Genomic DNA, 72,089 nt, shown 5'->3' on the forward strand with positions numbered 1-72,089 from the left:
GAAAGCCTTTTCCACCTGCTTCTCATTGTAGTTAGTCTCATTTACTTTGCAGCATTTGTCATCTATCTTGGTCCAGAGGATGGGCACTTTTGAAATTTTTTTGGACTAATGTACACTGGTCACTCCTGTTCAGAATCCTTTCATTTATACTTTTAGAAACAAAGATGTTAAAGTAGTTCTTTGGAAACTGTCTGTAGTACATATGGGATTCTGAAGAAATATAAGATAAAGTAACTTTTAGCCTTTGGAAATTGTAATTGACTCCTAACTTTGATTTTAATCCAATTTGTGGATACCGACTAACCATAGCCTTACCTTACCGCATTTAATTCTCTGATTCTCATTTTACTACATGGCACTGAGGGATTTGTGGTTTTATAGGGAAGATTAGCTCTCCTTCTGAGATAGAAAGGTAGCTTTGAGACCACAGTACCCAGCATCCTACCTTCTCCCCGTGTGGGGTCCCAGGGCCTAGAAAAATTAATCAGGCAGCAGTTTCTTGGGACATCTCCAACTTTCTTAATTTTCCTACTTTTAATTCTTAAATGCCAGTTTTGGTCTCTTTTTTATGAATTTAATGAATTTATTTTCTAACACTTAGGGGCCGATCCGATTCACTAACTTCAAGTGAAGGATTCGAAGTAAAAAAACTTCGAATTTCAAAGTGTTTTTTGGGCTACTTCGTCCATCGAATGGGCTACTACGACCTTCGACTACGACTTCGAATCGAACTATTCGAACTAAAAATCGTTCGACCATTCGATAGTCGAAGTACTGTCTCTTTAAGGAAAAACTTCGACCCCCTAGTTCGCCATCAAAAAGCTACCAAACTCAATGTTAGCCTATGGGGAAGGTCCCCATAGGCTTGGCTAACTTTTTTCGATCAAAGGATATTCCTTCGATCATTTGATTAAAATCCTTCGAATCGTTTGTTTCGAAGGATTTTATCGTTTGATCGAAGGAATAATACTTTGATCGTTCGATCACACTATTTACGCTAAAATCCTTCTACTTCGATATTCGAAGTCGAAGGATTTTAATTCCCAGTCGAATATCGAGGGTTAATTAACCCTCGATATTCGACCCTTTGTGAATCAGCCCCTTAACATTAGCTTTTTTAACCAACTTGATCACTGGCAATCTGAGATTGCAATTAGTATTAGCAATTGTGCTTAATTTAATTACATTTAAAGGTGTATGTTTCAAGGTTTAGATCACTTTAATTTTAATTAATGAATTAAAACTTAATTTATGTAATTAATTGGCACATAGCACTTTCAAGTATTAAGAATACGCATAAAAAAGCACTTGAGTTAATTCATTCTTTATGTAATTTATTGTGTCATCAATTAATTATCAATGAATTACACCTATAATCACATATTAATTTTTAATAATTGCATATAGTACTTTGTCAGTGGGTAGAGACTATTAATTGGTCAGGTGGTGGAGAGAGGGGGGGTTTACTATCCTTCTTTTTATAAAGTGAATTGTACGTACTATTCACAATATTAATAGACATATAGTAAATTATACAATTTATTCTGTAGACTTATCTTTCAAGGCTATCTTTTCTTTTGCAGGTTTGATTATCAAATAATTAAACTAGATTCATGTGTGCATCACAACGCTATTGAAGAATTCAGTAAACATGCTCCCATTTATTTTTAGAGCTTTTGATATAAAGGTACTCATACTTCAACATACTAGTACTTGATAATATCTTTGTTTTAAAAGCACCAAATGTTGTTGCCTGTAAAGAAATGTAGCAATTAACAAATGAGGCCTGGAAAACAGCTATGTGGGTGTCTAATTTCCGATACAGTAAGTTTGAGGCATCCTTTTATCATAGCTGCTCCCATGTACTGCAAATAGAAGACCCATTGTGTTTAACTGAAACAGTCGCATTTAAATAGAGTAACCTTTTGCAGATTTTATAGTATCTAAAATCGTAATATAGTGACATTTCAGATTCCAACAAGCTCAAAATTTTATGTTGTAAAAAAAATGTTGAATGGGGTCAATAGAGTTAAAATTTTCCAAACTTGCTGTAAAACAGCTTAAATTAGAAGAGTCGTGTGAAGAGTATCATATAAGAAAATGGCCCTTGGAGGTACAGTATAATAAATCCAGGGTAAATAAAAACAAAGAATGAAGACAAAGTTTAAATTATTTGTATACCAAAGGCCTTTTTTTAGAACATGCCTGCATAGTGCTTAAAGGTAAGTGACTCACTACTCAACATATACACAAAGATTAGTGATGGGCGAATAAATTCACCAGGCACGAATTTGCTTTGAATTCTCGCTTTTTGCCGCCGGCGAATAAATTCGCGAATCTCTCGCGAAAATTCGCCTGCGGCAATTTCCGATTTTCAAGATTTTTCTGTGAAAACGTTCTAAAAGCTCGATTTTTTTGTGAAAAGGTTCGAATTGCTCTATTTTGCGTGAAAACAACTGAATTTCATGAATGTTTCGTGAAAACGGCCGAATTTCACACATTTTTTGTGAGCTTTTAGTTTTCACGATTTTTCACCGTTTCATGAATTTTGCGGGAAATTTGTGAATTTTTCAGTGAAACGGAAAGGGGAGAGATTGCCCATCACTAAAAAAGATCTCACAAATGTATATTTTATAGGGCAATGAACTAAGAAGGGCATCTAAGTATCTATGTTAGTCCCTAGGAAAAATAAGATGTTGCACTTTTAAATTATTTATACTGTTGCACACTAACCATGTACATGTAAAAAGTTAATAACAAATAACTAATGATATAATGAATTATTGATAAATTAACAATCAACACCAGCCTCTGGGGTAAATATATATGAGATAAGGTTCACTTGAGATCAAATTGAATTTAAAACATAATAAAATATATATATTCACTACAACAATACTAATGTTAATGATATCTATTTTAAAAAGTGCCTTAACTGCAACAATGATATATAACAGTGGAAATCTGATGATAGAGGTGTCTTTCACCCAAAATAATATACGTTTCTTATAGCCACACGATAAAGGACTTGTTGTGTTGTTGTGTCCAATGGTGGTCACTTAAATCTTAAAACTTAGTTAAAAAAAAGGATGTACTTATCAATTCAAATGTCATATAAATGCGTGCACACATGCATCTAATTCAGCTAAACAAGAACCATCAATTTTGTTGAATGTAAAACTGCACTCAGCTACAATGATACTGGGATTGTGGGGGAAAAAAGCTGCGTAGTGGGTAAAAAAAATGGCAATTTGAATCTGAAATTGTAATTTGCACACCACACTTGTGGTAGTATATAACTCTTTACATGGTACTATATGATTTATGTTTTCACATAAGTGGTATAAGTATTCATCACTAAAATACATGCACAATATGGCTTTTGTAGTATTTTGTGCCTATAAACAACATAAGCTTCTATTGTTTGATTTGAAATTGTGGCATAATATGTATTACTTCAAAGAATGTTGGCAAAATGATTTTGACCCATTCAGAACAGTCTTCTTGGAACCAGCAAATGTATCTTTAAAGGGATACTGTCATGGGAAAAAATGTTTTATTCAATATGAATCAATTACTAGTGCTGATCCAGCAGAATTCTGCACTGAAATCCATTTCTCAAAAGAGCAAACAGATTTTTTTATATTCAATTTTGAAATCTGACATGGGGCTAGACATTTTGTCAATTTCCCAGCTGCTCCAAGTCATGTGACTTGTGCTCTGATAAACTTCACTGCTGTACTGTAAGTTGGAGTGATATCACCCCCTCCCTTTCCCCCCCAGCAGCCAAACAAAAGAACAATGGGAAGGTAACCAGATAACAGCTCCCTAACACAAGATAACAGCTGCCTGGTAGATCTAAGAACAACACTCAATAGTAAAAACCCATGTCTCACTGAGACACATTCAGTTACATTGAGAAGGAAAAACAGCAGCCTGCCAGAAAGCATTTCTCTCCTAAAGTGCAGGCACAAGTCACATGACCAGGGGCAGCTGGGAAATTGACAAAATGTCCAGATTTCAAAATTGAACATAAAAAAATCTGTTTGTTCTTTTGAGAAATGGATTTCAGTGCAGAATTCTGCTGAAGCAGCACTATTAACTGATTCATTTTTAAAAAATTTTTTTTTCCCATGGCAGTATCCCTTTAACACCTCACGGACACGTCTTTCATTTGCCAAGCTTCCAATAATCCAGCCTTGCAGTCAACAGAATAAGTAAAAAGGGCCCAGCTCAAATGGTTCTGCTGTAAAAATAGCAGTTTCACTAGTTAATATGGGCTTGTCAAGAGGCTAATTAAACAGAAGTAATGTCTTTTAAAGAATCCTAGCGAACAACTTTGAGTTTAATCATTTCAGAACTTGTATCTTTGCTTTAATTTAACCTCAATAAAAAAAAACTTTCTGTACTTCCATCTACTGGCCAGCACTGCAGAATATGTTAGCACTTTATAAACATGTTGTAAATAATAATAATGAAAAAAACATATTTGTAATAGTTTTTTTCCCAACATATTTCACCCAAAATACGCATTACATCTCCAGAAAAGTAGCAAAATTCCACATTTCAATTTGTAATGAAAAAAAAAACGATATACAATTTCCCTAGTTTCATGGAGGTTTCAAATGATGTTCAAAAATATCAGGCACTAGGTGCAAATGAAAAAAATTTGGCATTATTAGACACTGCTGTATATTACATGAATGACCTGTGTGTAAAGAAGCCTTCCAATGCAAAATCAGCAGTTCAAAAAACTTGACCATTTTCATTATGAGTTTACATTTTCTACTCCTCTTACCAGCGACTAAAAAGCTTTCTCAATTCCTTCTACAGTATATGAGTCTAGCCTCATAATTTAAATCATCCACCTGTTTATTAGTTGCATGCCTCTGTACTCTTTCCAGCTCATATATGCCCTTCTGCATAACTTTGCACTTATGAACATTGAACCTCTCCTTGTCAAAATTGAACCTCATTCCCTCTCGTTTCCTGGATTGCCTAGTCTGGTACTTTCATTCTTATCTTGGTTGTTTGGGGATCTTGACTTTGATGCTGCTTTTTTTTCTATCCAATAAGATCTTTGGCCTTTTCTTCGATTGCGCTATACTTACTTAATCAATCTCTCTGGTTTCCTGATCTTAGTTTCATACTTAACATAACAATTATTTCTCACTTCAGGTGTCAAGTGACTTCTTCTTTCAAGATGATTTTTGTTGTGGCCTAATTGGTGGAGGCTAGAACTCCACGACATGTCTGTAGCTGACACGTCGCTATGCGACAAAACGCATGTGACGTGAACAGGAAGTGAAGGAGAAATCGCAGGTAAGAACTACATTTATCCGAATGACGCGTCGGCTCCAGACGTGGCGTCGTGGAGTTCTAGCCTTACTTTGTAACATCAATGCTATTGGATGGAACTTTATATGTTGTTATTGACCACATATGGTTGATGGATTACATGCAACATAGTTACTGTACGTAAACCTGTGCACACTGGGTATCAGCTCTTCAGTGGACCCCTGGCCTTTATATTTAAGGAGCTGTATGTTGGTACAGTATATTGATAGTGGCAGATACAATTCTGTAAACTGGAAGCTTTTAGATGATTTTTCAAAAAATGTGTAATTTTAATAAAAACTGATAAAGCAAAGCATTGGCATTTTGGAGTAGAAAGAAGTATTTATTTATTGATGATGTCAGAAGAAATTGTTCTTTTTAAATATATGATATATACATAAACCTAATTGGTTGAAATTTGCACTGCGTGGAGTTTTTGACCTATTGGAGCCAGATATATCCATAAACGTTTTTGGTGTGGAGCATTTATTAAACATTATACTCTCCAAATCAGTTGTACTTTAGTGCAAAAATAACATTAGATTTTTTATTTTTTATACATATGGAGGCCAATTTATTAAAGGTTGAATTTTAGTGGTTTAAAATGTTTTTGAAATGACTATTAAATATACTTTCTCTAAAACCATGAATGTCATGACATTTATTAAAAGAATAAAAAGGTAAGAATGAAAAATAATGCTGAATGGCATGCTAAAAAAAACCCCGAATACCTCTAAAAATTTTAGTTTTTCGAACAATTCCTAGGAGAAAAAAAATGCAAAAACCTAAAAGTCCAACTTGATTAAAAATGGTCAACCAGGTTCAGTGCAGCTCCCATTGACGTTTATAGGACCTTGACAACTTTTAGCAGGCAAAGTTTTGCATTAAAGGTTTTTGTGGTTTTTACAATCAACTAATCTCAAATTTTTGAGCTTTTTTTTTTAAAAAAATGGAAAACCACAAATTTTTAGAGGTTCGTGGAAAAAATTTAATTTGATTGTTAGTAAATCAGCCCCTTAGAACCCAATACAGTATCTTTTAATATAAATTACACAACTATTTCAGTGTATTTTGATGCCAGTCACATACAACAGGCATGTAGGCCCCTCTGTTTGGTTCAACAATTGGCCCCCCAGGCCATTGATTGGATCAGCCTGATTTGGCCCAGCATGTGGGTGGCGAATTAGGGCCTATATTTGCCAAACTTCCAGAACTCAACGAGCAGGCCTGGCAGTGAGAGCAGATGAAGATAAGACCCATTGTGGCTGTCATTCTAAAGGTCAAAAACACATTTTCTGAAGATCCTTATTTCTTTCTCTCAAGCTTTATCACCCAATTAATTCAATGTCAAAGGACATGTTTTCCCCGTGGTGTCATAATTCCAGTGGGTGTTATAGCAATAGTATGATGAGACTGAGCCTTTAAAAACACAGGAAATTTTACTCTGTGACAAATCTTTGCAAAACACATATCCATGCTGAAGGATATGCTGCTTGAGGTATGAGAAATCTTTGGAACTTTGTATTAAGGTATTGTAGGATTTGTGACCACAATATGACTATGTCTTACACCTACAATTTAATAGACGTGATGACTGAACTAAGGGTTGTGCCATATTTACTACAAGGTAATCTTTAATTGTTGCTCCATTTTTATTAATGTCCCCATATCACTTTGTTTAGGATCTTCTATACAAAGATCTCCTTTTTTCAGTTTTTTTATCAGACATCATCAACACTGGGTTTTCTTTTATAGTCAAGGTCCTTCTTAATTTTTGCATGTGGCTATTCCTCCTAACGTACATGAAAAGTAAGTAAGTAGTTTTGAGGTGAAATTTCAACAATATCAACAAATTTTGGAAAGGTTGCTGCCTGGTAATTTGGAGCAGGAAGAGAGATTCATGGAATTCATATTTAGTACAGTATGTTTTATCTTGGTATCAATTCATATAGTGAAGATTAAATGCTGCAAAAAAAGAAATTAGAAACTTTGAGATTTTTAGATACTTCATCTAAACCAAAACAAAGCATTACTGTATTGTAGTTTGGAGTAGAAAAATATATCTACCAATTTTGGACTTGGGAAAATATGAAACAGTTATGATAGCTCTAATATTCATTTGGAGAGCCTCTACATGCCACATATTTAGGTAAACCTTTGCACCAGGGGAATCAAACTGTTCAGTAGACATCTAGAATTCATATTTGCAATTCTTTATCTTGGTATCTAATGCCATATGGGAAATAAAATGCTTCACAGTGAAGCTTTGAGGTGATTTTCAGATGGGTATTACCGTAATGCATTATAAGAATGTTTTTTTTTTCCTCTGGATTTTCTTGAATAGTAAGAGGGCAGTGTTTTTTTGTTTTTTTTTTTAAAGCTGAGCATAGATGAACAAAGCAGATTTAAAATTGATGCTGACAATTTAAGAACAGACAACACAGAAGGACAACAAAGCATGTGGAAAAATAGCAAGTTTTATTAGGTACTGTATAGTATAAGATGTAATACATATTGTCTAGGAGTGCACTGGAGCAGATTTCTCTCCTGTTGGTAATTAAGCCCCATTGTCTCAGTCAGTCAAAGTATTAAACAAACATTTTCAGGAAATTCTTATTTCTCTCTCTATCTTTGTTGTTTTTACTCTGTGACAAGCCGATATCAGACACCTATTCATGCTGATTGTAAGGTAATATAAGTGAAATCTTTTTGAATTTTGGATTGAGTTATTATAGGATTTCAAGACAATATCTACAATCTACATTTTGTCTATCAGCACTCCCTACTTGCACCTTTGCAATGTTGCATTCATAGTAAGTTGATCACTGCACTCAATTGTAGGAGCACAAAGACCTGCACTTGTGTGCAATGTGTGGGTCAAGGTGCAAAGTGCTAACATATGGAAACTTTTTTACATGCTATACATTGCCAGAGTCTTTGTAAATTAGGCCACTGATGTCCAGAAATTCATTACATGCAAAGCAAAACTATTCACCTATACTAAATACAGAAAATGAGATAAGAACTTATTAGGTTCATGTTCAAAAGCTTTATCAATGTGATTATCTTGTAGATTTCCACTGAACATAGAATGAATCAGACCAATGAAACTACAGTGGAGGAATTTGTTTTCTTGGCCTTTTCCAGCTTCCACAAACTCCAGATTGTTCTCTTTTTTGTCATCCAACTGGCTTACATTGGCTGCATCATTGGAAATATTTTGGTCATTATCTTGGTGAGAGTAAAACCTTCACTTCATAGTCCAATGTATTTTTTTATCAGTACACTTTCTGCATTAGAAATTTGTTTTGCCTCTGCAGTCGTTCCAAAGCTGCTAGCTAATCTTGTTGGTGCTGACAATACCATCTCTTTTGTTGGCTGCTTTACACAATTGCTTGTCTCCGATAGCTTGGGGGCTACAGAATGTTTTCTTTTAGCAGTTATGGCCTTTGATCGAGACTTAGCTATCAACAATCCTTTACATTACAAAGTCATAATGACTCAGAACATCTGTTTTGGACTTGCTGCACTCCCATGGGTTCTTGGCTTCATTACTGTGTTAATTCCTACAATATACATGGCAAAATCAAAATTTTGTGGATCCAATGTAATCAACCATTTTTATTGTTATTTAGCACCAATCAAGAATTTGATTTGTTCCAATCAGTTAACCACCATACTTATAACAAATGCAGCTGCAGTTTTTACAACTATTTTCCCATTCATCCTAATCTTGGGATTCTACACCCATATAGTTTTTGCCATTTCAAAAATTAAGGGTACAAAAAGTAAGCAGAAAGTCTTTTCCACCTGTTCCTCACATCTCATTGTAGTTAGTCTCATTTACTTTGCAGGAATTTTTGGATATCTTGCCCCAAAAGATGGCCCTTATGGGTCATTTTTTGGACTCCTGTACACTGTGGTCACTCCAATTCTGAATCCTTTCATATACACTTTTAGAAACAAGGAGGTCAAAGCTGCTGTTTGGAAAACATCTGCATTACATATGTGATTTTGAAGTAACATGAAAAAGCAATGCATTGTAAGTACTGTACCAACCACAGTATTAATACATTTATAATAAATAATCTTGTGGAAACAATTTTCATGGCATTGCACAAGTTAAGTTGTCAAAGAAAAGTTACTGGAGGACTCCGAAGGCATGGAAAGAGTTGCAGTTATAATTGTAAAATAGGGATTTTAAAGTATAAATATCTTACCATTTATGCTTCCTGTTACTTGTAGGGTGTAATAATAATTACATCAAAGGGTTAATCAAACAAGAATCTTCCAAACTCTCTTTGAGCAAAGTTAAATTGACAAATACAAGAGTCCTCTGCACTCTACCCATTATCAATATATTTAAGACACACATGTGCATACTGCTACTGAAAAATGCCTTAACTTTAAACAAAACAGGGATTGTTTGTCCATATAGTGCAATATATTTAAGCTGGCCAACTACGTCAAAGTCATCCCATATCTGGCCAGTCCTACCCACGTCTAGGTTGAAAACTTTATCAATTTCAACCTTTTAGTGTACTTGCCAATATTGCTGTCCTACATTAGGGAGCAGATTTATCAAAGTGTGAAACTAGAGTGCTCCAAAGAAATATTCACCCACTTTCTATTCCATCCTATGGGATTTTTAGAAAGTATTTAGCAAATGGTAAACGCTAAATTTCAACCACTAATAAATATACTTTTCACACATTAATAAATCTGCCGCTTAGTAAATTATACAGTCATTTTTGCTGTCCACTGTACATCACAATGACAGATGTCTTGTGGAAGAGCACAGTGTTGTTGGGTACAAGGCAACCCTGTCCCTACTTCCATAGGGCAGGTGGTAAGTATAGGGCACCATTAAGGTCTGTGCCCACTAGTGCTCCCTAATTTCAGATCTGAATGACGTATAAGTTTGGGTATGGGCATAGGTCAGGGAGGTAGACTCCTAATAAGAGTTGAGATTGTATCAGTTCTGGCACTATGCAACTACATTTGCAATTTGCTAGGCCCTTCTACTGCGCCTATTGATGCTAGATGCCATGAGTTACCTTCAGCTTGAAGAATGACGGTAGATCCAGGGTTCCATCTAGTCAATTTGTACACTTGCACGTGATTCAAATCAATGGGCAGGACTTACAGTATGTTACCAAAGGTAGTAGCCTAATTTAGTTTTTTAATATTTTTTTCAGAGTAATTATAGATTTTTTTAACTCTTCTCAGCAATAACCTGCTTGCTTGCATATTTACGAACAGTTTGCAAACCCAGGCTCAAATTATTACCTGCCTTGGTGGATGCTCTGTATGTTGCAGTTAATCTTAGACAATGTATGCACATACAGTAGATCCTGGGTTAGCAGCACATCTCTAGGTGCAAGTCAGTCGCCCCCTCCCCCATCCAACTGGAAGGAACACTTCCTCAAAGTTTCATTTTGTTTGTTTGCTCTGTACTTTGCACCCTGCACATAACTGATGACATCTCAAGTGAGCTGAACCAGCACAATGGTGCTCAGAGTAAATACCTTTGTAAAAAGTGTTTAAGCTCATAATGTTTTGCTTTGCACAAGATAATGTAATGCAAGCCTAAGAGCATTTATAACTATGAAAAGATTGTCTATTACAAGTTAGGGTTGTAATTACAGGGGAAACAGACCATGTGGCTGTGTGGGGGGGAGGCAGGAGGTATAGGGACCAAATGAGGCCTTAATTAATTTACAATTTCAATAAATATTTGTAAAACAGGTCAACCTCTAGACATTTTGGGGACCTGAAAAATAATTTGCTGTGGGGCCCAGAAATATCTTGGTATGCTACTGGTCCAGTTTAAAGTATATATAATTCTGCTAAACCCTAAATTAGGGTCACTCTTTGAATAGTTCTCTCTGTAACATTATTATTATTACAAGGATACAATGTTATGACCGCTATTCTCTAAATGCTCAGCTCATCTACACAGGTTTTAGTCAAAAATGTAATGGTATTAGTGAATAGGAGATCCTTTCTAAGTTAGAATTCTCCTAGATGTGACACAAAACTGTCATTAAGTACTTTTGTTAGACTTAGTTACTGCATTACTCCTCTTGATAATTGAAATGACCCATATTTGAAAGCTGACCAATTTGTGTGTGTTTTTATCTTTTGCAACTGTAGCTTGACTTCACTCTCTTGACTTAGGAGGTTTGTAGCATATTCCAAATAAAACTTTCTTGGTTTTCTTCTGTCTAGATTTCCACCCATAAATCAGCCATACTGTTCCTACTTCTAGTCTAGATGACATCTTTAGTGCATAACTTAGCAGTGGAATAATGCACAAAATTTGCACAACACGTCCCAAACACAATCATGGTTGTGGGAGAGCAAACCCATTCTCCATACATGAACTAAATGTTATTCACTGTTAGTGATGGGTGAATAAATTCACCAGGCATGTATTTGCTGTGAATTTCCCCCGCCCATGAATGCTTTCAAAAAATAAATTCACAGGCAAAAAATCTGCTGCAACAAAGTAATTGCCATGTGCATAATGGTGGCAAAACGTTCCTTTTAGGTTTAATATTTAAATGATTATCAGCAGCTTTAAGGTATAGAGATCCCAATTACAGAAAGATCCCTAATCGGGAAAACCTCAGGTCCCAAACATTCTAGATCAGTGATCCCCAACCAGTAGCTCGTGAGCAACATGTTGCTCTCCGACCCCTTGTATGTTGCTCTCAGGGTCCTCAAAGAAGGGGCTTATTTTTGAATTTCAAGCTTGAAATGAAGTTTTAATTGCATAAAAACTAATTACAGTCCCAAGTAGAGCTTCTTGTAGGCTGCCAGTCCACATAGGGGCTACCAAATAGCCAATCACAGCCCTTATTTGGCACCCCAAGGGACATTTTTCACGCTCTTGTTGCTCCCCAACTATTTTTACATTTGAATGAGGCTCACGGGTTAAAAAGGTTGGGGACCACTGTTCTAGATAATACATACTATATCAGTGACAAAAAAAACCCAAAAAAAGTGTTGTATATATTAAATACAATATTGAAATAATATATATATATATATATATATATATATATATATATATATAAAATGTGATCAAATATCTATGCACTCTGGTTAGAATTTTCAAGATGTTACCTCACAATATTTACAAATTACAAAAATTAAAACTAATTATATTGAAATTAATTGGTCCCCTGCTCCAGCCACACACAGGTAGACATCTGAAACATTCAAAACTACAGATATTTGTTTCATGTAGGAAATGGACCATACTCTTTTCTTCTATAGGGTGCAAAAGAGATTCATTGTTTTTAATGAAGGAAATATTCTGTGGAATGTGGGTCTTCTTAATATCCTGCTGAAATCTGTATGCTAAATTTAAAAAGGCCTATACATCATTAAGCAATGTACAGAAGCTAGTCAGTTTAATTAACTAATTCCCTTGGTTCCATCTGAACAACAAATTATGTCAATTGATATTTTAACACATCACTGGCAGTGTTAAACATAGAATCACTAAGGACCTTATTAGTTATCTAGGTTTTAGAATATGTCTACAAAGAATAGGCAGCAAAGGGCTCAAGTTGCCTTTGGAGTCATGGAGAACACTCCCTGGAAACAACGAAAAGATATATGGGCTTATCTCTTACATATGTGTGAATGTAAGAGATATAGGGGTAGATTGCGACAACCTCCTCCCCTTCACATGCATGTATGCGCAAACTTCCCTTATAGGGTATGGAGCGCTGGGGATTTGCAGGTGGTAGAATTCAAAAACAAACAAAATCTCCTGCCTAAAATCCCAAGTGCTTCAGATCCAATTTAGATGCAGATTAATGTCATGCTGCCCCTAAAATCCTGCTGCCCTAGGCCAGGCCTTTTTTTTACCTTTCCCTTAATCAGCCCTTGTAGTCATTATGACAAGGGATTTTGTTACATGGATTAGTAGGTCTGCAATAGTGTGTCTGCTAACCCATCCCAACCTTCCGAGTTAGAGGGACAGACAGAATACTGCACTTTTGTACAAGATATTTGTGTCTGATGGGGCACTTACTCATAGGGGCAGATTAAAATATGGTTGAATATCGAGGGCTTATTAACCCTCGATATTCGACTGCCGAATGTAAATCCTTTGACTTCAAATATATAAGTCGAAGGATTTACCGCAAATAGTTAAACGATTAAATCCTTCGAATCGTTCGATTCGAAGGATTTTAATCCATCGATCGAATGATTTTTCTTTGACCCAAAAATTGTTAGAAAGCCTATGGGGACCTTCCTTACCTCGGTAGGTTTTAGGTGGCGAAGTAGGGGGTCGAAGTTTTTTTTAAAGAGACATTACTTTGACTGTCGAATGGTCGAATATTCAAACGATTTTTAGTTTGAATCGTTCGATTCGAAGTCGAAGGTCGAAGTAGCCAATTCAATGGTCGAATGAGCCAAAAAAACATTTGAAATTCGAAGTTTTTTTTATTCTATTCCTTCACTCCAGCAAAGTAATTGTGCCCCATAGGTCTACAATTAAGTGCTCCATCAGGCACGAAATGTGTTAGACTCATGTTCGATGTCCTAATTATTTTTTTTTTATATAATTACTTATTTTTTGAGGTTTAATTTTGTATGAAAAAGAGAATCAGGAACCCAGAAGTGCAACATTTACAGTACATGGCAATTGGTTTTTTTTACTATAAGTTAAGTGCTAAGCCACGAGGTATCAGCACAGTGTAACATTTGTAGTATTTTATATTTATTTTTTAACACTGTTCTACTTCCTGAAGTCCCAGAGTTTAAGTCTCAAAGTTGCTTGATGTGATGGCCCAGCTTGTGCCATAAAAAGCTTTAGTATCCAGTTCCCAACTTTATGTCTTTAATAAAGTGTAAATACTCAATTGTTTAAGCCACCCTTATTCTCCAGTGGGTGCATCCTGTTCAACTAGGAGATGTTCTATCAGTGGGTTATGCACCTGTTTTGGCATGTTGAAGACAGACTATCTCCTTACATCAATAGTTTTGTCACTGATATTAACTGATTCTCCCTCTAAATAGATAGATATCTTGATGTGATGCATTGCAATATGTCTTAAGCATACTATGTTCCAGCAAGGAAGACTTCATTTTGCAAGAATTAGCACAAAGTCATCTAAAAAATAAATATCAGTTTATTGGATGTCTACCTATTACACAAGGGTGCTATGGTTTCTGATCTATCAATCCTAGGTTTCATGCATCTTTTCAAAATATATGTACAAGATCATAATCATATCTCCTGGTTTCTAGTATTTCTTCTTGTGATATACTCTTTGCTGTTCATTCCCGGGTGCAGTAATATTATATAACATTTTGGCAAAAAAATGCAAACAAGAAAACCAGCACTTGATGATTGAATGGCAAAGATTTCTACTGCCACTGTCTGTTTACCCTTAGTACTGAGGTAAGCGGGTATAAATGTCACCCAAACACTGGCAAATACCAACATACTGAATGTAATGAACTTGGTCTCATTAAATGTGTCAGGGAGCTTCCTCGCCAGAAAAGCAACTAGAAGACTAATAGCAGCTAACAAACCCATATACCCCAGGACACATGAAAATAACACCTTGGAGCCTTCATTGCACTCAATCACTATTTTCCCTATTTCTGCTGCCATATTGAATTCTGCAAATGGAGCTGCTGTTGTCAACCAAACAATGCACAACATTATCTGAATCATTGTGCACCCAGGGACAATATAGACAGGAATTCTAAACCCTACTAATTTTATAATTTTACTGTCTGGATTTGTAGCATTAAATATCATTATGACAGTGATAGTCTTTGCTAATATGGCAGAAATGCAAAGTGAAAAAATGACAGCAAACATGACCTGGCGTATCATACATGTGATCTGGTTGGGTCTACCAATGAATGTCAGGGGACACAGGAAGGCAAACATAAGGGAGATGAGAAGTAGGTAACTGAGTTCTCTGTTATTTGCCTTTACTATGGGAGTCTTCCATTTTATTATGAACAGGAAGAACACAGAAAATGTAAGGAGACAAAAGAAGATTGAAATACAAGCTAAAGTGGAACCCAATGTCTCTTCATAGGAAAGAAATTGAATGGGTTTCAGTAGGCACTCTTCATTTCTGCTGTCAGGCCATTTATCTTCTGGGCACCTGAAGCATTCACTGTTATCTAGAACAGAAACAATATTTTATGTTAGACAGATGCTATCATGCAGCAGTACTTTTGACTATGGCAACCAATCAACAATTAGTTTAATGTAATCAGATTACTGGTAGACTGCTCTGTGCAACTGCACTAGTACAAGTTAGCACCTGTTTTGTAAATCAAACACAGACAGTATGAGTCTAAAATCATGGAACTGGATACTGAAACACTAGAGGCAAATGACTTGCTACAAAAGTACATTCGGAGACTAGAGATCCCTTTTGTTTCATGCTACAGCAACAAGAGTAAAAAGATTAGGCACTTCATAAAGTGTTATTAACTGTTATTGAAGATAAATATTTTAAACTATTTACACAATTAAATTTGTTCTTCTGTAAAATAATCAGGACCCTTAAGGTGGCCATAGACGTACCAATGATATTGTACATAACTAGTTTTTGTATGATATTGGTGTATGTATGTTAGGAACCGAAGTGACCGATATTATCAGAAGAGTCGGATATCGGTCAGCTCGTCGATCAGGCCAACTGGAAAATTTTGATCAAGCGCCTTTGAAGGCACCCATAGTCAGCCATTGTTAGTGCTGAATCATTAGATTCAGGTAGAATTCTATTGTTTCTACCTGTATATCTGATGATTCAGCTCTACAAATGTGTATTGAAATGAACAATCTTTCTTGGAAAGGATCTTTTCCAGGAAAGATCATAATTGTGATATCTATATCCATCTTTAGAAACACATTGCTTCTCAGATATTGAACCTGGGTTCAATACTCAAAATTTAAGTGATCCCAAAAACCTCTTTATGCTGCAATTACCGACAATTTGTTATTAAAAATATTTTTAGACATTACCCCACATGAGTTAATAAGATTCAGTTTATAATTTTACGACCAGAACATCTACCCATGGCCGCCATCAGGGGGGCACAGGGGGTACTACTGTACCGGGCCCGGACCTGAAGGGGGGGCCCGCAGAGACGTCCACCGAAAAATATTCAGGGGGGAGAACAGACGCTCCAGCTGCGTGCGCTCTCTCTCCTAAGGAAGAAATGCAGACTCGCCTCTACTCACTGATTTACGAGGCTGCAGTGACAGCTCTGTCCGTGCTTCAAATACTTGTTGAGTTGCAAACTCCCTCCTCGCTCGATCCTCCCTCCTCAGCTCAGCCCCTCCCCTCTTAGCCCTCCTCCGTGCTCAAGGCTGACACGAAAACCCTAGCTCACAAGCTGAACACAGAGCACGGAGGAGGGTTAAGAGGGGAGTGGCTGAGCTGAGGAGGGAGCGGCTGAGGGCTAAGGAGGAAGGATCGAGCGAGGGGGTTGTTTGCAACTAAACAAGTTTTTGCAGCATGGACGGAGCTGTCATTGCAGCCTCTTAAATCAGTGAGAAGAGGCGAGTCTGTATTTCTTCCTTAGGAGAGAGTGCAGCAGCCGGGGCGTCTGTTCTCCCAATGTCCCAGAATGGATCCCAGGGTCTCCCCCACTCATCCCTCCTCCTTCCTCTCTCTGCCTCGCACACTCAAGGCGCATCCAGGGGGAGAAAGTGCCCCCCCTTTTGCCCCTATGTACAGGGCCGGACTGGGGGGACCACCGGGACTGCCATCCAGGGCCCCCCCTGCTGGCCATCCAGGCCCCCCCTCGCCACCCTTCCTCCCCATCTCACCTATTGCAGTGCCCAGGGTTGGACTGCTGGGCCTGGGGCCCAACAGCACTGCCGTCCAGGGGCTCCAGGGCCCCCCCACCCAGGGCCCCCCCACCCCTCCTCACCTATTGCAGGGCCATCGGGCACACAAACGCTGACATCGCTGCCCAGCACACCGCGCATCACTGTGCATGCGCGCACGTTGCCGCACGTCAGGAAATTTTTATTTTCAAACTGGGATTGGGAGAAGGGTTGGGGCCCACCAGGTTTTTTTCATGGTGTCCCGCCGGGCCAGTCTGACCCTGCCTATGTGTGGATGCCCACTGGAGCCCAGCTGTGCTGGGCTTTTTGAAATAGCAGGGCCCTCCTTGACCACAGTGAAGCCGCGCCACCTCTTCCATCTGAAAAGCTGAATAGCTGAAGTCCTGAAATTGGCGAAAAGACCCAAAGTCCTGAAGCGGCGAAAAGACCCGAAGTCACGAAAGAAGGTGTAGTTGAAGTCCTGAAGCCACGAGTTCAATACTGAACACCAATTTTTTTTTAAATCCCCTGCCCGCCAATGTATTATTGTAATACTCTATAGGCCCCTGCCACCATTGTTTTTTTTAAAAAATATTCTCTGGAGCACCAATTTTTTTTTTTTACTTTTAAGGGGGCCCAATGTTTTTTTTAAAAAAAAACTTTTATGGGGGCCCTGGTGCCACAGTTTTTTTAACTTATAAAAAGGGGCCCTGACCATCAATAGATTTTTATAACTTGTGTGTGGGGGGGTCACCTTTTTTAGTGCTGATGTCTGGGTGGTGAAGTGGGCGGGATCTGGGGTGGGTGGGATCTGGGGTGGGCGGGGTCCAGGGGGCCCCGAAAATTTTGTTGTACGGGGCCCCGTGATTTCTAATGGCGGCCCTGCATCTACCCATATTGTTTACCTACTATGGGCACCATGTGTCCATGGCTACATAGGACAACCAACTAGAACTTCTAGAAATTTTCATAAAAACTTTGCCCCACGGCTCATTTCACTTTGCACCACAACAAAAAAGATGCTCAACCAATGCTTATGTCAATTTATCCTTCCCCTCTCCTACCGCATCAACCATAAATATATAGTTTATTAATTTTAATGTGGGGTACAAAGCACCCAGATATTATCTGTTGGTGGACAGGTTTATTATTAGTTGTGCCTGTTTGTAAGCAACATAGTATATTAGTAGATACATTTACCAGTTCTCCAGAGGTAATGTCAAAAATCACAGACATGTTTTAAGAAATTAGCAACATGGGAGCATGAATTTTTTAGTGAAGCAAAATGGGACAGATTCGCTCATCACTATTCACAACTTTAAACCATAGATACAAACAGACACCTTAGTTTCTAGGCCTTTCCCCATAATATGCCTCACAATGCCAATGGTTTGTATTTGTCAATATTACATGCCATAATGGTGGTGATAGCAATACTTGTTAACTATAAAATGAAGGCAAATTTATTAAGGAATTAAATCTTTTGCACTGTTTGGGCATAGTAACTCATGAAGCCTAAAGCCTTATTTGAAATGTAGGATACTATACTAAGCTAATGTACAGATGGAGCCAGAATGGATTATACATTTGAGATAAGCGCAGCTAATGCGAAATCCTACGTTGTCTCATCTCATGCGTTGCGTTTACCTGCATGTAATACAGAGTTGTGGCCACTAGATGTCACCAAATGCTAGTTATAACAAACCACATTACATATGGTGGCTTAGTGGGTAAAGTCCCTGCCTTTGACCAGTGTGTTTAGTGTTCAATCCCCAAAGTCAAACCAAGTTAAATTCTGTTGTCACTTTCAGTGCAATGAACCATGTCCCAACATTAAAAAAAAATATTTTTTTGGTGGGGCGTGGGAGACAAATAAATGGAAAAATAATCAATGGGCTTTTGTGACCATAATTCTAGGCATTAGTAATTTGCATAGTACTGTATTAATACTTGGTTGAGTACTTTACCCCCCTATAAAAACAAATAATAATTATAAAAACAAATACATACATCAATGTTTTATAGAACCTTAAATACAGCAATATTTATTATTATTTTTTTTTAACTTTTTAATAGCTGTATGTATTAGCCTAAAAGAAACGTTTTCAGCACATGCACTCGATCAGAGGCTTTATAGCCTTGTGGTTAAGTGACTGAACTTTGAAACTGAAGGTCATGGGTTCAAATCCTAGATTTTCTTTTCCCCCTTCACAATCATGATTTTTTTTTTTTGGTGTGTGGGACACTGCTAAATCAATTGAAATAAATGAATGGGAGTTGTGATAATAATTATCTTATAAAATAATAAGCCTAAATATGACAATGATTTTTTTTTAATTTTATTATGCTATTAGCCTTGAAAAAATGTTTTCGTCAGCCATAACCGCCAAAAGGCTTCATAGCATTGGGGTTAGCTCACTGAGCTTTGACACACAAGGTCATATGTTCTAGTCTTGCTTTTTTTTTTTAATTTGTACTGTTAAATGTTCCACAGTATATGTATTAGAGATTCTACCAGTTGATTTATTCATGTTAAAAATAATATTTATATTTCTGACAGCACAAAAAAAATATTCTCCTGTTATAGATTGGATTTGTGATATACACAGCAACAGAATAAACATTGCTTTATAAAATGCACCCCATGTCCTGCCAGAGAGAGAGAGAGAGACAACATTTCCAACTTAATTGGCTTTTGGCAGAGAGGCCAGTACAGCTAACAGGTGCAACTAAGATACTTTGTAACAATTTTGAATTAAGAAAATAAGTAATTGTAACAGTTTAGATAAGGCCAAATTTTGTAAAATTAACATGGTAATTAGGGGGGTGTGGCCACAAAATGGGTGTGGTCAAAAAAAATTTGCCATGCTACATGCGAAAAAAATTTTGTCCCTCTTTTTACTTATAAAATGTTGGGAGGTGTGCTGAAAGCACTCTGACCAAAGCTGCTGGGGCCACCTGTTGTTGGACCCAGTACACCCTGGACGATAAATATCCTGACATCTGGGTATGTGTTGGGGGGGTTCTCTGCAGCTCCACATGAGCCCCTGACTGCTGGTTTATGTTTTTGATATTTTCACTGCCTTTGCCAATCACCATTATCGGCTTCATTCATTAAACTCGGCTGGACAGCCTTCCCGCAGCTCCCCTGGCTGTTCCCGTCACATCACACAGCCTATAGGAAGGAAGTCACGCTACAATGCCAGTAGCTGCCCAGCTGCACACCTACAGGACCCAGAGCGGCCGATCATGGCTAAATGGCTGAATAAGTACTTCAACATGGGTAACAATAACAGCAAGAGCCCCCCGCAACCCCCCAGATCGGATTCCAAGAAGAATGGGGGGCCGAGAGCTCTTTCCACCTGCAGTACTGCAGGTAAGCTGGTGCTTGGGGGACACCATGCTCTTGTGCTCCGACCCCTCTGTCAGTTGTTGCCTGGCCGATCTCCTCTCGCTGTTGCTGCGGTACAGGTGTGGAAAAAGCATAAATGGAAAAAAAAATCAATGGGCTTTTGTGACCATAATTCTAGGCATTAGTAATTTGCATGGTACTGTATTAATACTTGGTTGAGTACTTTACCCCCCCCATAAAAACAAATAATAATTATAAAAACAAATACATACATCAATGTTTTATAGAACCTTAAATACAGCAATATTTATTTTATTTTATTTTTTTACTTTTTAATAGCTGTGTGTATTAGCCTAAAAGAAACGTTTTCAGCATACATAATAGATCAGAGGCTTCATAGCCTTGTGGTTAAGTGACTGTACTTAGAAGCTGAAGGTCATGGGTTCAATTCCTCTATTTTCTTTTCCCCCTTCACAATCATGATTTTTTTTTTTTTTTTGGTTTGTGGGACACTGCTAAATGAATGGAAATAAATGAATGGGAGTTGTGATAATAATTATCTTATAAAATGATAAGCCTAAATATGACAATGATTTTTTTTTTATGTTATTTTACTATTAGCCTTGAAAAAATGTTTTCAGCCATAACAGCCAAAAGGCTTCATAGCATTGGGGTTAGCTCACTGAGCTTTGACACACAAGGTCATAGGTTCTAGTCTTGCATTTTTTTAAAAAAAAATTTGTACTGTTAAATGTTCCACAGACAGCTGCAGCAACCTGCGCTACTAAAGACACAAGAGAGCAGGGCTGGACTGAGAGTCCAAATAGGCCCTGGCATTTCAGGTAAAACAGGCCCAACCAGCCTACACAGAGGCCCAAACAGACCCCACCAGCCACTAAATACTGACTTTCTATGGGACCTTATAGCAGCCCCTCTGGAATTTGCCAGAACCCACAGATTGCCAGTCCGGGCCTGCAAGAGAGGGGCCCCGGTCATAACTAACTAGGATTGCAGACACCTGTAGCGCAAAGTAATTAGGGACCCGGCTTACCGGGAACTAGTGTTGCCACCTGCCCGGTATTTTACTGGCCTGGCCGGTACATTTCATGGCTGATCCCAATGTTATTAATAGGGAAAAAAATTAAATATATAAGGGGGAGGCGGCCGACATTGATCCTCTGCTCCCCCCACCACCTTCACTACCAGGGCTTCCTCCAGAAATCACTGACAAGGGAGAGAGATTTCAAATCAGCGGCCTCGTTCTTCACAGACTCGCAAGACTCTTCTTCACGGACTTAGACCCACTAGAACGATCTCCGGAGTCGCTGGAGTCACATTTCCACTGTGCCAGTGCTACGTGCTTCTTACCAAGGACCACAGCTCCTTCACACACTGTCACGATATATGGGATAGAGCCAGGGAGGAGAAATCCAGCGCCAAACGATTGATCGTCGCCCTTTCTGAAGAGGACAGGAAGTGGAGTTTCAAGTTATTTATTAATAAAGGATTTGCGATTTTAAACTTTAATTTGTGTTTGTGGGTTTTTTTGCCGTATACTAACAAATTTTTTTTAAAAAATTTTGATGTTACTTGTCCTTTAACACAGGGGTCCCTGAACTTTTTTGGACCGGGGCCAGATGCAAAATTTTTTTTCGAGGACCAGGGGGTGGGGTGGGATTGGGGTCAGCGGGGTCAGGTTGTGGGGGTCAGCAACATAGTTGGATGCGCTGGCGTCCAATTCGGGGCGCGTCGGCATCCAATTCGACGCACTGGGTTCAGTGTCCACAGGCTGCTTCTGGGCTGCAGCCCGACAATTGGGGAACCCTGCTTTAACAGACCTTCCCCCCAACAAAAGTCCTACATATGTGAACACTGTAATATAAACAAACCCTGGTGCTTTTTAAATGCAAATGAGATGAGGGCATGTAATTAGTACAAAGCTCCTAGACTCAGTAACTGGAATGCACAATTAAACAATGAGGCAGGAGTGGGGGTTGGGTGTGCTGTACTATACAATGTGCTAAGTAGGGAATTGTCAGACCATTCAAATTAATTTACAATGCCTTCAATTCTTTGAGCAGAGATTCACCTGAGATCACTAAGGGCTCATACAGAGAAGCAGGTTTAAACTGTATAACAGAGCATTCTGTCCCAGTGGCTGCACAGATCCTATCTGATCCCCATTGTAAGCAGCAGTCCTGTCCTGCTTTATGGCAGCTGAGATTCTAGCTATCTGTATAACAGAACATTCTGTCCCAGTGGCTGCACAGATCCTATCTGATCCCCATTGTAAGCAGCAGTCCTGTCCTGCTTTATGGCAGCTGAGATTCTATCAATCTGTATAACAGAGCATTCTGTTCCAGTGGGGTGGGGGGCATTACTATGCACATATGCTCATGTTATTGGTGGGGGATGGGGTGCCTATATATTATTTACCTACCAGCTGACATATTTGCAGGCCCCCACTAGACTGAAAAAAGCAGGCTAATGAGGGATGTCACCGAGTAGGCCGGGACTGGCAATCTGTAGGTTCTGACAAATGCCAGAGTCCTGACCAGATACTACAAAAAAGCAAAGCATTGCGTCTGCATGCGACAGTCGCGTCGCGTCGGAACAACGCTGCGACACGATGCGATGCGACAATTCTATCTATAACCTTATTTTTGACGCATGCATCAAATTGCATGCGTTTTGACGCAGCGCGTATTATTGATGTTACAATGGAGTTCAAAAAGTAAACCCTCATCTATATTTAAGGTTTGATTTTTTGTAGTATCTGGTCAGGACTGGGAGTCAAAATAGGCCCAAACATTACCCAACCAGCCCACTAAAGAGTGACTTTCTATAGCTTGTTAGAGAAGCCCCTCCTCTGGCATTTGTCAGAACCTACAGATTGCCAGTCCCGGCCTACTCGGTGACATCCCTCATTAGCCTGCTTTTTTCAGTCTAGTGGGGGCCTGCAAATATGTCAGCTGGTAGGTAAATAATATATAGGCACCCCATCCCCCACCAATAACATGAGCATATGTGCATAGTAATGCCCCCCACCCCACTGGAACAGAATGCTCTGTTATACAGATTGATAGAATCTCAGCTGCCATAAAGCAGGACAGGACTGCTGCTTACAATGGGGATCAGATAGGATCTGTGCAGCCACTGGGACAGAATGCTCTGTTATACAGATAGCTAGAATCTCAGCTGCCATAAAGCAGGACAGGACTGCTGCTTACAATGGGGATCAGATAGGATCTGTGCAGCCACTGGGACAGAATGCTCTGTTATACAGATAGCTAGAATCTCAGCTGCCATAAAGCAGGACAGGACTGCTGCTTACAATGGGGATCAGATAGGATCTGTGCAGCCACTGGGACAGAATGCTCTGTTATACAGATAGCTAGAATCTCAGCTGCCATAAAGCAGGACAGGACTGCTGCTTACAATGGGGATCAGATAGGATCTGTGCAGCCACTGGGACAGAATGCTCTGTTATACAGCTTAAACCTGCTTCTCTGTATGAGCCCTTAGTGATCTCAGGTGAATCTCTGCTCAAAGAATTGAAGGCATTGTAAATTAATTTGAATGGTCTGACAATTCCCTACTTAGCACATTGTATAGTACAGCACACCCAACCCCCACTCCTGCCTCATTGTTTAATTGTGCATTCCAGTTACTGAGTCTAGGAGCTTTGTACTAATTACATGCCCTCATCTCATTTGCATTTAAAAAGCACCAGGGTTTGTTTATATTACAGTGTTCACATATGTAGGACTTTTGTTGGGGGAAGGTCTGTTAAAGCAGGGTTCCCCAATTGTCGGGCTGCAGCCCAGAAGCAGCCTGTGGACACTGAACCCAGTGCGTCGAATTGGATGCCGACGCGCCCCGAATTGGACGCCAGCGCATCCAACTATGTTGCTGACCCCCACAACCTGACCCCGCTGACCCCAATCCCACCCCACCCCCTGGTCCTCGAAAAAAAATTTTGCATCCGGCCCCGGTCCAAAAAAGTTCAGGGACCCCTGTGTTAAAGGACAAGTAACATCAAAATTTTTTAAAAAAAATTTGTTAGTATACGGCAAAAAAACCCACAAACACAAATTAAAGTTTAAAATCGCAAATCCTTTATTAATAAATAACTTGAAACTCCACTTCCTGTCCTCTTCAGAAAGGGCGACGATCAATCGTTTGGCGCTGGATTTCTCCTCCCTGGCTCTATCCCATATATCGTGACAGTGTGTGAAGGAGCTGTGGTCCTTGGTAAGAAGCACGTAGCACTGGCACAGTGGAAATGTGACTCCAGCGACTCCGGAGATCGTTCTAGTGGGTCTAAGTCCGTGAAGAAGAGTCTTGCGAGTCTGTGAAGAACGAGGCCGCTGATTTGAAATCTCTCTCCCTTGTCAGTGATTTCTGGAGGAAGCCCTGGTAGTGAAGGTGGTGGGGGGAGCAGAGGATCAATGTCGGCCGCCTCCCCTTTATATATTTAATTTTTTTCCCTATTAATAACATTGGGATCAGCCATGAAATGTACCGGCCAGGCCAGTAAAATACCGGGCAGGTGGCAACACTAGTTCCCGGTAAGCCGGGTCCCTAATTACTTTGCGCTACAGGTGTCTGCAATCCTAGTTAGTTATGACCGGGGCCCCTCTCTGAGTCTCTTGTGTCTTTAGTAGCGCAGGTTGCTGCAGCTGTCTGTGGAACATTTAACAGTACAAATTTTTTTTTAAAAAATGCAAGACTAGAACCTAAGACCTTGTGTGTCAAAGCTCAGTGAGCTAACCCCAATGCTATGAAGCCTTTTGGCTGTTATGGCTGAAAACATTTTTTCAAGGCTAATAGTAAAATAACATAAAAAAAAAAATCATTGTCATATTTAGGCTTATCATTTTATAAGATAATTATTATCACAACTCCCATTCATTTATTTCCATTCATTTAGCAGTGTCCCACACACCAAAAAAAAAAAAAAATCATGATTGTGAAGGGGGAAAAGAAAATAGAGGAATTGAACCCATGACCTTCAGCTTCAAAGTCCAGTCACTTAACCACAGGGCTATGAAGCCTCTGATCTATTGCATGTGCTGAAAACGTTTCTTTTAGGCTAATACACACAGCTATTAAAAAGTAAAATAAATAAATAAATAAATAAATAAATAAATATTGCTATAAAACATTGATGTATGTATTTGTTTTTATAATTATTATTTGTTTTTATAGGGGGGTAAAGTACTCAACCAAGTATTAATACAGTACTATGCAAATTACTAATGCCTAGAATTATTGGCACAAAAGCCCATTGATTTTTGTTTCCATTTATTTGGCTGTGTCCCCCCAAAAACTGAATACATCAATGTAGTAAAATATTATTAATAGAAGTTGCTGACCGTTTTTACCCACTCCATATCACAGTTAGGGCTCTTACAGACGAGCGTTTCTTCATGCGCTCCCCTGCGCTCCGTTTGGCTGCGTTCAGCCGCAGGGGAGTGCAGGTCTAGACGCTGCTAATATCTTTCTATGTGCCTGTACTGACACAGGCGCATGTAAGCGCTGAACGCAGGAAAAATGCAGCATGCTGCATTTTTCTGCGTTTTTCAATGGTTCAGCGCTTACATGCGCCTGTGTGAGTACAGGCACATAGAAAAATATTAACAGCGTCTAGACCTGCGCTCCCCTGCGGCTGAACGCAGCCAAACGGAGCGCAGGGGAGCGCATGAAGAAACGCTCGTGAGTAAGAGCCCTTAAAAGACTCAAAACTGCCACTACAATTGAAAAAAAAAAAAAAAATCTAATGACTATAAAACTGCTAAAATGGGAATCGATCCACCAACCTTTTGTATCATAAAGCAGAGCATTAGCCAACTGAGCCATTTCTTAGATCAAGAGTAAAGCTGGATCACTTTATATAAGACACTGGTCAGGCTGCTACGGAACCCAAAAAAAAAACAAAAAACAAATGCACACAAGGGAAAGGGGGACTGTGGTCACTACTTAATTTAGCTCTTCTACCTTATAAGAAACTGCTACCCATTTAGCTAAGAATGTCAAGCTTAAGCCTAAAACTTCAATCACTAAAAAGGGTGATTGCAAATCACTCTGCTGTCTACAGTCAAATATTTCAGCTCAGGAAGAGGAGAGTAAAGGTACTTTCCCCGCAGAAGCCCTGTTTCTTCCCCTCAAGAGATCCTTTCTGAAATGATCTCTGCCTTTTTGTAGCAAAAACAAATAATATAACGCTTATTAAAAAAAAAAAAATAATGGTGGGCAGATTCAAACTAATAACCCTCTATTTCCCTCTATTTCCTAGACCTACACCTTAACCACTACACTATAGGTGCTGCTTATGGGGCTTCTAATAGCTCAGGGGCCACCTGGTGTCCATTGCTTGAACTGCACCTATTTAAAATTTAAGAGCAATCCTTTCTATACGCTGGGACTGTGCGTTTCCCTGCGCTTAGTGCGAACAGCGCATTTATCTTGATCCGTTACAGCGCGTCAAACGTACAATCTATTCTGGCTCCATCTGTAGGCAGTTTATTTCAGTCTGTTATATCTTACTGCATCAGGGTAATAAGGCTATAATAATTATTATTGCACCTGCTGCAAATGCTCCCTGTCTGCCAATCATGCTGACAATTGCACAATGTATTCAGTGTGGGGATCAAGCAGTTCTGAAATTCAACATAGTAAAGACCTGTAGCCTGTAGCCTTGAGCTAGAAATCTTGCAATACTGCCCTGGGAAGTGACCTGTTATGTGTCTTGGTGTAAATCCTGTAACTATGGAGAGATGAATGAAAGGAAATCTACCATTTCCAAGGACTTAAATAAATTGCTTATTTTTTTAAACTTACACACCATTTGGGTTGAGAATCTCCCCTTGAGAACATGGTAGGCAATCAAAGCAGCAGTCCTTCTGCCCTAGAATTACAGCTCTTCTGTAGCCTTTTGGACATGGATCACTGCAGACTGAAACAGGGACCTGCGGAGATATAGTGGCAAAATGTACAGTTTGGTGCATCCTGAGAAAGAAAGAAATCACTGGTAATCTCAGCAGCACAAAAAGACCTGGATGTCCATGGAAGACAACAGTGGTGGATCATCTCAAAACCATTTCCATGGAGAAGAGAAACCTCTTCACAACAAAAGAAGCAAAGAAGTGGAATATTCTTGAATGGCCAAGTCAGCCACCTGATCTGGCAGAGCATTAAAAAGGAGGAAACCCAGAATCTGGTGATGTCCATGAGTTCAAGACTTCAGGCTGTCATTGCCAGCAAAGGGTTTTCAACCAAGTATTGGAACATCTAATTAGAGCACCTAACATCTAATCAACACTCGCAAAATGCTGGCTGCCAAGTTATTTAAGAGATCAGGTTCTGTTTATGAATTCAGTGTGGTTAACACTTCCACCACCAGTACAGTGAGGGCCCACCTGAGAAGAAATTTTTGGATGTAACCTGTGCCAGGACTTGCTTGGCTTTGCAACTAGCTGAAGTGAGTAAAATGCACCTTTTAAAAAGGTGTTACAAATGGATTAAAACTGTCTGTTGCCAGCAGTGACAGGTTTCAGCCAGAAAGGCATAGCTGAGATTTTTTGGGCCAAAGTCTGTCTACCCCTTGTGCCATGAGCCTTAGTTAGCATTCCAGTGAAAAGAGTGATCATAATTGAAATACAAATGAAATGATGAAAGGGCAATTTGATCAGAAACCTGCGCATTTGTTACTTTAAACAGATACTGTCATGGGAAAACATGTTTTTTTCAAAACACATCAGTTAATAGTGCTGCTCCAGCAGTATCCTGTACCGAAATCCATTTTTCAGAAGAGCAAACAGATTTTTTATATATTTCATTTTGAAATCTGACATGGGGCTAGACATATTGTCAGTTTCCCAGCTGCCCCCAGTCATGTGACTTGTGCTCTGATAAACTCCAGTCACTCTTCACTGCTGCACTGCAAGTTGGAGTGATATCACCCCCCTCAGCATCTTAACAAAAAAAAAGTGGAAAGTTAACCAGATAGCAGCTCCCTAACACAAGATAACAGCTGCCTGGTAGATCTAAGAACCACACTCAATAGTAAAATCCAGGTCCCACTGTGTAAACAGTGTAATTTAGAAATACAAACTACATCATAAAAAATCATGACAGAATCCATTTAATTACTTAAATGCCTCCCTGGAATGAATTTTAAGCAGGGGACTTTTAAGGAACATTTATTGGATAGCAATGATTAGCACTGCTGCCTTGGCATGCTGGTGTTTGATTCCAGTCAGGACATTATCTGCAAGGAGTTTGCACGTTTTCTCTTTGTGTGAACCTTATATTGTAAGCTCTACTGATGCTGGGAATAATGTATATATTCTGTAAAGCACTGGCGAATATTTTGATGTCGTATAAATATACAGTAGCATACTACTTAAATGTGTCTCCCATGGCAGCACTGTTGCTCACCTTTCCAAAACATATACTGCGGGTTAATAGGGTAAATCATTTGATATTATGTATTAACAGTATTTGCCACTACATGGGATTACAAAATAAATAGCAGTTCTTTAGGAAGTCCTTTATAACAGCTGAATATAATGCAGAATTGAATGGTTCCCACTATGTGTTCTTAATATGTGGAAGACCTGTGGGTACAATAAGGAATTTGAACTTGTGAGTAATTCTAGTTTAATAATACTTACTTCATTGTTTCCTGCATTCCATAGAATCTTGTTTAGCTGAATATTGAATTGCTGACCCTTTGGAGCTCCAGCGTCAATGCTGCCAATATAGACATACTGATTACTTCCATTAGGGAACAGCTGCCAATTCAGTATATCCACATAGATAGGGACATCCCCATTCTCATCAAAAAATATTCGTTCCCCTGCAGTGTTTTTGAAGTCCACTCTCTTGATGTAATGAAGCAGCTACAGGGGAAACATTTATAATTTATAAGGCCTGTATTTGATCGAATAATTCACCAAGAATGTGTACACATTTCATGAAATGAATCAACTGAACTAAATGAATAGTGTGCGATGTCAAATTATATAGTTAATTGTCAGAGATAGAGAATTCTTACTAGAAATTATTTAGTTGTACTGCCCTATTCAATATAGAAAAGGACAGACAAATGAATTTACTTATGAATAAATATAACATAACATAATAATAATAATAAACATGCAGAAGAGCAAAACAACAGCACTAGAGATGATAAGATTATCCTCCAAGATATTATAGAAGAGGAGCCACAAGGACCAAAATACAGATACCCCCTAATACCCATTCTGATCCTGGTGAGACTGGAAGTGTTTAAGTTGGAACTGTTATCACTGAGATATTCGGGGAGGCACGTTTATCAAAGGTCTCATTTCAAATTTATGTGAGTTTTTAAAAACTCCCCCAAACTTCCATAAATTCAAAATTCTAATTAATGTCTGACGAAGTTGCGCTAAGTATGGCGAAGCCTTTCAGAGAAGAAAATTCGTCCTGTAAGAAATTTGCCCATATAGGTTTTGTCTTTTTTTATGACTTTTTAGGCATTCAGGATATGCTGTCATTGACATAATAATGAGGATTTAGCTTTATCTTATCAATTTGTCTGGTATAAGAGGTAAACAGATCCTGGCGAAAAGGGTAACAGATTAGAAAGTTTGCATTTTCATAAATTTGTGGAGTAACTGAGTGAAAAGTTACGTCATTTTGCCACTTCACCAATTTATTAACGGATGCTGCCGTAAATTCGCTAGTGAAGTAGACCTACTCTAGCACTACTTTGCACCCTTACGCCAGGCGAAGTTGCGCTCTGGCGAAGGAATGTAACTTAAGCTAATTCAATAAGTTTCAGATGTTCGTGAACTTTACCTCTTGCGCCAGACTTTATGGTGTCTTTTACTTTTTTAAGGGTGATAGGCTGAAAACGATCATAAATTTTTTTGGGGGTACCCTCCTCCCCCTCTACATTTCCTAACATAGGGCACACAAAATATACAGTTTACACATGTATAGGGCAAAATAACAACTCTATTTTATGAAGTTTACCCAGGCTTGTGTAGTGTTATGTATTTGCTGCTACATATACGTCCATTGTACTTTCGCTAATGTCCATTGTACTTTTTGCTAACTTCGCAAACAATAGGTAACTTGTGCGCAACTTCGGATCTTCGTGAATTTGCGTAGCCCTGCCGAATCTATGCCTGGTGAAGTATGGCAAAGCCAATGCTGGCTGAACTTTAAAGGTAAGTAAAAATGCGGTGGTGTCTAGGCGCCGGCGAATTTTTGCGGCAATTTCGCAAATGAATTCGCACCTGGTGAATAAATTCGCCCATCACTAACCAAGTGACATATCATACAGTCCATGTTGCCCAAGTCTTCAAAGGCTTCTATTACACTCTATATAACATGCTCAGAAAACAGAATGGACTTACCATGTAGAATATCAGAATACTGATATTAAATTTTACAGAACTCCCAAAGCTAATTGCTTATGACTCTTTAATCTTAGAACAGGGTATTAAATTAGAGAAACTACTCACTGCCCTGGTTAATTCCCACTAGGCAAGTGTCCTGGCCAAATGGCTTTGCAGTCTTCTGAAAAACTTTAAAAAACTACTCTCGCCTCTCCTTTATTGCATTAAAAATTTTCAGCCCACAGTCACTACAGTGATCCCCAACCAGTAGCTCGTTAGCAACATGTTGCTCTCCAACCCCTTGGATGTTGCTCTTGGTGTCCTCAAAGCAGGGGCTTATTTTTGAATTCCTGGCTTGGAGGCAAGTTTTAATGCATAGAAACTAAGTATAGCCTCCTGTAGGCTGCAAGTCCACATAGGGGCTACCAAATAGTCTACCTGCTGTGGGTTAACCAGGTACATAGCCACATTAGATACACAGACCTGTGTCCCGTGTGGGACAAAATAAAAAAAATAAAGACAACTTGACTCGTCATCCTTCCCCTTTTTTACAAATAATTAATTACCCTGCATTCACCCCAGGCATGGATCCACTCCAATTTACCAACCATATAATATATGATAATTTGCAAAAGATCCACTTCATAGATAAAGGCAAATTCATTGACAAAAACAGTTTATGAAACGCAAACCCTTCTCACCAGCTGACCATCATAAATTCCTTCAAATTCAAAATTTTTTCCTCAGTTTAGGGAAAAACTAACCCTTAATTGTCCCCTATCTACATTCAAACATCTATGTTCCCCTCCTAGGCGTCTCTTCCTAGCCCCACTAGACCATCTCCTATCCCCTTCCATGTTTATGAATTGCCATGAATATTATAGGATTAGTGATGAGGGAATTTCTCCGATTTCACTTTGCCGAAAAATTTGCGAATTCCCCATAAAATTCGCATAACTGCAAAAAATTTGCGAAAAATCGTGAAATCGGAAAGTCCACGAAAAAATCATGAAAAACTTGAAATTCAAGTGTTTCACAAAAAAAACATGAAATTCAAACGTTTTCTCCAAAAAATCGTGAAATTTGAATATTTTAATGAAAATACTGTGAAAATCTGAAATTGACGCCGGCAAATTTTCAGGGGAGATCAGAGAATTTATTCACTGGTGGCGAAACGTGGAAATTTGCCACAAATTCATGCCAGGCAAATTTATTCGCCCATCACTACATAGGATTTAAGGTGAATATGCTAGTATGCATTTATGTGCTCTGTATGCAACCCGCATTCCAATAGCCTTTGGCTGCAATACCTAGTGAGTGGAGGGTAGCTGCTAAAGGCAGTAGTTAAGGATTTTTGATTCAGAGATACAGATATAAGTATATATTTCTTCACAACTATATGGATTGTTTGGCACAATATAGAACCCTCATACGCATATGTCTGTCAGGATATGGTACCTGCCAAGGCTGATGGTTATAAATATCAGCACAAGATCCATTCTTGAAAGGACCTTTCCCTGGAACACAGTTCTTCATCTCATGCAAAGCATGAGCTACTGCAAAGACTGCATTATGTGTTCTGTGTGTATATTTAAAGTTATAGACATCATATATATTGGGATCAATACTGTCCAGCCTCTCCTTTCCTGTGCAACTAACAGTGCCATCTCTAAGCAGTGCTGGGGCTGTATTATTGTAGGCATCATTTCCTGGCCAAACACAGTGAAAAGCATTCTCCCAAAATGTTTTCATGAAAGGATCACTTGCATATATGGAAGGATGGATGCTATGAAGAAATTCCTTAAATCCTGGTATTTTCCCATTTTGAGTTGCTAATCCAAGGCTGCCATTTAAGGTTGTTAAAATGTCTCTTCTAGGGAAATCCGAAGTAATGGACCAGCCAGGGGTTCCCAGCCACACTTTGTCAGTGATATTGTGAAAAGAAGTTTGTTCCATTAAAGAGACAAGGTTTTCTGTGGTGCAAAATAAAACTATCACTGTTGCTCTGGAAGTTTTAACAACATCAACAATGCGGTGAACAGACTCCGTGGAGGGAAATATAGGAAGTATCTCTTGAAAAGCAATGCATCCACCATTTTTTTCATGCTCTCTTGTTACTATTTGAAGACCTGTTCTCCCCAAGTCATTATCTGAAACTATTATCCCCACCCACGTCCAGTTAAAATACTTCAACAAGTCAGCAATGATAAAACCTTCATAGTAACTGTTATGTATTGTCCTGAGGAAGGATGGGAACTGTGTTTTATCACTCAGTAAAGGTGTAGCTGAAGCATAGCTAACCTGTTAAAATATAATTTAAAATCATAAAATAACAAAATCCAATTGTTTTATTCTGCACTTACACAGTCACATGCATTAACAAAAATATAACAGTAATTTCACTTTTCATTGTGTAGGCTGGTACATTATTCCAGAAAAGGTGGCAACCCTACTTTTAGAAGTTCATATTTGTGTCAAAACAATCTTATTTCCTCTATTTAATATTTACATGTAGAATCAAGGCATGCTGATCCAAATTATAGAAAAAAAACACTTTATGCTTCATATCTATCTATTCTAATTACGTACCTGTGGATATCTGTACAATCCCAAAATCCTGGCAACAGGTATTGAGGCCTTAGAAGGCATGTCACCAATAATACCCAATGGCATAATACCCTTTTTGCAATTAAAATTTGGAACACCATTTTTACTTCCTGATAAAATCCATCTTGCTCCAGTTAATGACCGCACCTCATGGTAGCAAGAATCATAGAGGGTGAAACCCAGGGTCACATTTGGCAGAAGATAATCAGAGGCATTAATTTCCATTATGGCATAAACCATTGCAAGGAGAAACCGGTAATATCTGATATGAAACCTTTAGAAAAATAAATCAGTCACATATTTTCAATCATTTGTGTTCAATGGGCTTGAATTGCTGATTGCTGAGATTTTTTTCCTGTATTCCCATATCTGCTAAGTACATCAAGACCTTTTACAGTTAACCATACCTGATGTTTTTTTTTGTATGTGCTAAGTGCTAAAACAAAGACTAAATACAGAGTCACATTTGTTTCATTTGAGCCAAAACAAACTAAACTTTTTTGCCATCTGAAATTTTTGTACTTGTTAATGATTCTAATAAAATACACACCCTTCCCCATGTGTGGTTGCTTCCAAATAGCTCCAGTGGGAAATTCAGACACAAACCCTCCAAGGTAGTTACTGTTGGGTATTATTGCTCTACACAGTAAGATTTGCTTATTTGGCAAGGTTGTAAAATGAGCAAATCTTTCCCCAGATATGCCCATCTTGGGTGGGCGATATCATGCTGGCGCTAGGACCAAACATTTGCATAAAAATGAAGGAAATGCAAAATGTCAGTGCAAGGAAACACATGAATGAACCAATGAGGTCCTTGATCTGACAGAAAAATAAGCCTGCCCGACTGCATTAAGTTGATTTTCAATTGGTGAAGGCCTTATGTAGAGCCTCATACACAGGCAGATAAACTGTCAAACTGGTTTGAAGGACTGGAACCAGCAAATTAAATCTGGCCACCATAACTCTTATATTTCCAGATGACGCCTGTCTAGAGGTAATTGACAGTCCATTATCAATTCAAGAAAAAGATAAGCATGCTCCTCACAAAGAATGCCATTTCCAATATGGGGCTGTCAGCGAAAAAAATCTAAATTAGCTCAGATACCTTACCTGACACACTGAAAAGGTTGCGGACGTTCCCTGTAGGTTACAGAAAGCTGAGTTACTTCCATATGAACAGAGAAGAGACCTCCTAATGTGATATCTCCAGCCACAGAATAACCAATTACATCTTGAGAAGACAGTCTGCATCCTTCACTTGAAGTGTTACATACGCCATCTTTATGCCATAAAATCATTAGGAACAAATACAGGTGGCTAAAGTAGATGGGCATTAAATACATATCCATTCTATATGTATGTTGGTTGGAAGCCGAGGGATGTTTACTGTAAACAAAGTCAAGTGATACGCTGTACTATACTATTCATTATTACATTTGCTTTGTACTGATCTTGAATGTAGGGATCATTATGACCTCTGAAGGTAGTGTGAAAATGGTGGAAAGTGTAATAAAGACACTGAAAGGCTAAAAGTGATTGGCTCCAGTACTTAAGAGTTTTAATCTGTCATCTGTCCATACCTACAATGCTGGCTATGAATGTTAGTAAATGTTTATTAAAATCTTACAGCATAATAATTTATGTACAGTAATCAATTTGTTAATCGATTAAAATATGTGCAGTAATGAAGAATACTACCCTAAGACATGAGCTGCTGTTCTTATCTATACTTATCTATACCAATTGTTTTTAATTCCAGATATCCCCCCAATAGTCTCAGTACTGTAGATACTCTTTTGTCTATGTATAATTTGCACTTCTGAGTCTCAACTTGTCAATAAAAGGGCCTAAATATTGACAGGAATAGGGCAAAACACAGAAGCAAAATTAGATATCAAGAAAAGTATTGGAATGATTTTAATCTGGTCATAGGGGGTTATTTAACAAAGGTCAAATTTTAGAATTTTTGTATACCTCGAATGAACTCAAATGAACTCGAATGAACTCGCAACTCGAATGAAAAAGAAAAAACGTGAATAGAAAAAACTTGATTCAGCAAGTTTAGGTTAACAAAACTGAATTAATCAGGTTTTCGGCTGGAAAAAACTCGAATTGCTTGAGTTTTTGGGCAAAACCCTAAGCAAAAAACATTGAAGGCTATTAAAATCTTCAAATGGTTCAAGGGACCTCTGCCATTGACTCCGACATGACCTTGACAGATACAGTATCTCGAAAAATTTTAGTTTTTTTTTTAAAAAAAAAAAAGTTTTTTTGACCAAAAATAAATACCTCAATTTTTTGTGTGGAAAACATAACTCGAGCCTTAATAAATAACCTCCTTAATGTCTGTCTGCTCTCTCTTTTGGGAACTAACTCTTTTACATTTCATGGAAATAATTTGGTCTCCAGCATAGCATGAGAGAATCATGATTCAGATGGCTGACTAGCACCCTAAGCTAGCCAACCGGTAGAACATGTGCTCTCTGTGGGTGCAGTTCCAGCAAATCAATTTCCTGCTATTAATATCTTCAAATGGTTCAAGGGACCTCTGACATTGACTCCTACATGACCTTGACAGGCTCCCCAGAGCAAGCATTCACGTTCCTTTTTTTCAATGCGTCAGCACAACCAGGTTCAGGGAGGAATTGCAGGGAGAGGGAGTGCAGGGATCAAATCTGAGCCAGGGGCAGCCCAAAAGAGACGGGCCCACCAGGTTTTTCCCGGTGTCCCGTCAGCCCAGTCTGAACCTGTTTACAAGAGGAAGGAAGTTGCTTCCCTGCCCAAGTCATATGTTGTATATCTATATATATATATAATGCACAAAAGCCATGACTATCCTGTAAATTATATCCTAATAAACGGTGAGTTCTGATGTCATCAGTTATAAACGGTGAGTTCTGATGTCATTTCAGTCACAAGACTCATTGAAATTTGTGTATTATAATAAATAAAGTACCCGCAGTTGCAAAATATGAGGATATTAGAAGTTAATTCGGAGTTCTATGGCCTTCGGCCTCGTGTTTTTATATGGTCATGAAACGCCTCGGTAACTTATAATATCCTTATATTTTACAAGAGGGGGTACTTTATTCACTGTATATATATATATATATATATATATATATATATATATATATATATATATATATATATATATATATATATATATATATAATTAGCAATAATGTCTTACCTCAGAAAAGAACAGCTCTGCAGATAAGGTGTTTTATTGTAGTTTGAAATGCTCAGAATGATGCAGCTACAATAAATGCGAGAATCAATCTCTAACCTTGTGGGCACCGTCTTAAGTTCACTTTTTGCAATAACCACAAGCTCAAATGCACAGAGATGTTTACTTAAGGCTTTATATATAATCATGCCTCTGACACCTTTGAAACTGATAAAGACAATTATAATAATTTCAAATAAATTATATGTCAAAACTGTTATTATGTAAAAAAAACTTAATTAAATTTCCATTCAGGCGTAACAATTGATTCCTTTGTGGTAAAGTTAAATGAGCGTGTTCCTCATTGTGACAGGCTCCTACAGGATAATTCATTTTGCTAAGTGACTACTATTATCAGAAGATATTTTTTTAGATACTACTAATAGAACACACTGGGTATATAGTCACATATTTGGAATCTCATGTGCAATACATTTGAATTAAAATTGGCGGAGAGACAAATGAGAGTCAAATTCTATATAAGCATATTTCACTAGCAAAATAAATAAAATAAAAAAAAATCATCAACCGACCAGGATTTTGAAACAGGTTAGAAGAGGCCTATGTGCAGAAACAACTAATTGCTCATATTCCCCCTTTCTCAGAAGAGTCAGCACAACCACAGTCACATCTGCCAGGATCAGGATAACTGAAACACTTAACACACAAGGTGGGACATTCACTAAGATTCGTAGTTGCGCCAGGCGTAACCTCGCCGCACTTCGCCACACTTCGCCAGGCGTAGTTTCGCCAGCGCTTTGCAAATTCACTAAAATCCGCAGTTGCGCTCAGGGGTAGCGTAAGGTTGCGAAGTTGCACTAGCGTTGATTCGCTAAGCGAAGTTACGCTAGCCATGGTTAATTTGCATACAGCGCCAAATTCAAATTTCAATGGAGGAATATGTAGCAGCACTACAAATGCCTGGGAAACCTTCAAAACATCAAATAAAATTTTTATTTTGCCCTACACATGTGCCCACTGTATAGTTAAGTTGCCATGAGTTAGGAAATGTAGGGGGGGAAGGAGGGGAGCCCCAAAACAAATTTCGATCTTTTTCAGCCTATCACCCATAATATAAAAAAAACGCCAGCATTTTTTGGGACTTAGAAAAATATTTAACTTTTTTTGAAGAAATCCCTATCTACTCTATTGTGCTTCGCCTGGTCTGAGGTGGCGAAGGAAGTCTAGCGTAAAAGGTAGCGTTCAGAACAATGCGTGCGTTAGTGAATTCGCGTAGCTACGTCTGTTGCACAAATTCGCCAGGCGTAAGGGTGCGAAGTTACACTAGCGAAGTTATGCCAGCGTCCGTTAGTGAATTTGCGAAGTAACGAAAATGCCCAATGCTAGCGAATTGACGCTGGCGTTAGGCGCTTCGGCGCATAGTGAATTTGCCCCAAGGAGAGTCCAGAATTAGTGATGGGCGAATTTATTCATCAGGCGCGAATTTGCGGCGAATTCACCGCCAGCGAATAAATTCGCGAAACGCCCGTGAAAATTCGTGGAAAAAAATCGCCGGCATCAAAAATTTTTTTCGAAAAAACGGACGCCGGCGTCAAAAACGGGCGCCGGCGTCGAAAAAACGGGCGCCGGCATCAAAAACGAGAAGCCGGCGCCGTTTCGCGAATTTTTCGCCGTTTCGCGAAACGGCACAAATTCGCCCATCACTATCCGGAATAAATAGGAGAAAACATTGGGGGTGCTGGCTCAGGTCTATGGGAGTGTTTGGCACAGCTAAGGTAGTTCTTGAAACTAACAATTCTCTTTATGAAGGAGTATAAATCTCTATTTATTATGTATATGAGAGCAGGATTTAACCTCCAGGGTCCCTGTAAGGAAATGAAAAATAAGGGGGTCATGAAAGGGGCTAGGAAGAGGACTGGAAGATGTTAACTGGCAAGGGCTTGTAGAAAATGTAGTGTGGAAGGGGATAGGTTGGAGGCAGAAAGGAGGAGAAAGGGATAGAACAGGAGGAACCAGTCACCATTTTACCTTTGTACCCTCCACCCTCCCCCCTTAGCAATGGTGATTAGTGATGGGTGAATTTATTCGCCAGGCACGAATTTGCGGCGAATTTGCGCGATTCGCCGCCAGCGAATAAATTCACAAAATGCCCGCGAAAACTGCCCGCCGGCGTAAAAAAAAAACGGACGCCGGCGTCAAAAATGGGCAATTCCGCCCATCACTAATGATGATGGTGGAAAGGAGTGTGTTCACCTTTAAATTAAGTTCTAGTATGTTATAGAATCGCTAATTCTAAGCAATTTTATGTTTTTTAAATAACTTTTTCTAACTCTTTCATGCTCTCAAATGGGGGTCACTGACCCCATCTATAAAACAAATGTTCTGTAAAGCTACACATTTGGGGGCAGATTTATCAAGGGTCGAAGTGAATTTGAGGGAATTTTTGAAGTGAAAAAAAAAAAATCGAAATTCTAAGTAATTTTTTGGATACTTCGACCATCGAATAGGATACTACGACTTCGAATTTACTTAGACTTCGTTCAAATATTCGACCATTCGATAATCGAAGTACTGTCTCTTTAAAAAAAACTTCGACTTCAATACTTTTAAAATTAAACCTGCCGAAGTGCTATGTTAGCCTATGGGGATCTTCTAGACCATTTTTCGAAGTCTTCACACATCAAAGTAAAATTGTTATATCGTACGCTAAAATAGTTCGATTCGAACTATTTAATCGTTCGATTGAGCGATTGTACTTCGATCGTTCGATGGCCAAATTTGGTAAAAGATAGTTCTACTTCTATATTCGAAGTTGAAGTATTTCAAATCGATAGTCAAATTTCAAAGTATTTTTTACTTTGAAATTCAACCCTTGATAAATCTGCCCCTTATAGTTATTACTACATTTTGTTACTCATCTTTCAATTCAGGCCCTCATATCCATATTCCATGCACTTATTCAAATCAATGCATGGTTGCTAGGGTAATTTGGATCCTAGCAATTGGATTGCTGAAATTACAAACTGGACAGCTGCTGAATAAATCCTGTTCCAGATCTTTGGTCTTTCCTCCTGCTCTTTGCCTCTTCGGAGTATTCAAAAGTTCACATTTAGTCTTTTTTTTTGGTGTGCTACCACCATTAATGTGGCTATAGTCCTAAAAGTTCTTGTGGTAACTTGTATGCAGTTTAAAGTAGGTGTGGTTTAAAAAGGGGAGTGGTCAACACTGACTTCCATTATTAGCTTCTTCCAAATGAGCCTCCCAGTGCTATAATTACAAACCATATGGGTTGAGAATCCCTCCTTCAGAACATGGCAGATTATCAAAGCAGCAGGCCTTCGTCCCTTGAAGTGCAGCTTTTTTGTAGCCTTTGGGACATGGATCACTGAAAACTATGACAGGGTAGGGATGGGCGAATTTTTTCGTCTTGTTTCACCACAAAAATGATGCCCCTACACTTGTATGGCGTCGCAAGGCAAAAAAAGACATGCATCAAAAAAATTAAGCCGCGAGTCCATTTTTTTTTATGCCCATAGACCTTAATGGGTGTGGCCGACATTTTGCTGGTGGCGAATTTTTGGCGAAGTGAAATGGGTCAAATTCGCCCAAGCCTACAACAGGAACCTATAGAAAAATGATAATGCTTAAATATATAAGAGCCTGAGTATGATTCAGTTCGAATCTATAGTCAGTACTGGTTAGTTGACTTTAACTCTTTATTTACTAAAATTATTCACTATTTCTACAACTTAACTTTTTCTCCATAGCACCTATAGAGGTGCAGAGCAATGTTGGCAGTGTTACTCCTGTTCTCAGGCTTGGACTAAGTGAGTGGCAAGAAAGTACTGGTTCATTGGCCCAGGACTTTGGTCCATTGTGAGAATGCTCCCACTTATTGTTCTCCGAAATATATATATATATATATATATATACTGTTTAAAAGTGATTAGATGTGACTGGCACCTGTATATCTGCATTTTTTTATTTTGTTAGCATCCCTGGAAATTACACTCTTATGTAACTGGTACCTATATAGTTAATAAGGTGCTGATATGTAAATGTATGATGATTTATTGTTAACAATAAACTTGTTGATGAAGCCACTTGGATTTGTGTTTTAAATGTGTCATTACTCGAGATAAACTGAAGAAACTGTCTTATCTAAAGTCATCTAAAGTAATTTAATGCATCTGACCTTTTCATTAGCATGCCAACGCACCTTTGTTCACAAATGGTGAACTCTTTAACTAGATGGGATGCTGTGACGCAATTTTCTGTGTGAAATGGGATAAGTGGGTAAAATGCATTTAGATATTCTGTTTTAAACACATAAACCAAAGTGACTTCATCTGTAGTTTAGTTGTGTTGAAAAAAAAACCAAAGTCCATCAAGTTCAACCCCTCCATATGTAACCCAGTGCACATCCATACACACACTCACACCGACCTGTCCATACACTCACGTAAACTATATATACCAATATCTATACCAATTGTAGGTTAGATATATTATACTTGTCCAAGAAATCCTGCAAGCTCATTTTCACCCTTTCACCACCGGCTGATTTAGTCACTTGCAAACTTTAATTGCCCGTTTTTGAACATTTACGGGGGAATGTAATAAAAATCGCTAACGGGAAAACTAATCGCAATGTGAAAAGTTATGCCTTTGCGCGAACAAATTTTGCTTTGTGCAAATTTAATATAGCTTTTGCGAGCCCGGAAACTACTTCTGACTGTGAAAGACCGTTTGCGAATTTTATAGTTTGCGACAATGCGCAGTCAATGTAATAAAACTTCTTACTGAAAAAGTCGTTGTTTGCTCCAAAAGATTACAACACCTTCAAGCACTTCTTATGAGTACGCAATTAAAATTCGCAATGCGCAATTAAAATTCGCAATGCGCAATTAAAATTCGCAATGCAATAACAGTTTAAGGAACAATATAACATTGTGAGATGTGGATTTTTAGTCTTATTGGTGCGAATTGTTTTGCTATTTGCGACTTTTATTACATTCCCCTGAAAGTGCTCTTTCATTTTAAGAACCTTTCCTGGAGGGAACTTGTGGTTTGCCCAGGAAAACGATATATCATTTTTTTCAGAACAACCAAAACTTTCAAAATATGCTAGAATTTTGATGTAATGCCACTTCTGTAATATGCTTCTAACGTTCAATTTTTTTTTAAAAAAAAAAAACAGATACAAAACAGATATAAGATTAAAGGACTTCTAAACAGTGGTGATGGGTGGTTAGAAGGTGCGGAATAACCAAGAAACCCAACAGGAGAAGTCCCGAAGATATCCTGATCTGCGCTGGCTTTCGTGCAATAATCCGAAGATTTCATGATTTTTGGGCAAATTTTTTTCTCTGAGTTACGGTATTTTCCGCACTGGAAATTGTTGGGAAAATGTATTGATAAATAAGGGAAAATAACCAGTACGAATTTGGTCGGAGTAGATTTTAGAAAAGAATGATATATATTTGTTTATGTGCAATGTATTCGCATAAAAATGGTGTCCCTAATATGAGACACTTCTTTCCTACTGTACTTTCCATTTATTTGATTTCTGTTTATGTTTAACTAGTGCTCTGTGTTTTTCTGTTATATAATAACAATATAAATGTATATATAAATATACTGAGTCCTCAATAAAACTTCCTAAGCGTTTATCTTAAAGTCAATCCTTTGAGCAATTCAGCTTTTCTGACAGAATTTCATATAACATTTTTAATTTTAATATAAGCTGTAGAATAAAACTAAAAAACAGAACAGTGAACATTTTCTTACATTACTTCAATGTATTATTTTTTGCAAAACACACCATAGACAGTATATAATATTCTATAAGATTACTCCTCACACTTCACTATTCTTATGCTTTAGATATATGACGTTACCACGATGAAACAGAACACTCTAAACAGAACTCTCTATGTTCATATATAATGCAAATTGTTAATATGAATATTTCAGAATCCATTATGTTTGTGCATATGGGTATCACTTTATATATGTAATTATTATAAAATACGGGCAAGTTAAGATGCTCATTGTCTTATTTCGGTACTCTGTGGGTTGTAGTATTTCTCCCTTTGAAATTCTGTCTGCTGTTCATTTCTGGGTGCAGTAATATAATATAACATTTTGGAAAAAAGATGCAAACAAGAAAACCACCACTTGAAGAGAGAATGGCAAATATTTCTACTGCCACTGTCTGTTTACCCTTTGTACTGAGGTAAGCGGGTATAAATGTCACCCAAACACTGGCAAATACCAACATACTGAATGTAATGAACTTGGTCTCATTAAATGTGTCAGGGAGCTTCCTCGCCAGAAATGCAACTGATAGACTAATAGTAGCTAAGAGACCCATATAGCCCAAGACACAAGTAAACAACACCCTGGATCCTTCATTGCACTCAATCACTATTATTCCTTTTTCTGCTGCCATATTGAATTCTGCAAATGGAGCTGCTGTTGTCAACCAAACAGAGCACAGAATTATCTGAATAATTGTGCACCCAGGGACAATATAAATAGGAATTCTTAATCCCACCAGTTTTTTCAATTTACTGTCTGGATTTGTAGCACTAAATATCATTATGACAGTGATAGTCTTTGCTAGTAAGGCAGAAACACACAGTGAAAAGATGACAGCAAATATGACCCGGCGTATCATACATGTGATCTGGTTGGGTCTACCAATGAATAACAAGGAACACATGAAGCCAAACATAAGGGAGATGAGAAGTAGGTAACTGAGCTCTCTGTTATTTGCCTTTACGATGGGGGTCTTTCTTTTTATTGTGAACAGACACAACACAAAAATTGTAAGGAGACAAAACAAGATTGACATACAAGCTAAAGAGAAACCCAGTGCCTCATCATAAGAAAGGAACTGCATGAGCTTTGAGAGACATTCTTTTTTTCTGCTGTCAGGCCATTTGTCTTCTGGACACTTGATACAGTCACTCTCATCTAGAACAGAAGAAATATGTTACAGACATACTATAGGGAGTGGAGGAAGATAGTTATCATTTTGAATTGTAATGCTGGGGAAGGAGTGGTTAGGGGCAAGTTATGGACTGTGTGTGCAGCTGTGGAGTTGTTTTGGTTGAATAATCAGAATCAAGTTTAACCCTTTAAGTGCCAGCAGAATTTCACATTTTGGTTACGCGAAATGCCAGCCGTTTTTTAAACATTTTCTGCTCTCTCATTTTAGGGGCATTGTCTGAGGGGAAATCTGTAGTTTATCTAGGAAAATTATACATAGTTTTTTTCGAGAGAAACTGAGCTTTCTAAATCTGCCTGAGTTTTCATGTATTTCCACCTGTGCAAAATAATTTATAGCGCTAAATTCAAAAAAAAAAAAAGAAAAATTACCATTTTTCATAGTTAGTGATGGGCGACTTTGCGCCGTTTCGCTTCGCTGAAAAATTTGTGAATTTGCGTGAAAAATCTTCGAAATGGCGCCAGCGTCTCGTTTTTGACGGCGGCGTCCGTTGTACTGGAAAAAAATTTTTCTACACCGGCGAATTTTTCGGTGAATTTTCGCGGGCGTTTTGCGAATTTATTCGCTGGAATTTTTGAAAAGTACACATTCTGCTGATTCCAAAATGGAATCTCTACTCCTAACTACCAAACATCAAAGCTTGTCTGAACATAGCGATTTTTATATTAAAAATTCGGAAAAATCACTTGAAGGTTTTTATTTTGCTGCTCTGCAAATCCCACACTATATTCGGTACCTGAAATATGATTGCCAGGGGGGTAAAAACACAGAAATATATGTTTACCACCCAAAACTATATATTTTTGGAAAGTAAACATTCTACCGAATGTAAAATCGGTACCCATGCCTTTCTGCTCCAAACTACAGTCGCAAGGCTTTCCCAAAATTGTCAGTTTTGGTGAAATTGCCTCAATGCTTCAACTTTCCAGTATCATATCGCCTGTGTATCATTACGTACCAAATTATGATTGCCAGGGGTCCTCCAAACAGTTTGGTGCCCACTCAGCATAGGTTTACCAAAGTATATGGCATTTAGAGACCCCAAAATGAAGTTAGCGCATACAAATAGTCCTGTGGGTAACTTCAACTAATGAAAAATCAACACGTTGACTGCATTTTTGTGGGGTAAAAACACAGAAATATATGTTTACCTTTTGGATAGTACACATTCTACAAAATCTAAAATGGGTACCCATGCCTTTCTGCTCCAAACTCGCAAGGCTTTCCCAAATTTGGCAGTTTTGGTGAAATACCTGAAAATTGCCTCAAAGCTCCAACTTTCCAGCATCGTATTGTCCATGTATCATTACCAGCATAAAGCATCCTAAATATAAACATGGGGTCTACTAAACAGTTTGATGCTCAATATGCATAGATTTACCAAACTAGGTGGCATACAAAGACCCCCTCCCCAAGTTCAAATATTGTATATGAATTTTCACGTATGACACTCTGGCTACCAAAATATAAGCACCTGATATGTGTATTATGTGCTCCCCTAACAGTGAGGAGACCCTAGAAAACCATATATTTTCTGAAAGTACACATTCTGATGAATCTAAATCAAGTAAATACATATTTCTACTGCAAACTACCAAACCGCAAAGCTATGCTAAACATAATGCTTTTTTTTAAAATCTCTGAAAATTGTCACAAAGCTTGCATTTTACCCCATTATTGTAACATAACACCATAAAACATCCAAAATATGAATGCCAGGGGTCTACTGAACACTTTGATGCCCAATATGCATAGATATACAAAACTATGTGGCAAACAGAGACCCCCAAATGACAATAGTGTATATAAATTTTCACTGCTGACGTGTTGGCTGCTGCAATATAGGCACCCGGTTAGTGTATTATGTGACATAAGACCCCCTAACAGTACAGAGACCCTAGAAAACCATATATTTTCAGAAAGTACACATTCTGACAAATCCAATATGGGTAAATATGTGTTTCTACTGCAAACTGCCAAACTGCAAAGCAATGCTGAACGTAACGTTTTTTTTAAATTTCTGAAAATCGTCAAAAAGCTTGAATTTTACCCCATTATATGCCCCAAATTTTGTAACGTATCAGCATAAAACATCCCAAATATGAATGACAGGGGTCTACTGAACACTTTGAAGCCCAATATGCATATATATACCAAACTATGTGGCGCACAGAGACCCCCAAATGACAATAGTGTCTATACATTTTCACTGCTGATGCGCTGGCTGCTGCAATATAAGCACCTGGTATGTCTATTATGCGACATAAGACCCCCTAACAGTACAGAGACCCTAGAAAACCATATATTTTCTGAAAGTACACATTCTGACGAATCCAATATTCTTCCAGACAAGTGTATTGGCTACAAGTTCAATAAAATGGCTAAAAATTCAACAAAACGGCTAAAAATGCACCAAAATGCCCAATGCAATATAATCACTGAAATAACATAAAAAAAGTATTGCACAGTACGGTTAGTGAATACGCTATTCGCAATGCCAATAAAACATTTTTTCAGCCAAAAAAGAGACAATGCAATTAGAAAAAAAAAAGTCACAATCCCATGTATGTGCGTGTGTGTATGTACAATTGGTAAATTACATGTTATGTGCATGTTTGTGCGTGTGCATGTGTGTGTGAGTGCAGTAAGTGTGAATGACCCCCCCGATCCCCAAAAATGTATGTGTAAGTGTGAATGTAAGTGTGTATTACTGTAATAAGTGTGTTATATTGTTTGTGTGTGTAATTGTTGCACTAACCTGGAAAAGTCGCTGAAGATTGTTGCAGACGATCTGGAGGGGACCAAGGAAGAGATCTGCGATGTCATCCATGTCCCTGTGCTGTGGGGGCAGAGCTGGGTGGCGCAGTGTAGGCTGCAGCAGCAGGGCACACAAAAACCACGTGCCTGCTACTGCTTTGGGGCCCCTGGGCGATCACACCCCATGGGTCACACGATCCCCCGCTCTGCTCGTTGCCTAGTGGCAGGGGATCGAAGAGGAATGGAGCGAGCGGCTCAAACAGCCGCTCCTCCGCTCCAGAACCCGGAAGTGCTGCAAGTTTCAAGTTATTTTTCCACAGAACATAGATTCTGCGTTCTGTGGCACTTAAAAGGGTTAATAATCTCCATTGCCCAATTTGTCTATGAAAAAACAACCACCTGCCTGATTTTCAAACATTTCAAGGAGATTCCTGAGTTGCTGGAGCAAAAAGTGTCCCCTATTGAAGCTCATCTACAGATGCAGCCACTTCCTTTTGTACGCTTATCGCGCTGTAACACTAGATAAGCAGCAGAAAATGCGATGTGTTACGTTGCCTCTCTGCATTTATCGTGTTTACCAGCATGAGATACCAGTAGCGGCCACTAGAGGTCACTAAGTGCTAGCTAATACCATTCGTTCAAATATACAGTACAGTACATCAGTTACAAATGGAGGAAAGAGCTCAGCAACTTACATAGTACAGAGGTGGTCTAGTGGGTTAAGTGGTTGCTTTTGGCCTGAGAGTTTTGTGTTCAATCCCCCAAGAAAGTTTTTTTTTTTTTTTAGCTGGAAAAATTGGTGGAGGGAGAGAGACACAGTGTGTATTGTGCATATTAATATAAAAGGATTGGGCTGCAATTTTATTATATTAAAAAGTGTACTTTTTAATACAAATAAGAAGGTAAAAAAAAACTTTCATTAGGGATTGAACACCAAACTCTCCAGCCAAAAACATGTGCTTAACCCACTAGCGCTTAGTCTCTCTCTGTCTCACTCTGTTTTCTCCAATTTTTCCATCGGTCTCTCTGTCTCCCTCCCCGGATTTTTTCATCAGTGTCTCTCTCTGCTTTCTCTGATTTTTCCATCTCCATCTCAATCTCTCTCTCCCTCCCCAATTTTTCTATCAGTCTCTCTGTCTCCCTCCCCCGATTTTCTCATCAGTGTCTCTCTCTCTGCTTTCTCCGATTTTTCCATCTCCTTCCCCGATTTTTCCATCATGTCTCTTTCTGCTTTCTCCGATTTTTCCATTTGTCTCTCTCTCTCCCTCCCCCAATTTCTCTATCTCTGTCTCTCTCTGCTTTCTCCGATTTTTCCATCTCCCTCCCCCGATTTTTCCATCTGTGTCTCTCTCTGCTTTCTCCGATTTTTCCATTTGTCTCTCTCTCTCCCTCCCCCAATTTCTCTATCTCTGTCTCTCTCTGCTTTCTCTGATTTTTTTCATCTGTCTCTCCCTTCCCCGATTTTTCCATCTGTGTCTCTCTCTACTTTCTCCGATTTTTCCATCTCCCTCCCCCAATTTCTCCATCTGTGTCTCTTTCTGCTTTCTCCAATTTTTTCCATCTCAATCTCTCTCTCCCTCCCCAATGTTTCTATCATTCTCTCTGTCTCCCTCCCCTGATTTTTTCATCAGTGTCTAGATTTTTTTCATCAGTCTCCGATTTTTCCATCTCCCTCCCCCGATTTTTCCATCTGTGTCTCTCTCTGCTTTCTCCGATTTTTCCATTTGTCTCTCTCTCTCTCTCTCTCTCTCTCTTTCTCCCCCAATTTCTCTATCTCTGTCTCTCTCTCTGCTTTCTCCGATTTTTCCATCTCCCTCCCCCGATTTTTCCATCTGTGTCTCTCTCTGCTTTCTCCGATTTTTCTATCTGTGTCTCTCTCTGCTTTCTCTGATTTTTTTCATCTGTCTCTCCCTTCCCACGATTTTTCCATCTGTGTCTCTCTGCTTTCTCCGATTTTTCCATCTCCCTCCCCCAATTTCTCCATCTGTGTCTCTTTCTGCTTTCTCCAATTTTTTCCATCTCAATCTCTCTCTCCCTCCCCAATGTTTCTATCATTCTCTCTGTCTCCCTCCCCTGATTTTTTCATCAGTGTCTCTCTCTCTGCTTTCTCCGATTTTTCCATCTCCCTCCCCCGATTTTTCCATCTGTGTCTCTCTCTGCTTTCTCTGATTTTTCCATCTCCCTCCCCCGATTTTTCCATCTGTGTCTCTCTCTGCTTTCTTCGATTTTTCCATTTGTCTCTCTCTCTCCCTCCCCCAATTTCTCTATCTCTGTCTCTCTCTGCTTTCTCCGATTTTTCCATCTTCCATCTTGGGCCCAATGCCATTACTTTAGAATGTAAATTGTATTCAATCAATAAAACATACACAATGACAACAAGGCATTTGCAGAGTAAGTGCACCCAGTATGCATTGCCTTTGTGCTCCCAGTATGCATTGACGTTATAAGAATGCAGTTGTTGCAGAAGTTAATCAGTCCATGGGAGCTGGTGAGGATTCTACTTTCACTGAATTTAAACACAATCGCTATGCTTCATACAATATTTTTTTCTATTATTCAGAAATCAATAGTAGAAAACCTGATTATGGTATTCAATATACCATAATTACTTTTATGATACTAGGAATTCATTACCCCTATGTCTATAAATCCGCACAGGTCTTGTTTGCCTTTTTTGATTTAAAACTAATACTATGTACAATTAGATTGTATCTAGACTATTTTGTTAACCCATGCTAACTATCTTAGTTTTTAATTAAACATTATTATTATTACAAACCATATGGGTTGAGAATCTCTCCTTCAGAACATGGCACACAATCAAAGCAGCAGGCTTTCTGTCCTTGAAGTGCAGCTCTTCTGTAACCATTGGGACATGGATTACTGCAAACTGAGGCAGGGACCTAAAAATTGCCAGTTGTTTAACTATACATATACAAATAAGAACAGGCATCATTTAATTTAGTTCAATTGTAAATAAAACTGATTCAGTCTTTCAGTTGACAAATAATTTGATAAGTGCTTTAGAGCTGACAAGTGCTATGATAATCACCAAAAAGTACTATTTACTACAGCATAAAGAGGTAAACCTGCCATACTCTTTTTCATTTACTGTAGATGGATACTCTTTTTCATTTACTGTAGATGGATAATAAAAAAGGTTTTATTTACAGTCAGAGAAAAAAAAACTTAAAAATAATGGCCTGTTCTGCCAGAAAAAGTTGAAAATAATGCTGTTGGAAGGCCATCATAAAAACTAAGCCTTCAAAAAAAAAGTCCTATAGTCAAGAATGAAAGAGGAGACTTTACCAAGTTATTTACGAAGGTATTTTAATAAATATTACAGGAGTACATTATTAAATGACTGATGACAAATGTTGTTACCTAGATTTTACTTGTTGCCCCTACATCCACAAGAAAGGTACAATAGTATGAGTCCCATTCAGTTCCCTTTTTTTAGATTGAAACTTTCATATTGATTGAACATTAGGGATGGGCGAATTTTTTCGACGCCCATAGACTTGTATGGCATTGTGCATCAAAATAAAAAGACGCCTGTCAAAAAATTTCCCCGCGAGACAAAATATTTTTGACGCTTATAGACTTTAATGGGCATTGGCGACATTTTTGGCGAAATGAAACGGGTCAAATTCACCCATCCCTATTGAATATATATTATGTCTCATGATGTTATAATGCCCACTCAGGTCCATACAAAATGTTTAAAGACTTGTGAACTACTCTTATCTTCAGTAGCATATTTTTAAAATGAAAAACACCAGTTGAAAAACACTAGTTGAACTAGTGAATATATAAATACATTATTAACTTTGAATGCATTTTGGGTTATGAATTGTGTTTTTTCATAGCATATACTCATGCAGCAAATATACAAAAATACTCACATTGTTGTGCCCTCCCTTCCATAAAATCTTGTTTAGCCAAATATTAAGTTCCTGGCCTTTGGGAGAGCTGGCATCAAAACTACCAACATGGACATACTGATTACTTCCATTAGGAAACAACTGCCAGTTCAAGATATCCACATAGACAGGAACATCCCCATTCTCATCAAAATATATTTGATCCCCTGCTGTGTTATTGAAGACAACTTTCTTGATGTAATGAAGCAGCTAGGAGGAAAATTTAACCATTTACAATTTGTCTTTTCAAAGGATCACAAAACATATTTGCATTTGAAGCCAAATAGTTGTTATTTTTGTATCTCCACATTTTAGGATAACATGCTTGAAAGGTTCCTCATTCATTTTAAATTGTGATAGCATATAGTAAACTTTTTCTCATTCTTAGTAACTACCATTTGTCATAACAGATCCATATTAAGGTGGTTATTTATTAAAGTATGAATGCTAAAAACTCAAATTCCGAATTTTTAGTGGGGAAAAAAACTAATTGCAAAAAGTCTAAATCAGAAATTTGCCATCTCAGACCTGCCGAGGTTGTATATAAGTCAATGGGAGAGGTCCCTATACTGTTTGGAAGTTTCTGTGGTCTGCGTCACTGGTCAAAATTAGCATGCAAATCAGACTATTTCAGGCTTTTCAGGCAAAAATGCCCAAAATTTGGGCTTTTCAGAAAAAAAGCCCAAAAAAATTGAGCAATTCGGGGAAAAAAATTGTATGATTTGGGTTTTCGCTCGATTTTATCGAGTTTTACCCATATGTAATTAAATCAAACTTTTTAAATAATAAATAAGGTCAAATAATGGATTCTAGTTTGGTAGGACTTTTTTAAATTAAATAATCAGAAAAATTCGTATTTAGATAAATAACCCCGTTTAGGTTCAAAAATTTTGTGTTGAGATGACCACTACTGTAAAATAATCTATATTTAACCTTTAACTCAGGGATTCACAACCTTTTTTACCCATGAGCCATATTCAAATGTAAAAAAAAGTTGGAGAGCAACAGAATTATGCAAATATTTCCTGGGGCTGCCAATTATGGGCTGTAATTGACTAATGGTAGCCCTTATGTGTACTAACAGCCTACAGGAGGCTCTGTTTGGCAGTACACTTGTTTTTTGTGCAACCAAAACTTGACCCCATCCAGAAATTCAAAACAGAGCACCTGCTTTGAAGCCACTGGGAGCAACATCCAACAGGTTGGAAAGAAACATATTTCTCACAAGTCATTGGTTAGGATCACTGCTCTAATTAATATCACAAATCACTCACTTTTCTCTGCTGTTTAAAAGTGTCCAATATCTACATGCAGTCCTAGTTTTTGGAGGTACTGGTTAAATTCAGTTGTTTCAAATAGAAAGGTAACAAAACTGACTAATGTGGGGTTTGACACTTGTAAAACCTTCATAGTTCAGTTTATTATTATGCTTTTTTAAAATGATATTAAATTTGATCAGTTTGCTAATTTTATAATATCAGATGCACAGTTCTGCTCACAGAAATCAACTCCAGAAAAGATACTGTATAATGAATTGAGACATCTATTTAGTAATGGGTGCAGAGGCTGTTTTCTATTGTCAGTGGTTTCACATTTTATTTAACTATGATTTTTTTAAACATACCGCACCTGCCAAGGTTGATGATTATAAATATCAGCGCAAGATCCATTTTTGAAAGGACCTTTTCCTGAAACACAGATCTTCATCTGGTGCAAAGCATGAGCTACTGCAAAGACAGCGTTATGCACTTTGTATGTATATTTAAAGTTGTAGACATCATATATATTTACATCAATATTGTTCAATTTCTCCTTTCCTGTGCACCAAACAATATCTTCTTTAAGCAGTGCAGGAGATGTTTTATTGTAGGCATCATTTTGTGGCCAAACACAGTGAAAAGCATTCTCCCAAAATGTCTTCATGAAAGGATCATTTAAAAACAAAGAAGGATGAATGTTATAAAGAAATTCCTTAAAGCCTGGTATTTTTCCATTTTGAGCCGCTATTCCAAAGCTCCCATTTAAGGTTGTTAAAATGTCTCTTCTAGGAAAATCAGAAGTAATGAACCAGCCAGATGTCCCCACCCAGACTTTGTCAGTGATATTGCGAAAAGAAGCCTCTTCCATTAAAGAGACAAGGTTTTCTATGGTGCAACATAAGATAATCACTGTTGCTCTGGATCTCTTGACAACACCAGTGATACGGTAGACTGATTCCATGGAGCTGCTTATAGGAAGTGTCTCCTGGAATGCAATGCATCCACCATTTTTCTCTATTTCTCTAGTTAACAGCTGAGCACCTGACCTGCCCAAGTCATTATTTGAGTATATCATACCCACCCATGTCCAGTTAAAGTACTTAACCAATTGAGCAATGGCAAAACATTCATAGTCACCATTATACATTGTCCTGAGGAAGGATGGGAACTGTATTTTATCACTCAGTAAAGCTTGGCCTGAAGCATAGCTAACCTGTTGAAAAATAATAAAATATATATAGAACAACCGTTTTCTCCTGCACACAACTGTTATTTATACTTTATTTATACTTGTTAGCCATACAAAAAAATCATATTCTTTTCAACCTTCAGCTAACATTGCTGCCAGAAATAAGACTAAGAATAAACCTCATGTTAAATACGACTATAAATCAGGAGAATAACGATTTGAACTGAATAACTTCTGAAAGATATACACTGTATATCAATATATACTGTATGAATCAGATTTTAAATATACACTTGTATTTTGAAACAATAAATATAATATATACAGTATATATATATATTGTGGCAAACTGGCAGCTTGCACATGTAAATTTTGGGGGGATTAGTCAATGGTGGGCAGGCAGCATAGGGCAAAGGAGCAATTGGACAGTGTCACACGGCTCTTCAAGGAAAACACAGTTTATTTTCCCACTTTTAAACAAACAGTCAATTTTGCACAGGGGTGAACATTGTAGCAAAAAAACATAAACCATAAAATAAAAACCTTGCCCACTGGGCACTAACTTCACACTTTGAAGCAGTCCCTGACTAGATGGGCCCCTTGTGGACGACCAGTATTGTTTGGCTCACCCTGTACTCACAGGACTCTTTCCTGGCTTCCTTTACTCTCATAGCCAGACTCACCAACTTGACCCACTCACGGTCCTGGTCACTTTCCGCTTCAGACAGTCACAGGCAGCACTCCCAGCTCCTCTGGGAGTTATTACACAGCCAGGTCTCCTACCTGCTGTGCCCTGCTGAGAGACACACTCCACCATTCCAATTAACTTTAAATAGTCTTTCCACAGGACAGCTTTCCTGTGGAAGGTGAACTCCAATGTCCGGACTGGATCTGCGGAATGGAGTCCCTGGCTACTAAAGTCTTTAAACAGAGAATGGATTTTACAACTCCCTTCCTAGAGCCTATCTCAGTACCTGGGGAAAAATTAAAGGCTAGAGTGACCTTTTTACACTTTTTCCTAGTCACTCTACCACAATATATATATATATATATATATATATATATATATATATATATATATATATATATATATATATATATATATATATATATATATATATATATTTAATTGCATTTCTGTGATCCTGCATTTTTTACTTTTTGTCATTTGGCAAAACATTAACATTACTGCCAAGGTGTTATGTACCTGTGGATATCTGTTTAATCCCAAGATCCTCGCTAGGGGCACGGAGGCCTTAGAGGTCAGGTCACCAATAATAGCCAATGGCATGATATCCTTGTTGCAGTTAAAATTTGGTACTCCAATCTTTTTCCCTGACAAAATCCGTGTTGCTCCCATTAATGATAGTAGTTCACTGTAACATGAATCATAGAGTTTGAAGCCCAGTGTTATATTGGGCAGAAGTTCATTTGATGCATTTATTTTCAGTATTGCAAATACCATTGCAAGAAGGAAGCGATAATATCTGATGTGAAACCTAAATAAAAATTGCAAAGTCTCTGTTAGTTCAACAGCTTTATTTTTTTTATGTTATACTAAATGCTATAACTAACATTAGAAAAACATACCTGCTACATATAAAAGGCTGTGGACATTCTCTATAGGTTAATACAGGATGTGTTGCTTCCACGTGGACAGAAAAGAGGCCACCCAGGGTAACATCTCCAGCCACTGAATAGCCAATAATGTCTTCAGTGGCCAGTCTGCATTTATCTAATGTAGTTTCACATCCACCATATTTATACCATGACATCATTAGGAATAAGTACAGGTGGCAAAGGTAGATGTAAGTCAGATACATGTTCATTTTGTTTGCTGGTGTTTTGTATGGAAGCCAACTACAAGAAAAACTGAGACTTTTTATAGTGAACATATGATAAGGAGTTTAGATTCCATAAAACTTGTGTAGTGGAAATAAATACATGTTAATGGCATGGCTTTCAGAGATATTGCTGTTTACTGTGCTATTAAATGCAACACTATGTACATTTCCTAATGGTTTTGTTTAATTGTGGAAAAATACAAAAATGTTAACAGTTTTTAAAAAACAATTGTGTTTGAAATGAATCCCTATGTAGCCAAGTAATGTCGCTAGCACAGTAGTGTGGTCAGTTGCTGTGGCATACAAAGTAGGCTTGACTGTTTGGGTATGCATGATAAGCAATACCCCATCTATCTCTGGTAAACATATGGAATATATTATGACCAAGAGATGTAATTTTAAATTTTGAAAGCTTGATTCAAGAGTCAAGAGTCAAGAGCGAGTTTATTGACGTTTCATCCATATACGTTTGTACAGTACACAGTGAAACGAAACAACGTTCCTCTAGGACCATGGTGTAACACACAACATAGATGTACCGGACAACTGAAAAAAAGTGCAAGTGCAATAATATGCAACTCCTGCAAGACAGGACAGCATAGCGCAGGGACAGGACAAGACAGTTCACATTCAGCAGATGTAATATGTTAAGTAAATAATTGTAAACGTCAGACATGATGGGTTTATCATTGTGATATGACAGTAGCAAGAACATGATAAAGAACATGATAAAGTGCAGATGTGCTCATAGATTATTTTTGGTATCCCATCACCAAAAAGAACATTACTACAAACATTCTTATTCTTCCTTAATTTTCTATAATATGTCATTTGTTATATATAAGACACAATGAAGTCACTGGTGAATGACAGGATTAGGCGCTGCCTAGGACTGAATAGCTTGACAGATCAACAAACGGATGGTGGTGAAAAGACAAAGGGAAATATACACACAACAACTACCAAACACAAAAACAAAGGTTTAATTTGGGGTGTTAACATTTTATTTCTATTTTCCATTAGCAAACCCAATTAAAGTAATTTTGAAAGTATTTGTAGTAAAAACAAATTGTTAAGAAATGCAGTTTGAACATATTCAGTAGAAAAAGTTCTCTTTTTCCCACAATACATCCATCTACATGGATAATATAAAGAATTTGAATCAGGACAACATTCAGATTCAGAGGTTTTGGTGTCTACCAAAATGTAGACTTTGAGTATTATTTAACTTTAGAACTCTGCTGACATTTTTGTGTCAATTTTGCATATGCAAATTAGTCTTCAGATTTTGTTTTTAAACGGATTGACTGATTCCTAAAATTATGGATTCGGAGCATTGTCATTAGTTTACTCATTTGTAGCCATTCAGTCTTTCAAGTCTTATCAAGCCATCTTCTCAGACATTCAATCTCATAGCCATTGTCCATGCCCATAATACTTAAAAATTGTTACTTATGAAAAAGCTCCTGATTTTCTGCATTTTACCACCAGATTTTATAATTGGGTAAAATCTGACCTATACCCCTATCTGATCTATATCCCTGCAAATACATGTCTTCTGGAATTGTCACAAAATACCAGTCAATTTAGCTTAAGTTCTAGTCTATCAAAATTCATTATTATTTCAATCAATAATTGTAATAAATGTTTTGCGTATAAATCTATCTCATTTTGTTTTTATGAAAGCTGCCATTAAGCACATAAATATATTTATCTTTCCATATTCGGAGAGAATAGTTTTCTTGGAAAAACATGCACATTAAATCTAAAGCACAATAATTTGAAAGCACCGAATTAACAACTGATTGCTGAAGCTAACTTTTAAAAATGCTTGATCTTGAGAAAATATATTACCTCATAAAAAAGAACAGTTATTTAGTAAGGGAGTTCCACCGTGGACAGATGAAGCAGACTTCTGTAACTGTAAAGAATAGAGGCACATTTTCTATATAACCTGAAGATCTTCTCTTATTTTCATTTTTGGGAAAACCAAAGTAGAAATGCAGAGAGAGAGATTTACTTATGGTTTTATATTGGAACACTGATCTAGAAGCCTCATGGGGTGGGTAAAGCAAAATTATAATCATTTAAATTAAATTAACAGGACATCCACTGTAATATGAATATCATAATAATTACATTATCTTACAGTAGTAACTCATGATTAAAATAATTTCTTGGGAAAACTTTTGTCTACACAGGACAGCTTTTGCCAGTCTTCTCTGGGGAATAATATACAATACTAATACCAAATGAATGCAGCTGCTATCAACTTAATTTCCTATTTCCTTCGGCATCTCCCCTAAACATTTATGTTTGGCAATTATACATTTGTTATTCAAACACTCACCAAATTAAAGCTGTGGTTGGGGTGCAACTGCCCTGAGCCCACTGCTTACTTTATCTATGTACAGTTAGAAACAAGGGTCACTCACTAATGCCAATACTGTACAGGGGCAGATTCATCAAAGGTCCAGGTGAATTTTTGAATGAAATTCGGGTGAAAGCAGATCTATTCGACCAAAAAAATAAGCTTTAACTTAATTTCAGTTGGTCTTTTTGAATTCAAAATTCCAAATTTTTTTCAATTTGAAATTCGAGTCTTGATAAATATTCCCCTGTATAATGATGATAAATTGAAATCCTGAAAGATGGATGTGAATATGTAAATAGGAGGGCACGCACTTTAGGAGGAATGTTAAGTGAATTTAAGTCAGAAAAATCCAATACAAATTGGCTCAAAACTCAGGGTACATATCAATGTGGAACATCCCATTGTGTTACATGCACACAGATATACGTATAAAAACCTTTCGGAAGTACTAACACAAAAAAAAAAATATAAAAGAAATACTTTCATCAACTGCAGCACAAGATTTGTAGTATATCTATTGACCTGAAGTAAAGTAGATATTTTATTTAGATACACGTGAGCCAAACGGACTAAACATTAAATGGGATGTAAACTGTTTCATATAGATAGTTAAGAAGGTGACAATTTGAAGAATAAAAATTCATTACATTTGTAAAATGTAAACAATGAACTTATCCACTTCTCAAAAATGTTTAAAAAAAAAAATTTGTATTAAAACAATGGCTGATTTCAAAAAAAGTTCATGCAAAATTGATTATTTCAAATGGAATATTTATTATCTTAATGTTCAATGTGCAATACTGACTTAGGCCCAAAGGGAGAATTTCATATATTACCTCTACCCAAATTATCGATTTTTCCTTGCCTACTATGTTAAGTATATTACCCTCTTAAAATGAGACAAGGACACCAGGTTTAGTATTGAACGGACACAGCTTTTATAATAAATTTATGTTGTACAAAATACCAATAAAGTGCAGTTTTACACATTATAACCTCACTATGTACATGACAACTGGCAAGCATTTTACTTTTTCAAAAATATATTAATAATTACAGCAGCAAGCAAGCAAAGAAACATAAAGGGATTATTTAAGACAACAATATTATATGTTATGTTGAGAGTATGTTTTAACATGTATGAACCTTTGATTCTGCACCAAAACATTAAGGGGCCGATTCACTAAATTCGAGTGAAGGATTCGAAGTAAAAAAACTTTGAATTTCGAAGTATTTTTTGGGCTACTTCGACCATTGAATGGGCTACTTCGACCTTCGACTACGAATTGAAGGATTCGAAGTAAAAATCGTTAGACTATTCGATAGTCGAAGTACTGTCTCTTTAAAAAAAACTTCGACCCCCTAGTTCGGCAGATAAAAGCTACCGAAGTCAATGTTAGCCTATGGGGAAGGTCCCCATAGGCTTGCCTAAGTTTTTTTGATCGAAGGATATTCCTTCGATCGTTGGATTTAAATCCTTCGAATCGTTCCATTCGAAGGATTTAATCGTTCGATCGAAGGAATAATCCTTCGATCGTACGATCACAGAATTTGCGCTAAATCCTTCGACTTCGATATTCGAAGTCGAAGGATTTCAATTCCTAGTCGAATATCGAGGGTTAATTAACCCTCGATATTCGACCCATAGTGAATCAGCCCCCAAGTCCACCAGCAGCACATTACTTTTGCTCATTTGGTACATTTGGGGGCACATTTACTAAGCTTGAGTGAAGGATTCGAAGTAAAAAAACTTCGTATTTCAAAGTTTTTTTTTGGTACTTCGACCATCGAATAGGCTACTACGACCTTCGACTACGACTTTGACCTCGATTTGAACTATTCGAACTAATGATTCATTGTTTCGTCTAATATTTAATATTAATTTAATGAAATGATTTATTCTTTAATCTTTCAATTAACATGTATGTAAGTGGCACACTTCCTTTGTTTTTGATTATAGATCGTGTGGTTTTCGCCCATGATAGGGTTAATGGTTTTACAAGGGGTGTGGTATTTGTTCTTTTAAATGCTTTAATGGATTGAAACAATTTAGCTTTTTGAGGAAGGGGTTTATCCTCGAAACGCGCCAAAGCTATTGAGCTTACGATGCTCTGTCTTTAGATTTTAATGGATTTCAAATAAATGGATGTTTTAAATTTGCTGGTGCTCCGTGTTTGCAAGATTTTGTTGTATGTAATGTTGAGTGTATGTTTTAACATGTATCAACCTTTGATTCTGCACCAAAACATTAAGTCCACCAGCAGCACATTACTTTTGCTCATATGGTACATTTGGGGGCACATTTAATAAGCTCGAGTGAAGGATTCGAAGTAAACAACCTTCAAATTTCAAAGGTTTTTTTGGGGTACTTCGACCATCGAATAGGCTACTTCGACCTTTGACTACGACTTCGATTCGAACTATTCAAACTAAAAATCGTTCCACTATTCGAGCATTCGATAGTCGAAGTACTGTCTCTTTAAAAAAAATATTCGACTACATACGACGCCATTTTAAACGTACCAAGCTACAATGTTAGCCTATGGACCTTCCCCATGAGTTTTCTGAGCTTTTTCTGATCGAAGGAAAATCCTTCGATCAATGGATTAAAATCCTTTGAATCGTTCGATTCGAAGGATTTCATCGTTTTTTCATTGTTCGATTTTTCCTTCGATCGATCGAACTATTTGCGGTAAATCCTTCGACTTCGATATTCGAAGTCGAAGGATTTTACTTCAAGGGTCGAATATTGAGCGTTAATTAACCCTCGATATTCGACCTTTAGTAAATGTGCCCCCTAATGTATGCTTTAAATAAAACATATTTGGGTTCCTCTTTCACTATGTTAAAATAAGCAGACTTCCACTTAATATTTCTACTTAAAGGAGAAGGAAATGTGTAAAAACAGCAGCAACACCCATAGATTGTTTCTATTATTGCAGATTACATTTTTCATTTTCTTTTTTCATAAGCGTGTTCTTACTTCAGTAATCTGCATTAAAAACGAAGCGTCTGCCTCTTTCTTGCAGTCTATTTCCATCACTTCCTCCAGCTGCTTCTTGATAACAGGCATGCACCAAGCAAATCTCTTTAACCTGTGAATCATCAACCTCCTCTATGTAGACTCTAACAAATTGTAAACAGGTGAAATCAAACAAAATGCAAAAACAGGATAGACTTACTGTTGGTTGAAAAAAGAGCCCTGATGATATAAAAAAAGTAGAACATTTTTATTAGGACATATTCAAGCCTGACGTGTTTCGTGCTAAAGGCAGGCACTTATAGGCTATGGGCAAGTGCCCACTTTTGGCACAAAATGTGTCATATGTCCTTATAAAGATTTTTTACTTTTTATATATCACCTGGGCTCCTTTTTAAACCAACAGTAAGTCTATCCCATTTTTGCTTTTTGTTTGATCTCACTTAATCTCACTGGGGGTCTTTCTGGGATTGGGACTATTGAGAATGATTTTGATCTCATGGAATAAGAATTTTGGAATTTCTGGACTATGCTCAATTAGTAGAGGCACATATCACAGCCATATACAGGTATGGGACCTGTTATCCAGAATGCTCAGGACCTGGAGTTTTCTGGATAACGGATCTTTCCGTAATTTGGGTCTTCATGTCTACTAGAAATTCATTTAAACATTAAATAAACACAATAGTCTGGTTTTGCTTCCAATATATAATTATATATATATATATAATTAATTATATCTTAGTTGGGATCAAGTACAAGCTATTGTTTTATTATTACAGCGAAAAAGGAAATCATTTTTAAATATTTGGATTATTTCGATAAAATGGAGTCTATGGGAGACAGCCATTCTGTAATTCGGAGCTTTCTTCATATCGGGTTTCTGGATAAGGGATCCTATACCTGTAGTTTATTTGTCTAACCAATGTAAATATGCACACATGTAGAGCAGCATAAGGGGTTGTGCAACTAAATACTGAACACCACTGATTTTTTGAATGATTATTGTCGACACAACAGAGTATGCAATTTTTCAAAAAAAATTGGAATCCTTAGACAGCTCTAGAATGCATGCAATGACCCCTGGCATGTGTTTTTCCAGGAAAAAGGGAAGCTGCTATGAGTGAATGCCGGTAGCTGATTCTATGCTAGCACTTTGCTGTTACAAAGACAAACGAAAGAGTGGAAAACTGCACTGGGGGAGTATGTCAGTACTGATATAATTGCCAATATTTTTAACCAATGTTGTTAAGAAACTTTCCTTGTCCCTTTATTTTATTTTACATAAAAATTTATTTAAAATTGTGGGCAATTTAAGATACTCAAAGTCATAATCATATCCCTTAGTTTCTAACATTTCTCCCTGTGATATACTGTTTGCTGTTCATTTCTGGGTGCAGTAATATCATATAACATTTTGGGGAAAAGATGCAAACAAGAAAACCAGCACTTGAAGAGAGAATGGCAAATATTTCTACTGCCACTGTCTGTTTACCCTTAGTACTGAGATAAGCAGGTATAAATGTCACCCAAACACTAGCAAATACCAACATACTGAATGTAATGAACTTGGTCTCATTAAATGTGTCAGGGAGCTTCCTCGCCAGAAATGCAACTGATAGACTAATAGTAGCTAAGAGACCCATATAGCCCAAGACACAAGCAAATAACACCCTGGATCCTTCATTGCACTCAATCACTATTATTCCTATTTCTGCTGCCATATTGAATTCTGCAAATGGAGCTGCTGTTGTCAACCAAACAATGCACAGAATTATCTGAATAATTGTGCACCCAGGGACAATATAAATAGGAATTCTTAATCCCACCAGTTTTTTCAATTTACTGTCTGGATTTGTAGCACTAAATATCATTATGACATTGATAGTCTTTGCTAGTAAGGCAGAAACACACAGTGAAAAAATGACAGCAAACATGACTTGGCGTATCATACATGTGATCTGGTTGGGTCTACCAATGAAAGTCAAGGGACACAGGAAGCCAAACATAAGGGAGATAAGAAGAAGGTAACTGAGTTCTCTGTTATTTGCCTTTACTATGGGAGTCTTCTGTTTAACTAGGAACAGACAGAACACAGAAAATGTAAGGAGACAAAACAAGATTGAAATACAGGCTAAAGCGTAGCCCAATGACTCTTCATAAGAAAGGAACTGCATGAGCTTTGGAAGACATTTTTCTTTTCTGCTGTCAGGCCATTTGTCTTCTGGGCACTTTAGGCATTCAGTGTCATCTAGAATTCAAGACCCAAAATGTTACAGACAATTTAAACTGTATTAATTCTCCTGCTGTATCCATTAGCTTTATTGTTGTTTTGTATAATATGTGAAGTTTCTTAGTCTGAGTGACTTTGATAGACTGTATAAATACCTTTGTAACACAGGATTCTTTATCTTTTTAAGCATGTTAAGGCATGAAGCTGCAGAGTGATCTCCCTATGGAATTAGTTCCTTATTCCATTTTTGTTTTTGTAGATCATCATGACAGTCTATTGTGTAGCTTCAACTTTAGAGAATATTAGGTGGAGTACTCAACTCCAGCTAAACCTCCCAAAATTATGTAGAAGTCAATGTGAGATGTCCCTTTTACAACTGGAAGATTGATCCGTGGTTTTAGAGGTTTTTGACATTGGCTTTTGTGTGAAAAAAACTAGGGTGTAAGGGTAGATTAGATTTAAAGGGCTGCATTTTTTTAACCCTTGCTTTATATTTATAAAGAAACATTTTTATTACCAACCATTTGGGTTAAGAATCTCTCCATCAGAACATGGCAGGCAATCAAACCAGCAGGTCTTCTGCCCTTGAAGTGCAGCTCTTCTGTAGCCTTTCGGACAGGGATCACTGCAAACTGAGACAGGGACCTATAAAGAAATTGGTAAAATTGTCTTTGTATATATCAGAATAAACATGCTATGACTGACTTGATGTGGCACTGGTGATTAAAATATAACAGGTGATTCAGTTAAATATCTGTCATAATTGATGTGTCTTGCTTTAGGTGCCATTGGCTAGTGCTATGAGAACATTTGCTTTTGGCATCTCTACAAACCCAATATTAGTGGTAAAAGGGTAATTCATGTATATTTCCAGATTTCCAAATTAGAAAATCTAAACAGGACTGTGAAGTGAATGACAATGCAATCAGCCAATCACAATTCTCTGTGTCCTAGCCCTGCCCCCTAATATCAATGCCCAATAAATGTCAACCGCCATGACCCCACCATCTGGATGATATAAAAGGTGCCAACCCTAATTCCCCTCAGCGGCAATAAGTATTCAGAGACATTAAACAAAGTTTAGGACCGGATGCACTGTTTGCTTTTTAAATGCCATCAAAAAAGCATTTAAAAGACCTCAAGTCTCGCTTATACAGATATTGGGTCTGAGTACATGATCATGAAGCTTTAGAAGAAGTAAGGAAGAAGACTAGAATGAATAAGCCATTTTATTTATTTGTTTATATATGATTAACTGAAGTCCTTTTTATATGTGATAATAGTAGCTTGTACTTCATGGTAACTAAGCTGCATAAATCCCTATAAGTCGCAAAACAATCCTGTTGGGTTTATTTAGGGGGTCATTTATCAAAGTCAAGTTGTTTTTACCCAAAAAACTTGAGTTGTCAATGGTATTTTTCAGTCAAAACTTAAATTTTTGGGTGAAAAAAAAAATCAATTTTTTTTAAAACTCCAATTTGCCCTGTCAAGGACATATAGAAGTCAATGGCAGAGGTCCCTTGAACCAATTGAAGATGTTTGTAACCTTAATTATGTTCAGGTTTTTCTCAGTGTGTTTAGCTCGAAAACTCAATTTACTAGAGTGATTCAAGTTTTTTCCGCAGAAAACTTAAATAAATTAGAGTATTCTGGTTTTATACCCCAGCTCATCATAAAGGCCTTTAATTGCTGCCCTACAGCTCCTCAATACATTTTCCTCTATTAATCCATCACTGTAATTATCTCACTATGTTATGCTTTTATCATTTAAAAGATGTTTGAGAATTATGCATTAGGATTAGTTCTATTCTATAAGTATTGCAATTCAAATAGAATACAGATTTGCGGTAATGTAGAATTAAAACTTCGTTATGTCTATTAGAGCATGTGAAAATACTTTGATGAAATGTTCCTCAAATAACTTTCATTAAATAACACGCAAAACTGTGTGTAAAGGAATAATGACCTTTTGTGACCCTAAGGGGCCGATTCACCAAGGGTCGAATATCGAAGGTTAATTAACCTTCGATATTCGACTGGGAATTAAAATCCTTCGACTTCGAATATCGAAGGATTTTAGCGCAATAGTTCGATCGAACGATCGAAGGATAAAATCCTTCGAATTGAACGATTCAAAGGATTTTAATCCAACGATCGAAGGAATATCCTTCGATCAAAAAAACTTAGGAAAGTCTATGGAGACATTCCCCATAGGCTAACATTGAGTTCGGTAGCTTTTAGGTGGCGAACTAGGGGGTCGAAGTTTTTTCTTAAAGAGACAGTACTTCGACTATCGAATGGTCGAATAGTCGAACGATTTTTAGTTTGGATCCTTCGTTTCAAGTCATAGTCGTAATCGAAGGTTGAAGTAGCCTATTCTATGGTCGAAGTAGCCCAAAAAACACTTCGAAATTCAAAGTTTTTTTACTTCGAATCCTTCACTCGAAGTTAGTGAATCGGCCCCTCAGTGTTCAAATGATATTTAATAGACTTAAGGTATGGTGACCCAAATAAGAGAAAAATCCTTTATCCAGAAAACCCCAGGTCCTTAACATTCTGGATAATAGATCTTCTGGTCAACATGGTGGGTGGTTACATTAACCTAAAACATGTACGGGGATGTTTAGGGGTAAGAAAGGGAGTTTTTATATACTCATGCAGAAGCCATGAAATGTACAACAAAATATACTCACATGAGAGTATCCTCCATACCATAAGATTTTGTTTAGCCATATCTTGAGTTCCTGGCCTTTGGGAGAGCTGGCATCATAAATACCAATATGGACATACTGATTACTTCCATTAGGAAACAACTGCCAGTTCAAGATGTCTACATATATAGGAACATCCCCATTCTCATCAAAATATATTTGATCCCCTGCTGTGTTATTGAAGACAACTTTCTTGATGTAATGAAGCAGCTAGGAGGAAAAGATAAACCCATTAACAAATTGTCTTTGGAAAAGCTCACATAGCAGTTGAACATTTAATTATCTTTTGCCTATATGTTTTGCAGTTATATACTGTATAACAAAAACGTTCTGCAGAATTTACAGGTGTTAGTCACAGTTAAAATTCAAGCTAGTCTGAGAGATTTCTCACTGGTTACACATAGGAATGAGGTTATCAAATGGCTGCAAGGATAGCTATAAAACATAAACTGATGAAACATCACTTTGGGGAAATTACAGTTTTCTAAATGCCAGTCCACCCATAAGACAACCTTGTCATACGTGACATGATCATGATTAAGAGGTGCATGAAAAAGTCATCCCACAGTGTATGTATGTATAACCTTGTCATACCTGACATGCTGCTGTTACTTATGACTTTCAAAGAATGATGGGGATTTTAAGGACTACAAGTGCGATTTAACTGCTTCTATCCCTTATTCCTTACTTTGCTAAGAGTACCTTAGAGTGAAATCTCCTTTATTACAGGTTCCTACTGAGGCTTCCTGTTTCAGGATCTTCAGCTGCATCAACTCTATTCATGTTGTGGAGTCCATTGAGACAGAATCATAGAAATATGGGCCATGGGATGAGAACGTATGTCACTATCTACCAGGATTTGTGCTATTCATCCCTAATGTATACCTTAATATATATAAGCTAAAAATCAACCTAAACCAAGGCATACAGTAGGAAAACAGAACACCAACCTCTCTTAATTGTGCAGGACATATAGGCTTGGGTGTACTGAGTGCCACTTGTGGGTCTGTAAGTACCTGCCTATATACAGGTGCTCGAGATTCACCTTTCTCTTATTCTTTCCTCTGTTCCCAGTTTAAGGGTTAATTTTTGACTTTATACTCTTACTAAACTAACTACTTGTACATGCATTTAAATTTGTTTACACTTTGCACAAGAGTGTTTATAGTATAAATGAATTAATGCACAATATTATATTATTTTGTTACTTCAATTCCATAGTCTTTTGGGTCAGATTTGTTCATCACTAATGCTGAGTTTTTGAACTCGGGCTTTTTGCAGCAACAGCGTATAATAAATCTAAAAAAAATGATTTTTCGAGAATTTTTTCCAACAAAAATTTACGTTTTTGCCCCAAAAAGAAGGCCAGAAAAAAAATCAAGGTTTAGTAAATAACCCCACAGTACCTGCCGAGGCTGATGATTATGAACTTGAGCACAGGAGCCATTCTTGAAAGGCCCTTTCCCTGGAACACAATTATTCATCTGGTGCAAAGCATGAGCTACTGCAAAGACAGCGTTATGAACGTTGTATGTATATTTAAAGTTGTAGACATCATATATATTTACATCAATACTGTCCAGTCTTTCCTCCCCTGTACACCAAACACTGCCATCATCAAGCAATCCTTGAGATGTATAATTGTAGACATCATTTTCTGGCCAAACACAGTGAAAGGCATTCTCCCAAAATGTCTTCATGAAAGGATCATCTAAAAATATGGAAGGATGGATGCTATAAAGAAATTCCCTAAATCCTGGAATTTTCCCAGTTTGAACTGCTAATCCAAGACTCCCATTTAAGGTTGTTAAAATGTCTCTCCTAGGGAAGTCAGAAGTAGACCAGCCGGTTGTTCCCATCCACACTTTTTCAGAGATATTGTGAAAAGAAATCTGTTCCATTAAAGAGACAAGGTTTTCTATCGTGCAACATAAAATGATCACTGTTGCTCTGGATTTCTCGATGACACCAATGATACGGTAGATGGACTTAATTGAGGGGAATATTGGAAGAGCCTCTTGAAATGCAATGCATCCACCATTTTTCTCTATTTCTCTAGTTAGCAGCTGAGCACCTGATGTCCCCAAGTCATTGTCGGAGCATATTAAACCCACCCAGGTCCAGTTGAAGTACTTAACCAGCTGGGCAATGACAAAACTTTCATAGTCAATACTATAAGTGGTCCTGAGGAAGGATGGGAACTCTATTTTATCACTCAATAAAGGAAGCCCAGCAGCATAGCTAATCTGTTGAAAAATTACAGAAATAGATACTTCGTAGAGTGGTTGTTATTTATCCCAAATAAAATGTATACATACTTGGGGGCAGATTTATCAGATGGTGAAATTAGAGCTCAGCACAGTAAAATCCCGCCATTCTCTATTCAATCCTATGGGATTTTTGGAGGTGTGTTTATCAAATGGCAAATTGCAACTATTATCCATTGATAAATACACCTTAGACATCCCATAGGAATGAATACAGAGTGGAGGAATATTACTGTACCGGGCTCTAATGTCACACTCTGATAAATATACCCTTTAATTTGGTCTGAAAGAAATCGTTGTCTATTGTAATCAAACCTTCATCCAGAAATATGAAAATGAGCACAGTAACTCTAAAGCAACAAAAATCCAAGTCCCTTCAATAGAATCTGCCATAATTATGAAGAGTATTGCACAGCTTCACTACCAGTATGGTAAACAGTCTTTCATGTTGCCTTACTTGAGAATTTATTTTCATATTGTAAATCTTTAAAAACACTTACAATAACATTTCTGATAATGTGTTAATATTTTAGTTATAGTCTTTTGACACAGTGTATTAAGATAAATGCAATGGATTTATGTACCTGTGGATATCTGTACAATCCCAAGATCCTGGCTAGGGGCACTGATGCTTTAGAGAGCATGTCACCAATAATAGCCAATGGCATATGATCCTTGTTGCAGTTAAAGTTTGGCACTCCATTTTTTTCCCCTGACAAAATCCGTGTTGCTCCCCTCAGAGATCGCCCCTCACTGTAACACGAATCATAGAGTTTGAAGCCCAGTGTTATATTGGGGAGAAGTTTATCTGATGCATTAATTTTTAGTATTGCGAATACCATTGCAAGAAGAAAACGATAAAATCTGATATGAAACCTAAAACAACAATTATTAAAAAAAAATTACGTGTCATGTTACATTACAATCTTAAACTGCTATCCTAAAATGATGAGTTGTTTTTGTGCAGGCAAGAAAATTTACATTAAGGGGGTTGTTTACTTATCTGGTCAGGCTTTTTGGGGCAAAACTCAATTTTTTTTTAAAAAACTCCAAAGCCCGATGCTGCAAAAAGCCTGAATCAGAAAATCCACCATCTCAGACCTGCCGAGGTTGTGTATAAGTCAATGGCAAAGGTCCCTATCCTATTAGGAAATTTCTGTGGTCTGCGCTCGATTTAGCCCAAAATCCGACCATTTTGGGCTTTTTGGGCAAAAGTCTAAAAAAAGTAGACCAATTGGTAAAAAAAACACTGAAAAAAACATGTGATTAGGCTTTTCGCATGATTTTATTGAGTTTTTACCTGAACCAAATTTAGTTTTTTAAATAATAAATAAGGTAAAATTGGGTATGGGAGTTTGATAGTGGTTTTTTTTTTTTAAAATTTAAATAACCCCCACATCAGTTATTTTCAAAGCTTATGCTGGACATAAAAATAGTTCATTGCTTTTAACTAGCTCAATAGCGACCCTATGGCCATGTGAGGGGTCATCAACTGGTGTGAGACTTTACAGCACAGGTTTATTCCTAGTATTTCACCAAAAGACATGGGGTATATTTATCAAAAAGTATATTTAGAGATCACCACAGTCCTCTAGAGTGAAATTTCGCCACTCTCCATTTTTGAAAGGCGTATTTATCAAAGGATGAACTTTCACTTTCACCCATTGATAAATACTCTTTTAAAAATCACATAGAAATTAATGGAGAGTGGCAGAATTTCAATCTAGAGTACTGTGGCGATCTATAACTTCACTTTTTGATAAATATACCCCATGATTTCTAGGAATCACTATCCTTATAATCATCAGGCTTATAAATAAGTTATTTATTGGTGGTTAAAATTTTGGTCCCAGCAAGAAGATCTTTTTCAAGACCAAGGCCAAACAAACCCACAACTTAAAACAGACTGTTACATGTGAAACTGGTTCCAAGGACATGCCTCCATGACATAGTTGCTTATTGTAGTAACTGTAAATACCTCCACATGTGTATTAAACACCATTGTGTTAAAAAAAGTAAACTCTTAACAAAGCAATCCTACAGGGTGGAAATTGTATAGGGGAAATTTACTAAAGGGCGAAGTGGCTAATGCTGGCGAAAATTTGCTAGCATGGCGTCATTTCGGCACTTCGCCGATTTACTAACGGTAGCTGCCGTGATTTCGCTGGCGTAATTTCGCCAAGGAGATAAACTCTGGCGCAACTTCACACTCTAACGTCGGTCTGAATTTTCTGTCTGGCGAAAGAGCATTACTACACAAATTCACTACGTTTTTGATTTTCTTGACTGTTACCTCTATTGACAGACTTGCCTTCGCCACCTCAGACCAGGAGAAGTGCAATAGAGTAGATAGGAGTTCCTCAAAAAAAATTTGAAAATTCCTAAAGACCCGGAAAAACGCAGGCGTTTTTCCTATTTAAAGGGTGATATTCTGAAAAAGATTGTAATTTTTTTTTGGGGTACCCTTCTTCCCCCCCTACATTTGCTAACATATGGCACATGAACTATACTGTGGACACATGTTTAGGGCATTATAACAACTTTATATAATTTTATTAAGGTTCCCTGGCCTTGTGTAGAATAAAGTAGCGGTGTCAGTTTTGCACCCTATACCCCCTTAATATACTGTATGAGCTAGCTTCTCCCTTTCATTTGGAAATGTTATAAATTTATATATTTTACCCAATGCTATAACTGCTTAAGAGCACTGCAAAAAGAAAAGGATAATATCAAATATAAAACCTAAAACAACAATTATTAAAAAAAATAAGCAGACGAGCATACCCACTACAAAGAAGAGGCTGTGGACATTCCTTATAAGTTAGGGCAGGATGAATTGTTTCTGTGTGGACAGGAAAGAGACCACCCAATGTGATATCTCCAGCCAATGAATATCCAATAACATTTTCAGTGGACAGTCTGCATCCTTCTAATGATGTTTTACATTCACAATCTTTATACCATAATAACATTACGAACAAGTGCAGATGGCAAAAGTAGACATACGATAGATAAATGTTCATCTTGTCAGTTGATGTTTTGCTTGGAAGCAAAAGTCAATACAAGCTGAGAATATTTATAATAAAAAAATAACAAAGAGTTGAGATTCCATGTAACATTTGAAATAGAAACTTCACACTCTACTGTAAATACATGTTAATGGAATGGTTATCAGACATGCTGCTCTATACTGTGCTATAAAATGCTTTCATACAGTATATATATATATATTGTGGTCATGCACTACAGTTACTAATGGAGTTGTCTAATTGTGGTCAAATAAAAAATCAGAATGACTAGTTTTTAAAATAATTGTTTGAGATTTGTAGTCGAGCAAAGCATATATCACTGTTTTAGGGCTTTCAATGTGGTACTAGCAGTTACTGTGACATACGGAGTAGTATATATGGAGAGTATAGCTGCAGGTTTGTAATGTAAGTAAAACCCCATGACATCTCATCACTACTAATATAGGTAAGTAGAGAGAGGAGGTAACATACAAAGGGGCATATGGATTATGCTACATACAATTTTTAAAACTTTCAAGTGTGGTTATTTACTTATTTTTGCAAAAATCGGGTGGCCAATAAATGGGGTCCATTCACTATATATAATACAAATAAATCAAGTGACCCTGGATCAGAATAGTTTGACAGATGATCAACATATAGACATTTATTCCATATACAGCAACCTGGATTGCAATTAGCTAAAAGTTAACTAAACAAAACCAATGGATTCTAAAATTTTGTTTCTATGTTACATTCATTTTAGCAAACAAATGAATGTTCTTCTTGTAAAACAGTTACAGCATTTGTAAACTCAGGTTAAGTCATTTTGAAATTCATAGTGACAAAGAAAAAGAAAGCCATTTTGAAGTTGCAGTAAAAGGTTTGGCTAAAGCATTCTTTTTTTGCCCAATGAAGGTGTAGCTACTGTATGCACAGAATAACAATTTGATATGGTTTGATTTGGTTTGTTCACAAATGATATTGTATAAATTGTACTTAGATTTGCATATGCAAATTAGGTTATAGATTTTGTTTTTGGTAAATTTTTTAAATTTGTAAGGATTGTGGCTAATATAAAAATGTGACCTTTTTTAACTATACAAGAAAATGAGTTCTGCAATTGTTGAAAATCACCAATTAAATTATATTCCAGTTTAGTGTTTAAAAAAGACACTATTATTTTAATGTTGCTTTTAGTACAACTGATATAACTTCTACATCTTATTCATTTATACATTTATTCACTCTTGCTCATTTTCACAAAAGTTACAATTAGGCAACAATTAAACAATTACAATTTTTATGGATTGTGGCTAATATAAAAATCGGAACTTTTTTAACCAAGAAAAAAGAAAATGTTTTCTGGAATTGTTGCAAAATATTTGAAAATGGGCAGTTAAACTATATGCCATTTTAGTGTTTAAAAAATCACTTTTGTTAAATAAATGTTAGTATTTAATTTGCTCAATCTTGCTTAATTTTATGAAAGTTACAATTAAGCACATAAATATATTCATAGATATTTTAGAATTGTTTCAGAGATTTCCCCCCACACCTGCCTGTTTGTAGAAATTCATACAGCCATCCCCCACCACCATTATGATGGAAAGTCCTGCAGGTTACTTTTTACCCACAATGATTTTGAAGCATGGTCAAATCAACTGTTGATTGTTGAGCATTGCATGAATCTTCAGGAATATGCTAGATCCGGAGAAACCATTTTACCTCATTAAAAAATTGCTTATAAAAAGAATTCTGTCAAAATAATAGAGATGTGGATTTCTTTAACGGTAAAGAATAGAATTAGACACATTTGCTA

General features: G+C 37.4%; 3 protein-coding genes across 3 annotated transcripts; all 3 read right to left on the minus strand.

Moving 5' to 3' along the window:
• Window positions 1-14,590: 14,590 nt before the first annotated feature.
• On the minus strand, window positions 14,591-33,757 carry LOC108699035 (extracellular calcium-sensing receptor). Its single transcript, XM_018230893.2, has 5 exons — window positions 33,500-33,757; window positions 32,369-33,211; window positions 29,198-29,425; window positions 27,367-27,490; window positions 14,591-15,507 (listed from the first exon to the last, which is right to left on the minus strand). The coding sequence occupies exons 1-5, from the start codon at window positions 33,755-33,757 to the stop codon at window positions 14,591-14,593; spliced, it is 2,370 nt and encodes a 789-aa protein (XP_018086382.2).
• Window positions 33,758-42,765: 9,008 nt separating this feature from the next.
• LOC108699036 (extracellular calcium-sensing receptor) lies at window positions 42,766-54,315 on the minus strand. The gene is made up of 5 exons (XM_018230894.2): window positions 54,058-54,315; window positions 52,032-52,874; window positions 50,385-50,612; window positions 49,259-49,382; window positions 42,766-43,688 (listed from the first exon to the last, which is right to left on the minus strand). Exons 1-5 carry the CDS (start codon window positions 54,313-54,315, stop codon window positions 42,766-42,768), a joined length of 2,376 nt encoding a protein of 791 aa, XP_018086383.2.
• Window positions 54,316-61,391: 7,076 nt separating this feature from the next.
• Window positions 61,392-68,101, minus strand: LOC121396904 (extracellular calcium-sensing receptor-like). The gene is made up of 5 exons (XM_041572530.1): window positions 67,844-68,101; window positions 66,399-67,238; window positions 64,975-65,202; window positions 62,803-62,926; window positions 61,392-62,299 (listed from the first exon to the last, which is right to left on the minus strand). Exons 1-5 carry the CDS (start codon window positions 68,099-68,101, stop codon window positions 61,392-61,394), a joined length of 2,358 nt encoding a protein of 785 aa, XP_041428464.1.
• Window positions 68,102-72,089: the final 3,988 nt, after the last annotated feature.

Source organism: Xenopus laevis, chromosome 8L, assembly GCF_017654675.1.
Source record: "Xenopus laevis strain J_2021 chromosome 8L, Xenopus_laevis_v10.1, whole genome shotgun sequence".
Classification (NCBI taxonomy): Eukaryota; Metazoa; Chordata; class Amphibia; order Anura; family Pipidae; genus Xenopus; species Xenopus laevis.

What these genes read in the sequence shown, in the direction of transcription:
- LOC108699035 (XM_018230893.2), bottom strand. Translation starts at nt 33,757, where the DNA reads ATGGTTTATGCCATAATGGAAATTAATGCCTCTGATTATCTTCTGCCA. An exon ending in ATAACCATCAGCCTTGGCAG is followed by an intron (nt 29,426 to 32,368) that starts GTACCATATCCT and finishes TTTCCCCTGTAG; the next exon opens with CTGCTTCATTACATCAAGAG. An exon ending in GGAATGCAGGAAACAATGAA is followed by an intron (nt 27,491 to 29,197) that starts GTAAGTATTATT and finishes ATATCTCCGCAG; the next exon opens with GTCCCTGTTTCAGTCTGCAG.
- LOC108699036 (XM_018230894.2), bottom strand. Translation starts at nt 54,315, where the DNA reads ATGGTATTTGCAATACTGAAAATAAATGCATCAAATGAACTTCTGCCC. An exon ending in GATTAAACAGATATCCACAG is followed by an intron (nt 52,875 to 54,057) that starts GTACATAACACC and finishes ATTTTTCAACAG; the next exon opens with GTTAGCTATGCTTCAGGCCA. An exon ending in ATAATCATCAACCTTGGCAG is followed by an intron (nt 50,613 to 52,031) that starts GTGCGGTATGTT and finishes TTTTCCTCCTAG; the next exon opens with CTGCTTCATTACATCAAGAA.
- LOC121396904 (XM_041572530.1), bottom strand. Translation starts at nt 68,101, where the DNA reads ATGGTATTCGCAATACTAAAAATTAATGCATCAGATAAACTTCTCCCC. An exon ending in ATAATCATCAGCCTCGGCAG is followed by an intron (nt 65,203 to 66,398) that starts GTACTGTGGGGT and finishes TTTTCCTCCTAG; the next exon opens with CTGCTTCATTACATCAAGAA. An exon ending in GGTATGGAGGATACTCTCAT is followed by an intron (nt 62,927 to 64,974) that starts GTGAGTATATTT and finishes ATTTCTTTATAG; the next exon opens with GTCCCTGTCTCAGTTTGCAG.